Raw genomic sequence first — 71,178 nt, 5'->3', positions numbered from 1 at the left:
TTCTCCTTATTGTGATGGTTACAGGGGCCTCCTCCTCCCCCATATGAGACAAATGACCTCCTCCTGATGGTAAGGGCGCCTCATTTGTCTGTAGATGGTATGGGCGCCTCCTACTCCTCCTGACTCCTCCAGTTGTTAAGGGAGCCTTCTCCTTATTTTGATGGTAAAGGGGGCCACCTCCTCCCCCATTTGAGACAAATAACTCCTCCTCCTGATGGTAAGGGCGCCTCATTTGTCTCTAGATGGTACAGGCGCCGCCTACTCCTCCAGATGTTAAGGGGGCCTTCTCCTTATTGTAATGGTAACAGGGGCCTCCTCCTCCCCATATGAGACAAATGACCTCCTGATGGTAAGGGCGCCTCATTTGTCTCTAGATGGTACGGGCGCCTCCTACTTCTCCAGACGTTAAGGGAGCCTTCTCCTAATTGTGATGGTAAAGGGGGCCTCCTCCTCCCCATTTGAGACAAAAGACTCCTCCTCCTGATGGTAAGGGCGCCTCATTTGTCTCTAGATGGTACAGGTGCCGCCTACTCCTCCAGACCCCTCCAGATGTTAAGGGGGCCTTCTCCTTATTGTGATGGTAACAGGGGCCTCCTCCTCCCCCATATGAGACAAATGACCTCCTCCTGATGGTAAGGGCGCCTCATTTGTCTCTAGATGGTACGGGCGCCTCCTACTCCTCCAGACTCCTCCAGTTGTTAAGGGAGCCTTCTCCTTATTGTGATGGTAAAGGGGGCCTCCTCCTCCCCCAATTGAGACAAATGACTCCTCCTCCTGATGGTAAGGGCACCTAATTTGTCTCTAGATGGTACAGGCGCCGCCTACTCCTCCAGAGCCCTCCAGATGTTAAGGGAGCCTTCTCCTTATTGTGATGGTAACAGGGGCCTCCTCCTCCCCCATATGAGACAAATGACCTCCTCCTGATGGTAAGGGCGCCTCATTTGTCTCCAGATGGTACGGGCGCCTCCTACTCCTCCAGACCCCTCCAGATGTTAAGGGAGCCTTCTCCTTATTGTGATGGTAACAGGGGCCTCCTCCTCCCCCATATGAGACAAATTACCTCCTCCTGATGGTAAGGGCGCCTCATTTGTCTCTAGATGGTACGGGCGCCTCCTACTTCTCCAGACTTCTCCAGTTGTTAAGGGAGCCTTCTCCTTATTGTGATGGTAAAGGGGGCCTCCTCCTCCCCCATATGAGACAAATGACCTCCTCCTGATGGTAAGGGCGCCTCATTTGTCTCCAGATGGTACGGGCGCCTCCTACTCCTCCAGACCCCTCCAGTTGTTAAGGGGGCCTTCTGTTTGTTGTGATGGTAAAGGGGGCCACCTCCTCCCTTATTCGAGAGAAATAACTCCTCCTCCTGATGGTAAGGGCGCCTCATTTGTCTTCAGATGGTACAGGCGCCGCCTACTCCTCCAGACCCCTCCAGATGTTAAGGGGGCCTTCTCCTTATTGTGATGGTAAAGGGGGCCTCCCCCTCCCCCATTTGAGACAAATGACTCCTCCTCCTGATGGTAAGGGCGCCTCATTTGTCTCTAGATGGTACGGGCGCCTCCTACTCCTCCAGACTCCTCCAGTTGTTAAGGGAGCCTTCTCCTTATTGTGATGGCTAAGGGGGCCTCCTCCTCCCCCATTTGAGACAAATGACTCCTCCTCCTGATGGTAAGGGCACCTCATTTGTCTCTAGATGGTACAGGCGCCGCCTACTCCTCCAGAGCCCTCCAGATGTTAAGGGAGCCTTCTCCTTATTGTGATGGTAACAGGGGCCTCCTCCTCCCCCATATGAGACAAATGACCTCCTCCTGATGGTAAGGGCGCCTCATTTGTCTCCAGATGGTACGGGCGCCTCCTACTCCTCCAGACCCCTCCAGTTGTTAAGGGAGCCTTCTCCTTATTGTGATGGTAAAGGGGGCCTCCTCCTCCCCCATTTGAGACAAATGACTCCTCCTCCTGATGGTAAGGGCGCCTCATTTGTCTCTAGATGGTACAGGCGCCGCCTACTCCTCCAGACCCCTCCAGATGTTAAGGGAGCCTTCTCCTTATTGTGATGGTAACAGGGGCCTCCTCCTCCCCCATATGAGACAAATGACCTCCTCCTGATGGTAAGGGCGCCTCATTTGTCTCTAGATGGTACCGGCGCCTCCTACTCCTCGTGACTCCTCCAGTTGTTAAGGGAGCCTTCTCCTTATTGTGATGGTAAAGGGGGCCACCTCCTCCCCCATTTGAGACAAATAACGCCTCCTCCTGATGGTAAGGGCGCCTCGTTTATCTCTAGATGGTACAGGCGCCGCCTACTCCTCCAGACCCCTCCAGATGTTAAAGGGGCCTTCTCCTTATTGTGATGGTAACAGGGGCCTCCTCCTCCCCTATAATAGACAAATGACCTCCTCCTGATGGTAAGGGCGACTCATTTGTCTCTAGATGGTACGGGCGCCTCCTACTCCTCCAGACGTTAAGGGAGCCTTCTCCTTATTGTGATGGTAAAGGGGGCCTCCTCCTCCCCATTTGAGACAAATGACTCCTCCTCCTGATGGTAAGGGCGCCTCATTTGTCTCTAGATGGTACAGGCGCCGCCTACTCCTCCAGACCCCTCCAGATGTTAAGGGAGCCTTCTCCTTATTGTGATGGTAACAGGGGCCTCCTCCTCCCCCATATGAGACAAATGACCTCCTCCTGATGGTAAGGGCGCCTCATTTGTCTCCAGATGGTACGGGCGCCTCCTACTCCTCCAGACGTTAAGGGAGCCTTCTCCTTATTGTGATGGTAAAGGGGGCCTCCTCCTCCCCCATTTGAGACAAATGACTCCTCCTCCTGATGGTAAGGGCGCCTCATTTGTCTCTAGATGGTACAGGCGCCGCCTACTCCTCCAGACCCCTCCAGATGTTAAGGGGGCCTTCTCCTTATTGTGATGGTAACAGGGGCCTCCTCCTCCCCATATGAGACAAATGACCTCCTCCTGATGGTAAGGGCGACTCATTTGTCTCTAGATGGTACGGGCGCCTCCTACTCCTCCAGACGTTAAGGGAGCCTTCTCCTTATTGTGATGGTAAAGGGGGCCACCTCCTCCCCCATTTGAGACAAATAACGCCTCCTCCTGATGGTAAGGGCGCCTCGTTTATCTCTAGATGGTACAGGCGCCGCCTACTCCTCCAGACCCCTCCAGATGTTAAAGGGGCCTTCTCCTTATTGTGATGGTAACAGGGGCCTCCTCCTCCCCTATAATAGACAAATGACCTCCTCCTGATGGTAAGGGCGACTCATTTGTCTCTAGATGGTACGGGCGCCTCCTACTCCTCCAGACGTTAAGGGAGCCTTCTCCTTATTGTGATGGTAAAGGGGGCCTCCTCCTCCCCATTTGAGACAAATGACTCCTCCTCCTGATGGTAAGGGCGCCTCATTTGTCTCTAGATGGTACAGGCGCCGCCTACTCCTCCAGACCCCTCCAGATGTTAAGGGAGCCTTCTCCTTATTGTGATGGTAACAGGGGCCTCCTCCTCCCCCATATGAGACAAATGACCTCCTCCTGATGGTAAGGGCGCCTCATTTGTCTCCAGATGGTACGGGCGCCTCCTACTCCTCCAGACGTTAAGGGAGCCTTCTCCTTATTGTGATGGTAAAGGGGGCCTCCTCCTCCCCCATTTGAGACAAATGACTCCTCCTCCTGATGGTAAGGGCGCCTCATTTGTCTCTAGATGGTACAGGCGCCGCCTACTCCTCCAGACCCCTCCAGATGTTAAGGGGGCCTTCTCCTTATTGTGATGGTAACAGGGGCCTCCTCCTCCCCATATGAGACAAATGACCTCCTCCTGATGGTAAGGGCGACTCATTTGTCTCTAGATGGTACGGGCGCCTCCTACTCCTCCAGACGTTAAGGGAGCCTTCTCCTTATTGTGATGGTAAAGGGGGCCTCCTCCTCCCCATTTGAGACAAATGACTCCTCCTCCTGATGGTAAGGGCGCCTCATTTGTCTCTAGATGGTACAGGCGCCGCCTACTCCTCCAGACCCCTCCAGATGTTAAGGGAGCCTTCTCCTTATTGTGATGGTAACAGGGGCCTCCTCCTCCCCCATATGAGACAAATGACCTCCTCCTGATGGTAAGGGCGCCTCATTTGTCTCCAGATGGTACGGGCGCCTCCTACTCCTCCAGACGTTAAGGGAGCCTTCTCCTTATTGTGATGGTAAAGGGGGCCTCCTCCTCCCCCATTTGAGACAAATGACTCCTCCTCCTGATGGTAAGGGCGCCTCATTTGTCTCTAGATGGTACAGGCGCCGCCTACTCCTCCAGACCCCTCCAGATGTTAAGGGGGCCTTCTCCTTATTGTGATGGTAACAGGGGCCTCCTCCTCCCCCATATGAGACAAATGACCTCCTCCTGATGGTAAGGGCGCCTCATTTGTCTCCACATGGTACGGGCGCCTCCTACTCCTGCAGACCCCTCCAGTTGTTAAGGGGGCCTTCTCCTTGTTGTGATGGTTACAGGGGCCTCCTCCTCCCCCATATGAGACAAATGACCTCCTCCTGCTGGTAAGGGCACCTCATTTGTCTCTAGATGGTACGGGCGCCTCCTACTCCTCCAGACCCCTCCAGATGTTAAGAGAGCCTTCTCCTTATTGTGATGGTAACAGGGGCCTCCTCCTCCCCCATATGAGACAAATGACCTTCTCCTGATGGTAAGGGCGCCTCATTTGTCTCTAGATGGTACAGGCGCCGCCTACTCCTCCAGACCCCTCCAGATGTTAAGGGGGCCTTCTCCTTATTGTGATGGTAACAGGGGTCTCCTCCTCCCCATATGAGACAAATGACTCCTCCTCCTGATGGTAAGGGCGCCTCATTCGTCTCTAGATGGTACAGGCGCCGCCTACTCCTCCAGAGCCCTCCAGATGTTAAAGGAGCCTTCTCCTTATTGCGATGGTAACAGGGGCCTCCTCCTCCCCCATATGAGACAAATGACCTTCTCCTGATGGTAAGGGCGCCTCATTTGTCTCTAGATGGTACGGGCGCCTCCTACTCCTCCAGACCCCTCCAGATGTTAAGAGAGCCTTCTCCTTATTGTGATGGTAAAGGGGGCCTCCTCCTCCCCCATTTGAGACAAATGACTCCTCCTCCTGATGGTAAGGGCGCCTCATTCGTCTCTAGATGGTACAGGCGCCGCCTACTCCTCCAGAGCCCTCCAGATGTTAAGGGAGCCTTCTCCTTATTGCGATGGTAACAGGGGCCTCCTCCTCCCCCATATGAGACAAATGACCTTCTCCTGATGGTAAGGGCGCCTCATTTGTCTCTAGATGGTACGGGCGCCTCCTACTCCTCCAGACCCCTCCAGATGTTAAGAGAGCCTTCTCCTTATTGTGATGGTAACAGGGGCCTCCTCCTCCCCCATATGAGACAAATGACCTTCTCCTGATGGTAAGGGCGCCTCATTTGTCTCTAGATGGTACGGGCGCCTCCTACTCCTCCAGACGTTAAGGGAGCCTTCTCCTTATTGTGATGGTAAAGGGGGCCTCCTCCCTATTTGAAACAAATGACTCCTACTCCTGATGGTAAGGGCGCCTCATTTGTCTCTAGATGGTACAGGCGCCGCCTACTCCTCCAGACCCCTCCAGATGTTAAGGGGGCCTTCTCCTTATTGTGATGGTAACAGGGGCCTCCTCCTCCCCCATATGAGACAAATGACCTCCTCCTGATGGTTAGGGCGCCTCATTTGTCTCTGGAGGAGTAGGAGGCGCCCGTACCATCTAGAGACAAATGAGGCGCCCTTACCATCAGGAAGAGGAGTCATTTGTCTCAAATGGGGGAGGAGGCCCCCTTTACCATCACAATAAGGAGAAGGCTCCCTTAACAACTGGAGGAGTCTGGAGGAGTAGGAGGCGCCCGTACCATCTAGACTCCTCCAGTTGTTAAGGGAGCCTTCTGCTTATTGTGATGGTAAAGGGGGCCTCCTCCCCCATTTGAGACAAATGACTCCTCTTCCTGATGGTAAGGGCGCCTCATTTGTCTCTAGATGGTACAGGCGCCGCCTACTCCTCCAGACCCCTCCAGATGTTAAGGGAGCCTTCTCCTTATTGTGATGGTAACAGGGGCCTCCTCCTCCCCCATATGAGACAAATGACCTCCTCCTGATGGTAAGGGCGCCTCATTTGTCTCCAGATGGTACGGGCGCCTCCTACTCCTCCAGACCCCTCCAGTTGTTAAGGGAGCCTTCTCCTTATTGTGATGGTAAAGGGGGCCTCCTCCTCCCCCATTTGAGACAAATGACTCCTCCTCCTGATGGTAAGGGCGCCTCATTTGTCTCTAGATGGTACAGGCGCCGCCTACTCCTCCAGACCCCTCCAGATGTTAAGGGAGCCTTCTCCTTATTGTGATGGTAACAGGGGCCTCCTCCTCCTCCATATGAGACAAATGACCTCCTCCTGATGGTTAGGGCGCCTCATTTGTCTCTAGATGGTACGGGCGCCTCCTACTCCTCCAGACTCCTCCAGTTGTTAAGGGAGCCTTCTCCTTATTGTGATGGTAAAGGGGGCCACCTCCTCCCCCATTTGAGACAAATGACTCCTCCTCCTGATGGTAAGGGCGCCTCATTTGTCTCTAGATGGTACAGGCGCCGCCTACTCCTCCAGACCCCTCCAGATGTTAAAGGGGCCTTCTCCTTATTATGATGGTAACAGGGGCCTCCTCCTCCCCTATAATAGACAAATGACCTCCTCCTGATGGTAAGGGCGACTCATTTGTCTCTAGATGGTACGGGCGCCTCCTACTCCTCCAGACGTTAAGGGAGCCTTCTCCTTATTGTGATGGTAAAGGGGGCCTCCTCCTCCCCATTTGAGACAAATGTTTCCTCCTCCTGATGGTAAGGGCGCCTCATTTGTCTCTAGATGGTACAGGCGCCGCCTACTCCTCCAGACCCCTCCAGATGTTAAGGGAGCCTTCTCCTTATTGTGATGGTAACAGGGGCCTCCTCCTCCCCCATATGAGACAAATGACCTCCTCCTGATGGTAAGGGCGCCTCATTTGTCTCCAGATGGTACGGGCGCCTCCTACTCCTCCAGACGTTAAGGGAGCCTTCTCCTTATTGTGATGGTAAAGGGGGCCTCCTCCTCCCCCATTTGAGACAAATGACTCCTCCTCCTGATGGTAAGGGCGCCTCATTTGTCTCTAGATGGTACAGGCGCCGCCTACTCCTCCAGACCCCTCCAGATGTTAAGGGGGCCTTCTCCTTATTGTGATGGTAACAGGGGCCTCCTCCTCCCCCATATGAGACAAATGACCTCCTCCTGATGGTAAGGGCGCCTCATTTGTCTCCACATGGTACGGGCGCCTCCTACTCCTGCAGACCCCTCCAGTTGTTAAGGGGGCCTTCTCCTTGTTGTGATGGTTACAGGGGCCTCCTCCTCCCCCATATGAGACAAATGACCTCCTCCTGATGGTAAGGGCGACTCATTTGTCTCTAGATGGTACGGGCGCCTCCTACTCCTCCAGACTCCTCCAGTTGTTAAGGGAGCCTTCTCCTTATTGTGATGGTAAAGGGGGCCTCCTCCTCCCCCATTTGAGACAAATGACTCCTCCTCCTGATGGTAAGGGCGCCTCATTCGTCTCTAGATGGTACAGGCGCCGCCTACTCCTCCAGACCCCTCCAGATGTTAAGGGAGCCTTCTCCTTATTGTGATTGTTACAGGGGCCTCCTCCTCCCCCATATGAGACAAATGACCTCCTCCTGATGGTAAGGGCGCCTCATTTGTCTGTAGATGGTATGGGCGCCTCCTACTCCTCCAGACTCCTCCAGTTGTTAAGGGAGCCTTCTCCTTATTGTGATGGTAAAGGGGGCCTCCTCCTCCCCCATATAAGACAAATGACCTCCTCCTGATGGTAAGGGCGCCTCATTTGTCTCCAGATGGTACGGGCGCCTCCTACTCCTCCAGACCCCTCCAGTTGTTAAGGGGGCCTTCTGTTTGTTGTGATGGTAAAGGGGGCCACCTCCTCCCTTATTCGAGAGAAATAACTCCTCCTCCTGATGGTAAGGGCGCCTCATTTGTCTTCAGATGGTACAGGCGCCGCCTACTCCTCCAGACCCCTCCAGATGTTAAGGGGGACTTCTCCTCATTGTGATGGTAAAGGGGGCCTCCTCCTCCCCCATATGAGACAAATGACCTTCTCCTGATGGTAAGGGCGCCTCATTTGTCTCTAGATGGTACGGGCGCCTCCTACTCCTCCAGACCCCTCCAGATGTTAAGAGAGCCTTCTCCTTATTGTGATGGTAAAGGGGGCCTCCTCCTCCCCCATTTGAGACAAATGACTCCTCCTCCTGATGGTAAGGGCGCCTCATTCGTCTCTAGATGGTACAGGCGCCGCCTACTCCTCCAGAGCCCTCCAGATGTTAAGGGAGCCTTCTCCTTATTGCGATGGTAACAGGGGCCTCCTCCTCCCCCATATGAGACAAATGACCTTCTCCTGATGGTAAGGGCGCCTCATTTGTCTCTAGATGGTACGGGCGCCTCCTACTCCTCCAGACCCCTCCAGATGTTAAGAGAGCCTTCTCCTTATTGTGATGGTAACAGGGGCCTCCTCCTCCCCCATATGAGACAAATGACCTTCTCCTGATGGTAAGGGCGCCTCATTTGTCTCTAGATGGTACGGGCGCCTCCTACTCCTCCAGACGTTAAGGGAGCCTTCTCCTTATTGTGATGGTAAAGGGGGCCTCCTCCCTATTTGAGACAAATGACTCCTACTCCTGATGGTAAGGGCGCCTCATTTGTCTCTAGATGGTACAGGCGCCGCCTACTCCTCCAGACCCCTCCAGATGTTAAGGGGGCCTTCTCCTTATTGTGATGGTAACAGGGGCCTCCTCCTCCCCCATATGAGACAAATGACCTCCTCCTGATGGTTAGGGCGCCTCATTTGTCTCTGGAGGAGTAGGAGGCGCCCGTACCATCTAGAGACAAATGAGGCGCCCTTACCATCAGGAAGAGGAGTCATTTGTCTCAAATGGGGGAGGAGGCCCCCTTTACCATCACAATAAGGAGAAGGCTCCCTTAACAACTGGAGGAGTCTGGAGGAGTAGGAGGCGCCCGTACCATCTAGACTCCTCCAGTTGTTAAGGGAGCCTTCTGCTTATTGTGATGGTAAAGGGGGCCTCCTCCCCCATTTGAGACAAATGACTCCTCTTCCTGATGGTAAGGGCGCCTCATTTGTCTCTAGATGGTACAGGCGCCGCCTACTCCTCCAGACCCCTCCAGATGTTAAGGGAGCCTTCTCCTTATTGTGATGGTAACAGGGGCCTCCTCCTCCCCCATATGAGACAAATGACCTCCTCCTGATGGTAAGGGCGCCTCATTTGTCTCCAGATGGTACGGGCGCCTCCTACTCCTCCAGACCCCTCCAGTTGTTAAGGGAGCCTTCTCCTTATTGTGATGGTAAAGGGGGCCTCCTCCTCCCCCATTTGAGACAAATGACTCCTCCTCCTGATGGTAAGGGCGCCTCATTTGTCTCTAGATGGTACAGGCGCCGCCTACTCCTCCAGACCCCTCCAGATGTTAAGGGAGCCTTCTCCTTATTGTGATGGTAACAGGGGCCTCCTCCTCCTCCATATGAGACAAATGACCTCCTCCTGATGGTTAGGGCGCCTCATTTGTCTCTAGATGGTACGGGCGCCTCCTACTCCTCCAGACTCCTCCAGTTGTTAAGGGAGCCTTCTCCTTATTGTGATGGTAAAGGGGGCCACCTCCTCCCCCATTTGAGACAAATGACTCCTCCTCCTGATGGTAAGGGCGCCTCATTTGTCTCTAGATGGTACAGGCGCCGCCTACTCCTCCAGACCCCTCCAGATGTTAAAGGGGCCTTCTCCTTATTATGATGGTAACAGGGGCCTCCTCCTCCCCTATAATAGACAAATGACCTCCTCCTGATGGTAAGGGCGACTCATTTGTCTCTAGATGGTACGGGCGCCTCCTACTCCTCCAGACGTTAAGGGAGCCTTCTCCTTATTGTGATGGTAAAGGGGGCCTCCTCCTCCCCATTTGAGACAAATGTTTCCTCCTCCTGATGGTAAGGGCGCCTCATTTGTCTCTAGATGGTACAGGCGCCGCCTACTCCTCCAGACCCCTCCAGATGTTAAGGGAGCCTTCTCCTTATTGTGATGGTAACAGGGGCCTCCTCCTCCCCCATATGAGACAAATGACCTCCTCCTGATGGTAAGGGCGCCTCATTTGTCTCCAGATGGTACGGGCGCCTCCTACTCCTCCAGACGTTAAGGGAGCCTTCTCCTTATTGTGATGGTAAAGGGGGCCTCCTCCTCCCCCATTTGAGACAAATGACTCCTCCTCCTGATGGTAAGGGCGCCTCATTTGTCTCTAGATGGTACAGGCGCCGCCTACTCCTCCAGACCCCTCCAGATGTTAAGGGGGCCTTCTCCTTATTGTGATGGTAACAGGGGCCTCCTCCTCCCCCATATGAGACAAATGACCTCCTCCTGATGGTAAGGGCGCCTCATTTGTCTCCACATGGTACGGGCGCCTCCTACTCCTGCAGACCCCTCCAGTTGTTAAGGGGGCCTTCTCCTTGTTGTGATGGTTACAGGGGCCTCCTCCTCCCCCATATGAGACAAATGACCTCCTCCTGCTGGTAAGGGCACCTCATTTGTCTCTAGATGGTACGGGCGCCTCCTACTCCTCCAGACTCCTCCAGTTGTTAAGGGAGCCTTCTCCTTATTGTGATGGTAAAGGGGGCCTCCTCCTCCCCCATTTGAGACAAATGACTCCTCCTCCTGATGGTAAGGGCGCCTCATTCGTCTCTAGATGGTACAGGCGCCGCCTACTCCTCCAGACCCCTCCAGATGTTAAGGGAGCCTTCTCCTTATTGTGATTGTTACAGGGGCCTCCTCCTCCCCCATATGAGACAAATGACCTCCTCCTGATGGTAAGGGCGCCTCATTTGTCTGTAGATGGTATGGGCGCCTCCTACTCCTCCAGACTCCTCCAGTTGTTAAGGGAGCCTTCTCCTTATTGTGATGGTAAAGGGGGCCTCCTCCTCCCCCATATAAGACAAATGACCTCCTCCTGATGGTAAGGGCGCCTCATTTGTCTCCAGATGGTACGGGCGCCTCCTACTCCTCCAGACCCCTCCAGTTGTTAAGGGGGCCTTCTGTTTGTTGTGATGGTAAAGGGGGCCACCTCCTCCCTTATTCGAGAGAAATAACTCCTCCTCCTGATGGTAAGGGCGCCTCATTTGTCTTCAGATGGTACAGGCGCCGCCTACTCCTCCAGACCCCTCCAGATGTTAAGGGGGACTTCTCCTCATTGTGATGGTAAAGGGGGCCTCCTCCTCCCCCATTTGAGACAAATGACTCCTCCTCCTGATGGTAAGGGCGCCTCATTTGTCTCTAGATGGTACGGGCGCCTCCTACTCCTCCAGACTCCTCCAGTTGTTAAGGGAGCCTTCTCCTTATTGTGATGGTAAAGTGGGCCTCCTCCTCCCCCATATGAGACAAATGACCTCCTCCTGATGGTAAGGGCGCCTCATTTGTCTCTAGATGGTACAGGCGCCGCCTACTCCTCCAGACCCCTCCAGATGTTAAGGGAGCCTTCTCCTTATTGTGATGGTAACAGGGGCCTCCTCCTCCCCCATATGAGACAAATGACCTCCTCCTGATGGTAAGGGCGCCTCATTTGTCTCCAGATGGTACGGGCGCCTCCTACTCCTCCAGACCCCTCCAGTTGTTAAGGGAGCCTTCTCCTTATTGTGATGGTAAAGGGGGCCTCCTCCTCCCCCATTTGAGACAAATGACTCCTCCTCCTGATGGTAAGGGCGCCTCATTTGTCTCTAGATGGTACAGGCGCCGCCTACTCCTCCAGATGTTAAGGGGGCCTTCTCCTTATTGTAATGGTAACAGGGGCCTCCTCCTCACCATATGAGACAAATGACCTCCTGATGGTAAGGGCGCCTCATTTGTCTCTAGATGGTACGGGCGCCTCCTACTTCTCCAGACGTTAAGGGAGCCTTCTCCTAATTGTGATGGTAAAGGGGGCCTCGTCCTCCCCATTTGAGACAAATGACTCCTCCTCCTGATGGTAAGGGCGCCTCATTTGTCTCTAGATGGTACAGGCGCCGCCTACTCCTCCAGACCCCTCCAGATGTTAAGGGGGCCTTCTCCTTATTGTGATGGTAACAGGGGCCTCCTCCTCCCCCATATGAGACAAATGACCTCCTCCTGATGGTAAGGGCGCCTCATTTGTCTCTAGATGGTACGGGCGCCTCCTACTCCTCCAGACTCCTCCAGTTGTTAAGGGAGCCTTCTCCTTATTGTGATGGTAAAGGGGGCCTCCTCCTCCCCCATTTGAGACAAATGACTCCTCCTCCTGATGGTAAGGGCACCTCATTTGTCTCTAGATGGTACAGGCGCCGCCTACTCCTCCAGAGCCCTCCAGATGTTAAGGGAGCCTTCTCCTTATTGTGATGGTAACAGGGGCCTCCTCCTCCCCCATATGAGACAAATGACCTCCTCCTGATGGTAAGGGCGCCTCATTTGTCTCCAGATGGTACGGGCGCCTCCTACTCCTCCAGACCCCTCCAGATGTTAAGGGAGCCTTCTCCTTATTGTGATGGTAACAGGGGCCTCCTCCTCCCCCATATGAGACAAATTACCTCCTCATGATGGTAAGGGCGCCTCATTTGTCTCTAGATGGTAAGGGCGCCTCCTACTCCTCCAGACTCCTCCAGTTGTTAAGGGAGCCTTCTCCTTATTGTGATGGTAAAGGGGGCCTTCTCCTCCCCCATTTGAGACAAATGACTCCTCCTCCTGATGGAAAGGCGCCTCATTCGTCTCTAGATGGTACAGGCGCCGCCTACTCCTCCAGACCCCTCCAGATGTTAAGGGAGCCTTCTCCTTATTGTGATGGTTACAGGGGCCTCCTCCTCCCCCATATGAGACAAATGACCTCCTCCTGATGGTAAGGGCGCCTCATTTGTCTGTAGATGGTATGGGCGCCTCCTACTCCTCCTGACTCCTCCAGTTGTTAAGGGAGCCTTCTCCTTATTTTGATGGTAAAGGGGGCCACCTCCTCCCCCATTTGAGACAAATAACTCCTCCTCCTGATGGTAAGGGCGCCTCATTTGTCTCTAGATGGTACAGGCGCCGCCTACTCCTCCAGATGTTAAGGGGGCCTTCTCCTTATTGTAATGGTAACAGGGGCCTCCTCCTCCCCATATGAGACAAATGACCTCCTGATGGTAAGGGCGCCTCATTTGTCTCTAGATGGTACGGGCGCCTCCTACTTCTCCAGACGTTAAGGGAGCCTTCTCCTAATTGTGATGGTAAAGGGGGCCTCCTCCTCCCCATTTGAGACAAATGACTCCTCCTCCTGATGGTAAGGGCGCCTCATTTGTCTCTAGATGGTACAGGCGCCGCCTACTCCTCCAGACCCCTCCAGATGTTAAGGGGGCCTTCTCCTTATTGTGATGGTAACAGGGGCCTCCTCCTCCCCCATATGAGACAAATGACCTCCTCCTGATGGTAAGGGCGCCTCATTTGTCTCTAGATGGTACGGGCGCCTCCTACTCCTCCAGACTCCTCCAGTTGTTAAGGGAGCCTTCTCCTTATTGTGATGGTAAAGGGGGCCTCCTCCTCCCCCATTTGAGACAAATGACTCCTCCTCCTGATGGTAAGGGCACCTCATTTGTCTCTAGATGGTACAGGCGCCGCCTACTCCTCCAGAGCCCTCCAGATGTTAAGGGAGCCTTCTCCTTATTGTGATGGTAACAGGGGCCTCCTCCTCCCCCATATGAGACAAATGACCTCCTCCTGATGGTAAGGGCGCCTCATTTGTCTCCAGATGGTATGGGCGCCTCCTACTCCTCCAGACGTTAAGGGAGCCTTCTCCTTATTGTGATGGTAAAGGGGGCCTCCTCCTCCCCCATTTGAGACAAATGACTCCTCCTCCTGATGGTAAGGGCGCCTCATTTGTCTCTAGATGGTACAGGCGCCGCCTACTCCTCCAGACCCCTCCAGATGTTAAGGGGGCCTTCTCCTTATTGTGATGGTAACAGGGGCCTCCTCCTCCCCCATATGAGACAAATGACCTCCTCCTGCTGGTAAGGGCACCTCATTTGTCTCTAGATGGTACGGGCGCCTCCTACTCCTCCAGACTCCTCCAGTTGTTAAGGGAGCCTTCTCCTTATTGTGATGGTAAAGGGGGCCTCCTCCTCCCCCATTTGAGACAAATGACTCCTCCTCCTGATGGTAAGGGCGCCTCATTCGTCTCTAGATGGTACAGGCGCCGCCTACTCCTCCAGAGCCCTCCAGATGTTAAGGGAGCCTTCTCCTTATTGCGATGGTAACAGGGGCCTCCTCCTCCCCCATATGAGACAAATGACCTTCTCCTGATGGTAAGGGCGCCTCATTTGTCTCTAGATGGTACGGGCGCCTCCTACTCCTCCAGACCCCTCCAGATGTTAAGAGAGCCTTCTCCTTATTGTGATGGTAACAGGGGCCTCCTCCTCCCCCATATGAGACAAATGACCTTCTCCTGATGGTAAGGGCGCCTCATTTGTCTCTAGATGGTATGGGCGCCTCCTACTCCTCCAGACGTTAAGGGAGCCTTCTCCTTATTGTGATGGTAAAGGGGGCCTCCTCCCTATTTGAGACAAATGACTCCTCCTCCTGATGGTAAGGGCGCCTCATTTGTCTCTAGATGGTACAGGCGCCGCCTACTCCTCCAGACCCCTCCAGATGTTAAGGGGGCCTTCTCCTTATTGTGATGGTAACAGGGGCCTCCTCCTCCCCCATATGAGACAAATGACCTCCTCCTGATGGTTAGGGCGCCTCATTTGTCTCTAGATGGTACGGGCGCCTCCTACTCCTCCAGACGCCTCCAGTTGTTAAGGGAGCCTTCTCCTTATTGTGATGGTAAAGGGGGCCTCCTCCCCCATTTGAGACAAATGACTCCTCCTCCTGATGGTAAGGGCGCCTCATTTGTCTCTAGATGGTACAGGCGCCGCCTACTCCTCCAGACCCCTCCAGATGTTAAGGGAGCCTTCTCCTTATTGTGATGGTAACAGGGGCCTCCTCCTCCCCCATATGAGACAAATGACCTCCTCCTGATGGTAAGGGCGCCTCATTTGTCTCCAGATGGTACGGGCGCCTACTACTCCTCCAGACCCCTCCAGTTGTTAAGGGGGCCTTCTCCTTGTTGTGATGGTTACAGGGGCCTCCTCCTCCCCCATATGAGACAAATTACCTCCTCCTGATGGTAAGGGCGCCTCATTTGTCTCTAGATGGTACGGGCGCCTCCTACTCCTCCAGACTCCTCCAGTTGTTAAGGGAGCCTTCTCCTTATTGTGATGGTAAAGGGGGCCTCCTCCTCCCCCATTTGAGACAAATGACTCCTCCTCCTGATGGAAGGGCGCCTCATTCGTCTCTAGATGGTACAGGCGCCGCCTACTCCTCCAGACCCCTCCAGATGTTAAGGGAGCCTTCTCCTTATTGTGATTGTTACAGGGGCCTCCTCCTCCCCCATATGAGACAAATGACCTCCTCCTGATGGTAAGGGCGCCTCATTTGTCTGTAGATGGTATGGGCGCCTCCTACTCCTCCAGACTCCTCCAGTTGTTAAGGGAGCCTTCTCCTTATTGTGATGGTAAAGGGGGCCACCTCCTCCCCCATTTGAGACAAATAACTCCTCCTCCTGATGGTAAGGGCGCCTCATTTGTCTCTAGATGGTACAGGCGCCGCCTACTCCTCCAGACCCCTCCAGATGTTAAGGGGGCCTTCTCCTTATTGTGATGGTAACAGGGGCCTCCTCCTCCCCATATGAGACAAATGACCTCCTGATGGTAAGGGCGCCTCATTTGTCTCTAGATGGTACGGGCGCCGCCTACTCCTCCAGACCCCTCCAGATGTTAAGGGGGCCTTCTCCTTATTGTGATGGTAACAAGGGCCTCCTCCTCCCCCATATGAGACAAATTACCTCCTCCTGATGGTTAGGGCGCCTCATTTGTCTCTAGATGGTACGGGCGCCTCCTACTCCTCCAGACTCCTCCAGTTGTTAAGGGAGCCTTCTCCTTATTGTGATGGTAAAGGGGGCCTCCTCCTCCCCCATTTGAGACAAATGACTCCTCCTCCTGATGGTAAGGGCGCCTCATTCGTCTCTAGATGGTACAGGCGCCGCCTACTCCTCCAGACCCCTCCAGATGTTAAGGGAGCCTTCTCCTTATTGTGATTGTTACAGGGGCCTCCTCCTCCCCCATATGAGACAAATGACCTCCTCCTGATGGTAAGGGCGCCTCATTTGTCTGTAGATGGTATGGGCGCCTCCTACTCCTCCAGACTCCTCCAGTTGTTAAGGGAGCCTTCTCCTTATTGTGATGGTAAAGGGGGCCTCCTCCTCCCCCATATAAGACAAATGACCTCCTCCTGATGGTAAGGGCGCCTCATTTGTCTCCAGATGGTACGGGCGCCTCCTACTCCTCCAGACCCCTCCAGTTGTTAAGGGGGCCTTCTGTTTGTTGTGATGGTAAAGGGGGCCACCTCCTCCCTTATTCGAGAGAAATAACTCCTCCTCCTGATGGTAAGGGCGCCTCATTTGTCTTCAGATGGTACAGGCGCCGCCTACTCCTCCAGACCCCTCCAGATGTTAAGGGGGACTTCTCCTCATTGTGATGGTAAAGGGGGCCTCCTCCTCCCCCATTTGAGACAAATGACTCCTCCTCCTGATGGTAAGGGCGCCTCATTTGTCTCTAGATGGTACGGGCGCCTCCTACTCCTCCAGACTCCTCCAGTTGTTAAGGGAGCCTTCTCCTTATTGTGATGGTAAAGTGGGCCTCCTCCTCCCCCATATGAGACAAATGACCTCCTCCTGATGGTAAGGGCGCCTCATTTGTCTCTAGATGGTACAGGCGCCGCCTACTCCTCCAGACCCCTCCAGATGTTAAGGGAGCCTTCTCCTTATTGTGATGGTAACAGGGGCCTCCTCCTCCCCCATATGAGACAAATGACCTCCTCCTGATGGTAAGGGCGCCTCATTTGTCTCCAGATGGTACGGGCGCCTCCTACTCCTCCAGACCCCTCCAGTTGTTAAGGGAGCCTTCTCCTTATTGTGATGGTAAAGGGGGCCTCCTCCTCCCCCATTTGAGACAAATGACTCCTCCTCCTGATGGTAAGGGCGCCTCATTTGTCTCTAGATGGTACAGGCGCCGCCTACTCCTCCAGACCCCTCCAGATGTTAAGGGAGCCTTCTCCTTATTGTGATGGTAACAGGGGCCTCCTCCTCCCCCATATGAGACAAATGACCTCCTCCTGATGGTAAGGGCGACTCATTTGTCTCTAGATTGTACGGGCGCCTCCTACTCCTCCAGACGTTAAGGGAGCCTTCTCCTTATTGTGATGGTAAAGGGGGCCTTCTCCTCCCCCATTTGAGACAAATGACTCCTCCTCCTGATGGAAGGGCGCCTCATTCGTCTCTAGATGGTACAGGCGCCGCCTACTCCTCCAGACCCCTCCAGATGTTAAGGGAGCCTTCTCCTTATTGTGATGGTAACAGGGGCCTCCTCATCCCCCATATGAGACAAATGAGCTCCTCCTGATGGTATGGGCGCCTCATTTGTCTCCAGATGGTATGGGCGCCTCCTACTCCTCCTGACTCCTCCAGTTGTTAAGGGAGCCTTCTCCTTATTTTGATGGTAAAGGGGGCCACCTCCTCCCCCATTTGAGACAAATGACTCCTCCTCCTGATGGTAAGGGCGCCTCATTTGTCTCTAGATGGTACAGGCGCCGCCTACTCCTCCAGATGTTAAGGGGGCCTTCTCCTTATTGTAATGGTAACAGGGGCCTCCTCCTCACCATATGAGACAAATGACCTCCTGATGGTAAGGGCGCCTCATTTGTCTCTAGATGGTACGGGCGCCTCCTACTTCTCCAGACGTTAAGGGAGCCTTCTCCTAATTGTGATGGTAAAGGGGGCCTCGTCCTCCCCATTTGAGACAAATGACTCCTCCTCCTGATGGTAAGGGCGCCTCATTTGTCTCTAGATGGTACAGGCGCCGCCTACTCCTCCAGACCCCTCCAGATGTTAAGGGGGCCTTCTCCTTATTGTGATGGTAACAGGGGCCTCCTCCTCCCCCATATGAGACAAATGACCTCCTCCTGATGGTAAGGGCGCCTCATTTGTCTCTAGATGGTACGGGCGCCTCCTACTCCTCCAGACTCCTCCAGTTGTTAAGGGAGCCTTCTCCTTATTGTGATGGTAAAGGGGGCCTCCTCCTCCCCCATTTGAGACAAATGACTCCTCCTCCTGATGGTAAGGGCACCTCATTTGTCTCTAGATGGTACAGGCGCCGCCTACTCCTCCAGAGCCCTCCAGATGTTAAGGGAGCCTTCTCCTTATTGTGATGGTAACAGGGGCCTCCTCCTCCCCCATATGAGACAAATGACCTCCTCCTGATGGTAAGGGCGCCTCATTTGTCTCCAGATGGTACGGGCGCCTCCTACTCCTCCAGACCCCTCCAGATGTTAAGGGAGCCTTCTCCTTATTGTGATGGTAACAGGGGCCTCCTCCTCCCCCATATGAGACAAATTACCTCCTCCTGATGGTAAGGGCGCCTCATTTGTCTCTAGATGGTAAGGGCGCCTCCTACTCCTCCAGACTCCTCCAGTTGTTAAGGGAGCCTTCTCCTTATTGTGATGGTAAAGGGGGCCTTCTCCTCCCCCATTTGAGACAAATGACTCCTCCTCCTGATGGAAAGGCGCCTCATTCGTCTCTAGATGGTACAGGCGCCGCCTACTCCTCCAGACCCCTCCAGATGTTAAGGGAGCCTTCTCCTTATTGTGATGGTTACAGGGGCCTCCTCCTCCCCCATATGAGACAAATGACCTCCTCCTGATGGTAAGGGCGCCTCATTTGTCTGTAGATGGTATGGGCGCCTCCTACTCCTCCTGACTCCTCCAGTTGTTAAGGGAGCCTTCTCCTTATTTTGATGGTAAAGGGGGCCACCTCCTCCCCCATTTGAGACAAATAACTCCTCCTCCTGATGGTAAGGGCGCCTCATTTGTCTCTAGATGGTACAGGCGCCGCCTACTCCTCCAGATGTTAAGGGGGCCTTCTCCTTATTGTAATGGTAACAGGGGCCTCCTCCTCCCCATATGAGACAAATGACCTCCTGATGGTAAGGGCGCCTCATTTGTCTCTAGATGGTACGGGCGCCTCCTACTTCTCCAGACGTTAAGGGAGCCTTCTCCTAATTGTGATGGTAAAGGGGGCCTCCTCCTCCCCATTTGAGACAAATGACTCCTCCTCCTGATGGTAAGGGCGCCTCATTTGTCTCTAGATGGTACAGGCGCCGCCTACTCCTCCAGACCCCTCCAGATGTTAAGGGGGCCTTCTCCTTATTGTGATGGTAACAGGGGCCTCCTCCTCCCCCATATGAGACAAATGACCTCCTCCTGATGGTAAGGGCGCCTCATTTGTCTCTAGATGGTACGGGCGCCTCCTACTCCTCCAGACTCCTCCAGTTGTTAAGGGAGCCTTCTCCTTATTGTGATGGTAAAGGGGGCCTCCTCCTCCCCCATTTGAGACAAATGACTCCTCCTCCTGATGGTAAGGGCACCTCATTTGTCTCTAGATGGTACAGGCGCCGCCTACTCCTCCAGAGCCCTCCAGATGTTAAGAGAGCCTTCTCCTTATTGTGATGGTAACAGGGGCCTCCTCCTCCCCCATATGAGACAAATGACCTTCTCCTGATGGTAAGGGCGCCTCATTTGTCTCTAGATGGTATGGGCGCCTCCTACTCCTCCAGACGTTAAGGGAGCCTTCTCCTTATTGTGATGGTAAAGGGGGCCTCCTCCCTATTTGAGACAAATGACTCCTCCTCCTGATGGTAAGGGCGCCTCATTTGTCTCTAGATGGTACAGGCGCCGCCTACTCCTCCAGACCCCTCCAGATGTTAAGGGGGCCTTCTCCTTATTGTGATGGTAACAGGGGCCTCCTCCTCCCCCATATGAGACAAATGACCTCCTCCTGATGGTTAGGGCGCCTCATTTGTCTCTAGATGGTACGGGCGCCTCCTACTCCTCCAGACTCCTCCAGTTGTTAAGGGAGCCTTCTCCTTATTGTGATGGTAAAGGGGGCCTCCTCCCCCATTTGAGACAAATGACTCCTCCTCCTGATGGTAAGGGCGCCTCATTTGTCTCTAGATGGTACAGGCGCCGCCTACTCCTCCAGACCCCTCCAGATGTTAAGGGAGCCTTCTCCTTATTGTGATGGTAACAGGGGCCTCCTCCTCCCCCATATGAGACAAATGACCTCCTCCTGATGGTAAGGGCGCCTCATTTGTCTCCAGATGGTACGGGCGCCTACTACTCCTCCAGACCCCTCCAGTTGTTAAGGGGGCCTTCTCCTTGTTGTGATGGTTACAGGGGCCTCCTCCTCCCCCATATGAGACAAATTACCTCCTCCTGATGGTAAGGGCGCCTCATTTGTCTCTAGATGGTACGGGCGCCTCCTACTCCTCCAGACTCCTCCAGTTGTTAAGGGAGCCTTCTCCTTATTGTGATGGTAAAGGGGGCCTCCTCCTCCCCCATTTGAGACAAATGACTCCTCCTCCTGATGGAAGGGCGCCTCATTCGTCTCTAGATGGTACAGGCGCCGCCTACTCCTCCAGACCCCTCCAGATGTTAAGGGAGCCTTCTCCTTATTGTGATTGTTACAGGGGCCTCCTCCTCCCCCATATGAGACAAATGACCTCCTCCTGATGGTAAGGGCGCCTCATTTGTCTGTAGATGGTATGGGCGCCTCCTACTCCTCCAGACTCCTCCAGTTGTTAAGGGAGCCTTCTCCTTATTGTGATGGTAAAGGGGGCCACCTCCTCCCCCATTTGAGACAAATAACTCCTCCTCCTGATGGTAAGGGCGCCTCATTTGTCTCTAGATGGTACAGGCGCCGCCTACTCCTCCAGACCCCTCCAGATGTTAAGGGGGCCTTCTCCTTATTGTGATGTAACAGGGGCCTCCTCCTCCCCATATGAGACAAATGACCTCCTGATGGTAAGGGCGCCTCATTTGTCTCTAGATGGTACGGGCGCCGCCTACTCCTCCAGACCCCTCCAGATGTTAAGGGGGCCTTCTCCTTATTGTGATGGTAACAGGGGCCTCCTCCTCCCCCATATGAGACAAATGACCTCCTCCTGATGGTTAGGGCGCCTCATTTGTCTCTAGATGGTACGGGCGCCTCCTACTCCTCCAGACTCCTCCAGTTGTTAAGGGAGCCTTCTCCTTATTGTGATGGTAAAGGGGGCCTCATCCTCCCCCATTTGAGACAAATGACTCCTCCTCCTGATGGTAAGGGCGCCTCATTTGTCTCTAGATGGTACAGGCGCCGCCTACTCCTCCAGACCCCTCCAGATGTTAAGGGAGCCTTCTCCTTATTGTGATGGTAACAGGGGCCTCCTCCTCCCCCATATGAGACAAATGACCTCCTCCTGATGGTAAGGGCGCCTCATTTGTCTCCAGATGGTACGGGCGCCTCCTACTCCTCCAGACCCCTCCAGTTGTTAAGGGAGCCTTCTCCTTATTGTGATGGTAAAGGGGGCCTCCTCCTCCCCCATTTGAGACAAATGACTCCTCCTCCTGATGGTAAGGGCGCCTCATTTGTCTCTAGATGGTACAGGCGCCGCCTACTCCTCCAGACCCCTCCAGATGTTAAGTGAGCCTTCTCCTTATTGTGATGGTAACAGGGGCCTCCTCCTCCCCCATATGAGACAAATGACCTCCTCCTGATGGTAAGGGCGCCTCATTTGTCTCTAGATGGTAGCGGCGCCTCCTACTCCTCCTGACTCCTCCAGTTGTTAAGGGAGCCTTCTCCTTATTGTGATGGTAAAGGGGGCCACCTCCTCCCCCATTTGAGACAAATAACTCCTCCTCCTGATGGTAAGGGCGCCTCGTTTGTCTCTAGATGGTACAGGCGCCGCCTACTCCTCCAGACCCCTCCAGATGTTAAAGGGGCCTTCTCCTTATTGTGATGGTAACAGGGGCCTCCTCCTCCCCTATAATAGACAAATGACCTCCTCCTGATGGTAAGGGCGACTCATTTGTCTCTAGATGGTACGGGCGCCTCCTACTCCTCCAGACGTTAAGGGAGCCTTCTCCTTATTGTGATGGTAAAGGGGGCCTCCTCCTCCCCATTTGAGACAAATGACTCCTCCTCCTGATGGTAAGGGCGCCTCGTTTGTCTCTAGATGGTACAGGCGCCGCCTACTCCTCCAGACCCCTCCAGATGTTAAAGGGGCCTTCTCCATATTGTGATGGTAACAGGGGCCTCCTCCTCCCCCATAATAGACAAATGACCTCCTCCTGATGGTAAGGGTGACTCATTTGTCTCTAGATGGTACGGGCGCCTCCTACTCCTCCAGACGTTAAGGGAGCCTTCTCCTTATTGTGATGGTAAAGGGGGCCTCCTCCTCCTTATTTGAGACAAATGACTCCTCCTCCTGATGGTAAGGGCGCCTCATTTGTCTCTAGATGGTACAGGCGCCGCCTACTCCTCCAGACCCCTCCAGATGTTAAGGGAGCCTTCTCCTTATTGTGATGGTAACAGGGGCCTCATCCTCCCCCATATGAGACAAATGACCTCCTCCTGATGGTAAGGGCGCCTCATTTGTCTCTAGATGGTACGGGCGCCTCCTACTTCTCCAGACTCCTCCAGTTGTTAAGGGAGCCTTCTCCTTATTGTGTAGGTAAAGGGGGCCTCCTCCTCCCTTATTCGAGAGAAATAACTCCTCCTCCTGATGGTAAGGGCGCCTCATTTGTCTTCAGATGGTACAGGCGCCGCCTACTCCTCCAGACCCCTCCAGATGTTAAGGGGGCCTTCTCCTTATTGTGATGGTAAAGGGGGCCTCCTCCTCCCCCATTTGAGACAAATGACTCCTCCTCCTGATGGTAAGGGCGCCTCATTTGTCTCTAGATGGTACAGGTGCCGCCTACTCCTCCAGACCCCTCCAGATGTTAAGGGGGCCTTCTCCTTATTGTGATGGTAACAGGGGCCTCCTCCTCCCCCATATGAGACAAATGACCTCCTCCTGATGGTAAGGGCGCCTCATTTGTCTCTAGATGGTACGGGCGCCTCCTACTCCTCCAGACTCCTCCAGTTGTTAAGGGAGCCTTCTCCTTATTGTGATGGTAAAGGGGGCCTTCTCCTCCCCCATTTGAGACAAATGACCTCCTCCTGATGGTAAGGGCGCCTCATTTGTCTCCATATGGTACGGGCGCCTCCTACTCCTCCAGACCCCTCCAGTTGTTAAGGGAGCCTTCTCCTTATTGTGATGGTAAAGGGGGCCTCCTCCTCCCCCATTTGAGACAAATTACTCCTCCTCCTGATGGTAAGGGCGCCTCATTTGTCTCTAGATGGTACAGGCGCCGCCTACTCCTCCAGACCCCTCCAGATGTTAAGGGAGCCTTCTCCTTATTGTGATGGTAACAGGGGCCTCCTCCTCCCCCATATGAGACAAATGACCTCCTCCTGATGGTAAGGGCGCCTCATTTGTCTCTAGATGGTACCGGCGCCTCCTACTCCTCCTGACTCCTCCAGTTGTTAAGGGAGCCTTCTCCTTATTGTGATGGTAAAGGGGGCCACCTCCTCCCCCATTTGAGACAAATAACTCCTCCTCCTGATGGTAAGGGCGCCTCGTTTGTCTCTAGATGGTACAGGCGCCGCCTACTCCTCCAGACCCCTCCAGATGTTAAAGGGGCCTTCTCCTTATTGTGATGGTAACAGGGGCCTCCTCCTCCCCTATAATAGACAAATGACCTCCTCCTGATGGTAAGGGCGACTCATTTGTCTCTAGATGGTACGGGCGCCTCCTACTCCTCCAGACGTTAACGGAGCCTTCTCCTTATTGTGATGGTAAAGGGGGCCTCCTCCTCCCCATTTGAGACAAATGACTCCTCCTCCTGATGGTAAGGGCGCCTCATTTGTCTCCAGATGGTACGGGCGCCTCCTACTCCTCCAGACGTTAAGGGAGCCTTCTCCTTATTGTGATGGTAAAGGGGGCCTCCTCCTCCCCCATTTGAGACAAATGACTCCTCCTCCTGATGGTAAGGGCGCCTCATTTGTCTCTAGATGGTACAGGCGCCGCCTACTCCTCCAGACCCCTCCAGATGTTAAAGGGGCCTTCTCCTTATTGTGATGGTAACAGGGGCCTCCTCCTCCCCTATAATAGACAAATGACCTCCTCCTGATGGTAAGGGCGACTCATTTGTCTCTAGATGGTACGGGCGCCTCCTACTCCTCCAGACGTTAACGGAGCCTTCTCCTTATTGTGATAGTAAAGGGGGCCTCCTCCTCCCCATTTGAGACAAATGACTCCTCCTCCTGATGGTAAGGGCGCCTCATTTGTCTCCAGATGGTACGGGCGCCTCCTACTCCTCCAGACGTTAAGGGAGCCTTCTCCTTATTGTGATGGTAAAGGGGGCCTCCTCCTCCCCCATTTGAGACAAATGACTCCTCCTCCTGATGGTAAGGGCGCCTCATTTGTCTCTAGATGGTACAGGCGCCGCCTACTCCTCCAGACCCCTCCAGATGTTTAGGGGGCCTTCTCCTTATTGTGATGGTAACAGGGGCCTCCTCCTCCCCCATATGAGACAAATGACCTCCTCCTGATGGTAAGGGCGCCTCATTTGTCTCCACATGGTACGGGCGCCTCCTACTCCTGCAGACCCCTCCAGTTGTTAAGGGGGCCTTCTCCTTGTTGTGATGGTTACAGGGGCCTCCTCCTCCCCCATATGAGACAAATGACCTCCTCCTGCTGGTAAGGGCACCTCATTTGTCTCTAGATGGTACGGGCGCCTCCTACTCCTCCAGACTCCTCCAGTTGTTAAGGGAGCCTTCTCCTTATTGTGATGGTAAAGGGGGCCTCCTCCTCCCCCATTTGAGACAAATGACTCCTCCTCCTGATGGTAAGGGCGCCTCATTCGTCTCTAGATGGTACAGGCGCCGCCTACTCCTCCAGAGCCCTCCAGATGTTAAGGGAGCCTTCTCCTTATTGCGATGGTAACAGGGGCCTCCTCCTCCCCCATATGAGACAAATGACCTTCTCCTGATGGTAAGGGCGCCTCATTTGTCTCTAGATGGTACGGGCGCCTCCTACTCCTCCAGACGTTAAGAGAGCCTTCTCCTTATTGTGATGGTAAAGGGGGCCTCCTCCTCCCTATTTGAGACAAATGACTCCTCCTCCTGATGGTAAGGGCGCCTCATTTGTATCTAGATGGTACAGGCGCCGCCTACTCCTCCAGACCCCTCCAGATGTTAAGGGAGCCTTCTCCTTATTGTGATGGTAACAGGGGCCTCCTCCTCCCCCATATGAGACAAATGACCTCCTCCTGATGGTTAGGGCGCCTCATTTGTCTCTAGATGGTACGGGCGCCTCCTACTCCTCCAGACTCCTCCAGTTGTTAAGGGAGCCTTCTCCTTATTGTGATGGTAAAGGGGGCCTCCTCCCCCATTTGAGACAAATGACTCCTCCTCCTGATGGTAAGGGTGCCTCATTTGTCTCTAGATGGTACAGGCGCCGCCTACTCCTCCAGACCCCTCCAGATGTTAAGGGAGCCTTCTCCTTATTGTGATGGTAACAGGGGCCTCCTCTTCCCCCATATGAGACAAATTACCTCCTCCTGATGGTAAGGGCGCCTCATTTGTCTCTAGATGGTACGGGCGCCTCCTACTCCTCCAGACTCCTCCAGTTGTTAAGGGAGCCTTCTCCTTATTGTGATGGTAAAGGGGGCCTCCTCCTCCCCCATTTGAGACAAATGACTCCTCCTCCTGATGGAAGGGCGCCTCATTCGTCTCTAGATGGTACAGGCGCCGCCTACTCCTCCAGACCCCTCCAGATGTTAAGGGAGCCTTCTCCTTATTGTGATTGTTACAGGGGCCTCCTCCTCCCCCATATGAGACAAATGACCTCCTCCTGATGGTAAGGGCGCCTCATTTGTCTGTAGATGGTATGGGCGCCTCCTACTCCTCCAGACTCCTCCAGTTGTTAAGGGAGCCTTCTCCTTATTGTGATGGTAAAGGGGGCCACCTCCTCCCCCATTTGAGACAAATAACTCCTCCTCCTGATGGTAAGGGCGCCTCATTTGTCTCTAGATGGTACAGGCGCCGCCTACTCCTCCAGACCCCTCCAGATGTTAAGGGGGCCTTCTCCTTATTGTGATGGTAACAGGGGTCTCCTCCTCCCCATATGAGACAAATGACCTCCTGATGGTAAGGGCGCCTCATTTGTCTCTAGATGGTACGGGCGCCGCCTACTCCTCCAGACCCCTCCAGATGTTAAGGGGGTCTTCTCCTTATTGTGATGGTAACAGGGGCCTCCTCCTCCCCCATATGAGACAAATGACCTCCTCCTGATGGTAAGGGCGCCTCATTTGTCTCCAGATGGTACGGGCGCCTCCTACTCCTCCAGACCCCTCCAGTTGTTAAGGGGGCCTTCTCCTTGTTGTGATGGTTACAGGGGCCTCCTCCTCCCCCATATGAGACAAATTACCTCCTCCTGATGGTAAGGGCGCCTCATTTGTCTCTAGATGGTACGGGCGCCTCCTACTCCTCCAGACTCCTCCAGTTGTTAAGGGAGCCTTCTCCTTATTGTGATGGTAAAGGGGGCCTCCTCCTCCCCCATTTGAGACAAATGACTCCTCCTCCTGATGGAAGGGCGCCTCGTTCGTCTCTAGATGGTACAGGCGCCGCCTACTCCTCCAGACCCCTCCAGATGTTAAGGGAGCCTTCTCCTTATTGTGATTGTTACAGGGGCCTCCTCCTCCCCCATATGAGACAAATGACCTCCTCCTGATGGTAAGGGCGCCTCATTTGTCTGTAGATGGTATGGGCGCCTCCTACTCCTCCAGACTCCTCCAGTTGTTAAGGGAGCCTTCTCCTTATTGTGATGGTAAAGGGGGCCTCCTCCTCCCCCATATAAGACAAATGACCTCCTCCTGATGGTAAGGGCGCCTCATTTGTCTCCAGATGGTACGGGCGCCTCCTACTCCTCCAGACCCCTCCAGTTGTTAAGGGGGCCTTCTGTTTGTTGTGATGGTAAAGGGGGCCACCTCCTCCCTTATTCGAGAGAAATAACTCCTCCTCCTGATGGTAAGGGCGCCTCATTTGTCTTCAGATGGTACAGGCGCCGCCTACTCCTCCAGACCCCTCCAGATGTTAAGGGGGACTTCTCCTCATTGTGATGGTAAAGGGGGCCACCTCCTCCCCCATTTGAGACAAATGACTCCACCTCCTGATGGTAAGGGCGCCTCATTTGTCTCTAGATGATACAGGTGCCGCCTACTCCTCCAGACCCCTCCAGATGTTAAGGGGGCCTTCTCCTTATTGTGATGGTAACAGGGGCCTCCTCCTCCCCCATAATAGACAAATGACCTCCTCCTGATGGTAAGGGCGACTCATTTGTCTCTAGATGGTACGGGCGCCTCCTACTCCTCCAGACGTTAAGGGAGCCTTCTCCTTATTGTGATAAAGGGGGCCTCCTCCTCCCTATTTGAGACAAATGACTCCTCCTCCTGATGGTAAGGGTGCCTCATTTGTCTCTAGATGGTACAGGCGCCGCCTACTCCTCCAGACCCCTCCAGATGTTAAGGGAGCCTTCTCCTTATTGTGATGGTAACAGGGGCCTCCTCCTCCCCCATATGAGACAAATGACCTCCTCCTGATGGTAAGGGCACCTCATTTGTCTCCAGATGGTACGGGCGCCTCCTACTCCTCCAGACCCCTCCAGTTGTTAAGGGAGCCTTCTCCTTATTGTGATGGTAAAGGGGGCCTCCTCCTCCCCCATTTGAGACAAATGACTCCTCCTCCTGATGGTAAGGGCGCCTCATTTGTCTCTAGATGGTACAGGCGCCGCCTACTCCTCCAGACCCCTCCAGATGTTAAGGGAGCCTTCTCCTTATTGTGATGGTAACAGGGGCCTCCTCCTCCCCCATATGAGACAAATGACCTCCTCCTGATGGTAAGGGCGCCTCATTTGTCTCTAGATTGTACGGGCGCCTCCTACTCCTCCTGACTCCTCCAGTTGTTAAGGGAGCCTTCTCCTTATTGTGATGGTAAAGGGGGCCACCTCGTCCCCCATTTGAGACAAATAACTCCTCCTCCTGATGGTAAGGGCGCCTCGTTTGTCTCTAGATGGTACAGGCGCCGCCTACTCCTCCAGACCCCTCCAGATGTTAAAGGGGCCTTCTCCTTATTGTGATGGTAACAGGGGCCTCCTCCTCCCCCATAATAGACAAATGACCTCCTCCTGATGGTAAGGGCGACTCATTTGTCTCTAGATGGTACGGGCGCCTCCTACTCCTCCAGACGTTAAGGGAGCCTTCTCCTTATTGTGATGGTAAAGGGGGCCTCCTCCTCCCCCATTTGAGACAAATTACTCCTCCTCCTGATGGTAAGGGCGCCTCATTTGTCTCTAGATGGTACAGGCGCCGCCTACTCCTCCAGACCCCTCCAGATGTTAAGGGAGCCTTCTCCTTATTGTGATGGTAACAGGGGCCTCCTCCTCCCCCATATGAGACAAATGACCTCCTCCTGATGGTAAGGGCGCCTCATTTGTCTCCAGATGGTACGGGCGCCTCCTACTCCTCCAGACCCCTCCAGTTGTTAAGGGGGCCTTCTCCTTGTTGTGATGGTTACAGGGACCTCCTCCTCCCCCATATGAGACAAATTACCTCCTCCTGATGGTAAGGGCGCCTCATTTGTCTCTAGATGGTACGGGCGCCTCCTACTTCTCCAGTTGTTAAAGGAGCCTTCTCCTTATTGTGATGGTAAAGGGGGCCTCCTCCTCCCCCATTTGAGACAAATGACTCCTCCTCCTGATGGTAAGGGCGCCTCATTTGTCTCTAGATGGTACAGGCGCCGCCTACTCCTCCAGACCCCTCCAGATTTTAAGGGGGCCTTCTCCTTATTGTGATGGTAACAGGGGCCTCCTCCTTCCCCATATGAGACAAATTACCTCCTCCTGATGGTAAGGGCGCCTCATTTGTCTCCAGATGGTACGGGCGCCTCCTACTCCTGCAGACCCCTCCAGTTGTTAAGGGGGCCTTCTCCTTGTTGTGATGGTTACAGGGGCCTCCTCCTCCCCCATATGAGACAAATGACCTCCTCCTGCTGGTAAGGGCACCTCATTTGTCTCTAGATGGTACGGGCGCCTCCTACTCCTCCAGACTCCTCCTGTTGTTAAGGGAGCCTTCTCCTTATTGTGATGGTAAAGGGGGCCTCCTCCTCCCCCATTTGAGACAAATGACTCCTCCTCCTGATGGTAAGGGCGCCTCATTTGTCTCTAGATGGTACAGGCGCCGCCTACTCCTCCAGACCCCTCCAGATGTTAAGGGAGCCTTCTCCTTATTGTGATGGTAACAGGGGCCTCCTCCTCCCCATATGAGACAAATGACCTCCTCCTGATGGTAAGGGCGCCTCATTTGTCTCCAGATGATACGGGCGCCTCCTACTCCTCCAGACCCCTCCAGTTGTTAAGGGGGCCTTCTCCTTGTTGTGATGGTTACAGGGGCCTCCTCCTCCCCCATATGAGACAAATTACCTCCTCCTGATGGTAAGGGCGCCTCATTTGTCTCTAGATGGTACGGGCGCCTCCTACTTCTCCAGACGTTAAGGGAGCCTTCTCCTAATTGTGATGGTAAAGGGGGCCTCCTCCTCCCCATTTGAGACAAATGACTCCTCCTCCTGATGGTAAGGGCGCCTCATTTGTCTCTAGATGGTACAGGCGCCGCCTACTCCTCCAGACCCCTCCAGATGTTAAGGGGGCCTTCTCCTTATTGTGATGGTAACAGAGGCCTCCTCCTCCCCCATATGAGACAAATGACCTCCTCCTGATGGTAAGGGCGCCTCATTTGTCTCTAGATGGTACGGGCGCCTCCTACTCCTCCAGACTCCTCCAGTTGTTAAGGGAGCCTTCTCCTTATTGTGATGGTAAAGGGGGCCTCCTCCTCCCCCATTTGAGACAAATGACTCCTCCTCCTGATGGTAAGGGCACCTCATTTGTCTCTAGATGGTACAGGCGCCGCCTACTCCTCCAGAGCCCTCCAGATGTTAAGGGAGCCTTCTCCTTATTGTGATGGTAACAGGGGCCTCCTCCTCCCCCATATGAGACAAATGACCTCCTCCTGATGGTAAGGGCGCCTCATTTGTCTCCAGATGGTACGGGCGCCTCCTACTCCTCCAGACCCCTCCAGATGTTAAGGGAGCCTTCTCCTTATTGTGATGGTAACAGGGGCCTCCTCCTCCCCCATATGAGACAAATTACCTCCTCCTGATGGTAAGGGCGCCTCATTTGTCTCTAGATGGTACGGGCGCCTCCTACTTCTCCAGACTTCTCCAGTTGTTAAGGGAGCCTTCTCCTTATTGTGATGGTAAAGGGGGCCTCCTCCTCCCCCATATGAGACAAATGACCTCCTCCTGATGGTAAGGGCGCCTCATTTGTCTCCAGATGGTACGGGCGCCTCCTACTCCTCCAGACCCCTCCAGTTGTTAAGGGGGCCTTCTGTTTGTTGTGATGGTAAAGGGGGCCACCTCCTCCCTTATTCGAGAGAAATAACTCCTCCTCCTGATGGTAAGGGCGCCTCATTTGTCTTCAGATGGTACAGGCGCCGCCTACTCCTCCAGACCCCTCCAGATGTTAAGGGGGCCTTCTCCTTATTGTGATGGTAAAGGGGGCCTCCCCCTCCCCCATTTGAGACAAATGACTCCTCCTCCTGATGGTAAGGGCGCCTCATTTGTCTCTAGATGGTACAGGTGCCGCCTACTCCTCCAGACCCCTCCAGATGTTAAGGGGGCCTTCTCCTTATTGTGATGTTAACAGGGGCCTCCTCCTCCCCCATATGAGACAAATGACCTCCTCCTGATGGTAAGGGCGCCTCATTTGTCTCTAGATGGTACGGGCGCCTCCTACTCCTCCAGACTCCTCCAGTTGTTAAGGGAGCCTTCTCCTTATTGTGATGGTAAAGGGGGCCTCCTCCTCCCCCATATGAGACAAATGACCTCCTCCTGATGGTAAGGGCGCCTCATTTGTCTCCAGATGGTACGGGCGCCTCCTACTCCTCCAGACCCCTCCAGTTGTTAAGGGGGCCTTCTCCTTGTTGTGATGGTTACAGGGGCCTCCTCCTCACCCATTTGAGACAAATGACCTCCTCCTGATGGTAAGGGCGCCTCATTTGTCTCTAGATGGTACGGGCGCCTCCTACTCCTCCAGACTCCTCCAGTTGTTAAGGGAGCCTTCTCCTCATTGTGATGGTAAAGGGGGCCTCCTCCTCCCCCATTTGAGACAAATGACCTCCTCCTGATGGTAAGGGCGCCTCATTCGTCTCTAGATGGTACAGGCGCCGCCTACTCCTCCAGAGCCCTCCAGATGTTAAGGGAGCCTTCTCCTTATTGTGATGGTAACAGGGGCCTCCTCCTCCCCCATATGAGACAAATGACCTCCTCCTGATGGTAAGGGCGCCTCATTTGTCTCCAGATGGTACGGGCGCCTCCTACTCCTCCAGACCCCTCCAGTTGTTAAGGGAGCCTTCTCCTTATTGTGATGGTAAAGGGGGCCACCTCCTCCCCCATTTGAGACAAATGACTCCACCTCCTGATGGTAAGGGCGCCTCATTTGTCTCTAGATGGTACAGGTGCCGCCTACTCCTCCAGACCCCTCCAGATGTTAAGGGGGCCTTCTCCTTATTGTGATGGTAACAGGGTCCTCCTCCTCCCCCATATGAGACAAATTACCTCCTCCTGATGGTAAGGGCGCCTCATTTGTCTCCAGATGGTACGGGCGCCTCCTACTCCTCCAGACCCCTCCAGTTGTTAGGGGGTCTTCTCCTTTGTTGTGATGGTTACAGGGGCCTCCTCCTCCCCCATATGAGACAAATGACCTCCTCCTGATGGTAAGGGCACCTCATTTGTCTCTAGATGGTACGGGCGCCTCCTACTCCTCCAGACGTTAAGGGAGCCTTCTCCTTATTGTGATGGTAAAGGGGGCCTCCTCCTCCCCATTTGAGACAAATGACTCCTCCTCCTGATGGTAAGGGCGCCTCATTTGTCTCTAGATGGTACAGGCGCGGCCTACTCCTCCAGAGCCCTCCAGATGTTAAGGGAGCCTTCTCCTTATTGTGATGGTAACAGGGGCCTCCTCCTCCCCCATATGAGACAAATGACCTCCTCCTGATGGTAAGGGCACCTCATTTGTCTCTAGATGGTACAGGCGCCGCCTACTCCTCCAGAGCCCTCCAGATGTTAAGGGAGCCTTCTCCTTATTGTGATGGTAACAGGGGCCTCCTCCTCCCCTATAATAGACAAATGACCTCCTCCTGATGGTAAGGGCGACTCATTTGTCTCTAGATGGTACGGGCGCCTCCTACTCCTCCAGACGTTAAGGGAGCCTTCTCCTTATTGTGATGGTAAAGGGGGCCTCCTCCTCCCCATTTGAGACAAATGACTCCTCCTCCTGATGGTAAGGGCGCCTCATTTGTCTCTAGATGGTACAGGCGCCGCCTACTCCTCCAGACCCCTCCAGATGTTAAGGGAGCCTTCTCCTTATTGTGATGGTAACAGGGGCCTCCTCCTCCCCCATATGAGACAAATGACCTCCTCCTGATGGTAAGGGTGCCTCATTTGTCTCCAGATGGTACGGGCGCCTCCTACTCCTCCAGACGTTAAGGGAGCCTTCTCCTTATTGTGATGGTAAAGGGGGCCTCCTCCTCCCCCATTTGAGACAAATGACTCCTCCTCCTGATGGTAAGGGCGCCTCATTTGTCTCTAGATGGTACAGGCGCCGCCTACTCCTCCAGACCCCTCCAGATGTTAAGGGGGCCTTCTCCTTATTGTGATGGTAACAGGGGCCTCCTCCTCCCCCATGTGAGACAAATGACCTCCTCCTGATGGTAAGGGCGCCTCATTTGTCTCCAGATGGTACGGGCGCCTCCTACTCCTGCAGACCCCTCCAGTTGTTAAGGGGGCCTTCTCCTTGTTGTGATGGTTACAGGGGCCTCCTCCTCCCCCATATGAGACAAATGACCTCCTCCTGCTGGTAAGGGCACCTCATTTGTCTCTAGATGGTACGGGCGCCTCCTACTCCTCCAGACTCCTCCAGTTGTTAAGGGAGCCTTCTCCTTATTGTGATGGTAAAGGGGGCCTCCTCCTCCCCCATATGAGACAAATGACCTCCTCCTGATGGTAAGGGCGCCTCATTTGTCTCCAGATGGTACGGGCGTCTCCTACTCCTCCAGACCCCTCCAGTTGTTAAGGGGGCCTTCTGTTTGTTGTGATGGTAAAGGGGGCCACCTCCTCCCTTATTCGAGAGAAATAACTCCTCCTCCTGATGGTAAGGGCGCCTCATTTGTCTTCAGATGGTACAGGCGCCGCCTACTCCTCCAGACCCCTCCAGATGTTAAGGGGGACTTCTCCTCATTGTGATGGTAAAGGGGGCCTCCTCCTCCCCCATTTGAGACAAATGACTCCTCCTCCTGATGGTAAGGGCGCCTCATTTGTCTCTAGATGGTACGGGCGCCTCCTACTCCTCCAGACTCCTCCAGTTGTTAAGGGAGCCTTCTCCTTATTGTGATCGTAAAGGGGGCCACCTCCTCCCCCATTTGAGACAAATGACTCCACCTCCTGATGGTAAGGGCGCCTCATTTGTCTCTAGATGATACAGGTGCCGCCTACTCCTCCAGACCCCTCCAGATGTTAAGGGGGCCTTCTCTTTATTGTGATGGTAACAGGGGCCTCCTCCTCCCCCATATGAGACAAATGACCTCCTCCTGATGGTAAGGGCGCCTCATTTGTCTCTAGATGGTACGGGCGCCGCCTACTCCTCCAGACCCCTCCAGTTGTTAGGGGGCCTTCTCCTTTGTTGTGATGGTTACAGGGGCCTCCTCCTCCCCCATATGAGACAAATGACCTCCTCCTGATGGTAAGGGCACCTCATTTGTCTCTAGATGGTACGGGCGCCTCCTACTCCTCCAGACGTTAAGGGAGCCTTCACCTTATTGTGATGGTAAAGGGGGCCTCCTCCTCCCCATTTGAGACAAATGACTCCTCCTCCGGATGGTAAGGGCGCCTCATTTGTCTCTAGATGGTACAGGCGCCGCCTACTCCTCCAGAGCCCTCCAGATGTTAAGGGAGCCTTCTCCTTATTGTGATGGTAACAGGGGCCTCCTCCTCCCCCATATGAGACAAATGACCTCCTCCTGATGGTAAGGGCACCTCATTTGTCTCTAGATGGTACAGGCGCCGCCTACTCCTCCAGAGCCCTCCAGATGTTAAGGGAGCCTTCTCCTTATTGTGATGGTAACAGGGGCCTCCTCCTCCCCCATATGAGACAAATGACCTCCTCCTGATGGTAAGGGCGCCTCATTTGTCTCCAGATGGTACGGGCGCCTCCTACTCCTCCAGACCCCTCCAGTTGTTAAGGGGGCCTTCTCCTTATTGTGATGGTAAAGGGGGCTTCCTCCTCCCCCATTTGAGACAAATGACTCCTCCTCCTGATGGTAAGGGCGCCTCATTTGTCTCTAGATGGTACAGGCGCCGCCTACTCCTCCAGACCCATCCAGATGTTAAGGGAGCCTTCTCCTTATTGTGATGGTAACAGGGGCCTCCTCCTCCCCCATATGAGACAAATTACCTCCTCCTGATGGTAAGGGCGCCTCATTTGTCTCTAGATGGTACGGGCGCCTCCTACTCCTCCAGACTCCTCCAGTTGTTAAGGGAGCCTTCTCCTTATTGTGATGGTAAAGGGGGCCTCCTCCTCCCCCATTTTAGACAAATGACTCCTCCTCCTGATGGTAAGGGCGCCTCATTCGTCTCTAGATGGTACAGGCGCCGCCTACTCCTCCAGAGCCCTCCAGATGTTAAGGGAGCCTTCTCCTTATTTTGATGGTAACAGGGGCCTCCTCCTCCCCCATATGAGACAAATGACCTCCTCCTGATGGTAAGGGCGCCTCATTTGTCTCCAGATGGTACGGGCGCCTCCTACTACTCCAGACCCCTCCAGTTGGTAAGGGGGCCTTCTGTTTGTTGTGATGGTAAAGGGGGCCACCTCCTCCCTTATTCGAGAGAAATAACTCCTCCTCCTGATGGTAAGGGCGCCTCATTTGTCTTCAGATGGTACAGGCGCCGCCTACTCCTCCAGACCCCTCCAGATGTTAAGGGGGCCTTCTCCTTATTGTGATGGTAACAGGGGCCTCCTCCTCACCCATTTGAGACAAATGACCTCCTCCTGATGGTAAGGGCGCCTCATTTGTCTCTAGATGGTACGGGCGCCTCCTACTCCTCCAGACTCCTCCAGTTGTTAAGGGAGCCTTCTCCTTATTGTGATGGTAAAGGGGGCCTCCTCCTCCCCCATTTGAGACAAATGACTCCTCCTCCTGATGGTAAGGGCGCCTCATTTGTCTCTAGATGGTACGGGCGCCTCCTACTTCTCCAGACTTCTCCAGTTGTTAAGGGAGCCTTCTCCTTATTGTGATGGTAAAGGGGGCCTCCTCCTCCCCCATATGAGACAAATGACCTCCTCCTGATGGTAAGGGCGCCTCATTTGTCTCTAGATGGTACGGGCGCCTCCTACTCCTCCAGACTCCTCCAGTTGTTAAGGGAGCCTTCTCCTTATTGTGATGGTAAAGGGGGCCTTCTCCTCCCCCATTTGAGACAAATGACTCCTCCTCCTGATGGAAGGGCGCCTCATTCGTCTCTAGATGGTACAGGCGCCGCCTACTCCTCCAGACCCCTCCAGATGTTAAGGGAGCCTTCTCCTTATTGTGATGGTTACAGGGGCCTCCTCCTCCCCCATATGAGACAAATGACCTCCTCCTGATGGTAAGGGCGCCTCATTTGTCTGTAGATGGTATGGGCGCCTCCTACTCCTCCTGACTCCTCCAGTTGTTAAGGAAGCCTTCTCCTTATTTTGATGGTAAAGGGGGCCACCTCCTCCCCCATTTGAGACAAATAACTCCTCCTCCTGATGGTAAGGGCGCCTCATTTGTCTCTAGATGGTACAGGCGCCGCCTACTCCTCCAGATGTTAAGGGGGCCTTCTCCTTATTGTAATGGTAACAGGGGCCTCCTCCTCCCCATATGAGACAAATGACCTCCTGATGGTAAGGGCGCCTCATTTGTCTCTAGATGGTACGGGCGCCTCCTACTTCTCCAGACGTTAAGGGAGCCTTCTCCTAATTGTGATGGTAAAGGGGGCCTCCTCCTCCCCATTTGAGACAAATGACTCCTCCTCCTGATGGTAAGGGCGCCTCATTTGTCTCTAGATGGTACAGGCGCCGCCTACTCCTCCAGACCCCTCCAGATGTTAAGGGGGCCTTCTCCTTATTGTGATGGTAACAGGGGCCTCCTCCTCCCCCATATGAGACAAATGACCTCCTCCTGATGGTAAGGGCGCCTCATTTGTCTCTAGATGGTACGGGCGCCTCCTACTCCTCCAGACTCCTCCAGTTGTTAAGGGAGCCTTCTCCTTATTGTGATGGTAAAGGGGGCCTCCTCCTCCCCATTTGAGACAAATGACTCCTCCTCCTGATGGTAAGGGCGCCTCATTTGTCTCTAGATGGTACAGGCGCCGCCTACTCCTCCAGACCCCTCCAGATGTTAAGGGGGCCTTCTCCTTATTGTGATGGTAACAGGGGCCTCCTCCTCCCCCATATGAGACAAATGACCTCCTCCTGATGGTAAGGGCGCCTCATTTGTCTCTAGATGGTACGGGCGCCTCCTACTCCTCCAGACTCCTCCAGTTGTTAAGGGAGCCTTCTCCTTATTGTGATGGTAAAGGGGGCCTCCTCCTCCCCCATTTGAGACAAATGACTCCTCCTCCTGATGGTAAGGGCACCTCATTTGTCTCTAGATGGTACAGGCGCCGCCTACTCCTCCAGAGCCCTCCAGATGTTAAGGGAGCCTTCTCCTTATTGTGATGGTAACAGGGGCCTCCTCCTCCCCCATATGAGACAAATGACCTCCTCCTGATGGTAAGGGCGCCTCATTTGTCTCCAGATGGTACGGGCGCCTCCTACTCCTCCAGACCCCTCCAGATGTTAAGGGAGCCTTCTCCTTATTGTGATGGTAACAGGGGCCTCCTCCTCCCCCATATGAGACAAATTACGTCCTCCTGATGGTAAGGGCGCCTCATTTGTCTCTAGATGGTACGGGCGCCTCCTACTTCTCCAGACTTCTCCAGTTGTTAAGGGAGCCTTCTCCTTATTGTGATGGTAAAGGGGGCCTCCTCCTCCCCCATATGAGACAAATGACCTCCTCCTGATGGTAAGGGCGCCTCATTTGTCTCCAGATGGTACGGGCGCCTCCTACTCCTCCAGACCCCTCCAGTTGTTAAGGGGGCCTTCTGTTTGTTGTGATGGTAAAGGGGGCCACCTCCTCCCTTATTCGAGAGAAATAACTCCTCCTCCTGATGGTAAGGGCGCCTCATTTGTCTTCAGATGGTACAGGCGCCGCCTACTCCTCCAGACCCCTCCAGATGTTAAGGGGGCCTTCTCCTTATTGTGATGGTAAAGGGGGCCTCCCCCTCCCCCATTTGAGACAAATGACTCCTCCTCCTGATGGTAAGGGCGCCTCATTTGTCTCTAGATGGTACAGGTGCCGCCTACTCCTCCAGACCCCTCCAGATGTTAAGGGGGCCTTCTCCTTATTGTGATGTTAACAGGGGCCTCCTCCTCCCCCATATGAGACAAATGACCTCCTCCTGATGGTAAGGGCGCCTCATTTGTCTCTAGATGGTACGGGCGCCTCCTACTCCTCCAGACTCCTCCAGTTGTTAAGGGAGCCTTCTCCTTATTGTGATGGTAAAGGGGGCCTCCTCCTCCCCCATATGAGACAAATGACCTCCTCCTGATGGTAAGGGCGCCTCATTTGTCTCCAGATGGTACGGGCGCCTCCTACTCCTCCAGACCCCTCCAGTTGTTAAGGGGGCCTTCTCCTTGTTGTGATGGTTACAGGGGCCTCCTCCTCACCCATTTGAGACAAATGACCTCCTCCTGATGGTAAGGGCGCCTCATTTGTCTCTAGATGGTACGGGCGCCTCCTACTCCTCCAGACTCCTCCAGTTGTTAAGGGAGCCTTCTCCTCATTGTGATGGTAAAGGGGGCCTCCTCCTCCCCCATTTGAGACAAATGACTTCTCCTCCTGATGGTAAGGGCGCCTCATTCGTCTCTAGATGGTACAGGCGCCGCCTACTCCTCCAGAGCCCTCCAGATGTTAAGGGAGCCTTCTCCTTATTGTGATGGTAACAGGGGCCTCCTCCTCCCCCATATGAGACAAATGACCTCCTCCTGATGGTAAGGGCGCCTCATTTGTCTCCAGATGGTACGGGCGCCTCCTACTCCTCCAGACCCCTCCAGTTGTTAAGGGAGCCTTCTCCTTATTGTGATGGTAAAGGGGGCCACCTCCTCCCCCATTTGAGACAAATGACTCCACCTCCTGATGGTAAGGGCGCCTCATTTGTCTCTAGATGGTACAGGTGCCGCCTACTCCTCCAGACCCCTCCAGATGTTAAGGGGGCCTTCTCCTTATTGTGATGGTAACAGGGTCCTCCTCCTCCCCCATATGAGACAAATTACCTCCTCCTGATGGTAAGGGCGCCTCATTTGTCTCCAGATGGTACGGGCGCCTCCTACTCCTCCAGACCCCTCCAGTTGTTAGGGGGCCTTCTCCTTTGTTGTGATGGTTACAGGGGCCTCCTCCTCCCCCATATGAGACAAATGACCTCCTCCTGATGGTAAGGGCACCTCATTTGTCTCTAGATGGTACGGGCGCCTCCTACTCCTCCAGACGTTAAGGGAGCCTTCTCCTTATTGTGATGGTAAAGGGGGCCTCCTCCTCCCCATTTGAGACAAATGACTCCTCCTCCTGATGGTAAGGGCGCCTCATTTGTCTCTAGATGGTACAGGCGCGGCCTACTCCTCCAGAGCCCTCCAGATGTTAAGGGAGCCTTCTCCTTATTGTGATGGTAACAGGGGCCTCCTCCTCCCCCATATGAGACAAATGACCTCCTCCTGATGGTAAGGGCACCTCATTTGTCTCTAGATGGTACAGGCGCCGCCTACTCCTCCAGAGCCCTCCAGATGTTAAGGGAGCCTTCTCCTTATTGTGATGGTAACAGGGGCCTCCTCCTCCCCCATATGAGACAAATGACCTCCTCCTGATGGTAAGGGCGCCTCATTTGTCTCCAGATGGTACGGGCGCCTCCTACTCCTCCAGACACCTCCAGTTGTTAAGGGAGCCTTCTCCTTATTGTGATGGTAAAGGGGGCCTCCTCCTCCCCCATTTGAGACAAATGACTCCTCCTCCTGATTGTAAGGGCGCCTCATTTGTCTCTAGATGGTACAGGCGCCGCCTACTCCTCCAGACCCCTCCAGATGTTAAGGGAGCCTTCTCCTTATTGTGATGGTAACAGGGGCCTCCTCCTCCCCCATATGAGACAAATGACCTCCTCCTGATGGTAAGGGCGCCTCATTTGTCTCCAGATGGTACGGGCGCCTCCTACTCCTCCAGACCCCTCCAGTTGTTAAGGGAGCCTTCTCCTTATTGTGATGGTAAAGGGGGCCTCCTCCTCCCCCATTTGAGACAAATGACTCCTCCTCCTGATGGTAAGGGCGCCTCATTTGTCTCTAGATGGTACAGGCGCCGCCTACTCCTCCAGACCCCTCCAGATGTTAAGGGAGCCTTCTCCTTATTGTGATGGTAACAGGGGCCTCCTCCTCCCCCATATGAGACAAATGACCTCCTCCTGATGGTAAGGGCGCCTCATTTGTCTCTAGATGGTACGGGCGCCTCCTACTCCTCCTGACTCCTCCAGTTGTTAAGGGAGCCTTCTCCTTATTGTGATGGTAAAGGGGGCCACCTCCTCCCCCATTTGAGACAAATAACTCCTCCTCCTGATGGTAAGGGCGCCTCGTTTGTCTCTAGATGGTACAGGCGCCGCCTACTCCTCCAGACCCCTCCAGATGTTAAAGGGGCCTTCTCCTTATTGTGATGGTAACAGGGGCCTCCTCCTCCCCTATAATAGACAAATGACCTCCTCCTGATGGTAAGGGCGACTCATTTGTCTCTAGATGGTACGGGCGCCTCCTACTCCTCCAGACGTTAAGGGAGCCTTCTCCTTATTGTGATGGTAAAGGGGGCCTCCTCCTCCCCATTTGAGACAAATGACTCCTCCTCCTGATGGTAAGGGCGCCTCATTTGTCTCTAGATGGTACAGGCGCCGCCTACTCCTCCAGACCCCTCCAGATGTTAAGGGAGCCTTCTCCTTATTGTGATGGTAACAGGGGCCTCCTCCTCCCCCATATGAGACAAATGACCTCCTCCTGATGGTAAGGGCGCCTCATTTGTCTCCAGATGGTACGGGCGCCTCCTACTCCTCCAGACGTTAAGGGAGCCTTCTCCTTATTGTGATGGTAAAGGGGGCCTCCTCCTCCCCCATTTGAGACAAATGACTCCTCCTCCTGATGGTAAGGGCGCCTCATTTGTCTCTAGATGGTACAGGCGCCGCCTACTCCTCCAGACCCCTCCAGATGTTAAGGGGGCCTTCTCCTTATTGTGATGGTAACAGGGGCCTCCTCCTCCCCCATATGAGACAAATGACCTCCTCCTGATGGTAAGGGCGCCTCATTTGTCTCCAGATGGTACGGGCGCCTCCTACTCCTGCAGACCCCTCCAGTTGTTAAGGGGGCCTTCTCCTTGTTGTGATGGTTACAGGGGCCTCCTCCTCCCCCATATGAGACAAATGACCTCCTCCTGCTGGTAAGGGCACCTCATTTGTCTCTAGATGGTACGGGCGCCTCCTACTCCTCCAGACTCCTCCAGTTGTTAAGGGAGCCTTCTCCTCATTGTGATGGTAAAGGGGGCCTCCTCCTCCCCCATTTGAGACAAATGACTCCTCCTCCTGATGGTAAGGGCGCCTCATTCGTCTCTAGATGGTACAGGCGCCGCCTACTCCTCCAGACCCCTCCAGATGTTAAGGGAGCCTTCTCCTTATTGCGATGGTAACAGGGGCCTCCTCCTCCCCTATAATAGACAAATGACCTCCTCCTGATGGTAAGGGCGACTCATTTGTCTCTAGATGGTACGGGCGCCTCCTACTCCTCCAGACGTTAAGGGAGCCTTCTCCTTATTGTGATGGTAAAGGGGGCCTCCTCCTCCCCATTTGAGACAAATGACTCCTCCTCCTGATGGTAAGGGCGCCTCATTTGTCTCTAGATGGTACAGGCGCCGCCTACTCCTCCAGACCCCTCCAGATGTTAAGGGAGCCTTCTCCTTATTGTGATGGTAACAGGGGCCTCCTCCTCCCCCATATGAGACAAATGACCTCCTCCTGATGGTAAGGGCGCCTCATTTGTCTCCAGATGGTACGGGCGCCTCCTACTCCTCCAGACGTTAAGGGAGCCTTCTCCTTATTGTGATGGTAAAGGGGGCCTCCTCCTCCCCCATTTGAGACAAATGACTCCTCCTCCTGATGGTAAGGGCGCCTCATTTGTCTCTAGATGGTACGGGCGCCTCCTACTCCTCCAGACTCCTCCAGTTGTTAAGGGAGCCTTCTCCTTATTGTGATGGTAAAGGGGGCCTTCTCCTCCCCCATTTGAGACAAATGACTCCTCCTCCTGATGGAAGGGCGCCTCATTCGTCTCTAGATGGTACAGGCGCCGCCTACTCCTCCAGACCCCTCCAGATGTTAAGGGAGCCTTCTCCTTATTGTGATGGTTACAGGGGCCTCCTCCTCCCCCATATGAGACAAATGACCTCCTCCTGATGGTAAGGGCGCCTCATTTGTCTGTAGATGGTATAGGCGCCTCCTACTCCTCCTGACTCCTCCAGTTGTTAAGGAAGCCTTCTCCTTATTTTGATGGTAAAGGGGGCCACCTCCTCCCCCATTTGAGACAAATAACTCCTCCTCCTGATGGTAAGGGCGCCTCATTTGTCTCTAGATGGTACAGGCGCCGCCTACTCCTCCAGATGTTAAGGGGGCCTTCTCCTTATTGTAATGGTAACAGGGGCCTCCTCCTCCCCATATGAGACAAATGACCTCCTGATGGTAAGGGCGCCTCATTTGTCTCTAGATGGTACGGGCGCCTCCTACTTCTCCAGACGTTAAGGGAGCCTTCTCCTAATTGTGATGGTAAAGGGGGCCTCCTCCTCCCCATTTGAGACAAATGACTCCTCCTCCTGATGGTAAGGGCGCCTCATTTGTCTCTAGATGGTACAGGCGCCGCCTACTCCTCCAGACCCCTCCAGTTGTTAAGGGAGCCTTCTCCTTATTGTGATGGTAAAGGGGGCCTCCTCCTCCCCCATATGAGACAAATGACCTCCTCCTGATGGTAAGGGCGCCTCATTTGTCTCCAGATGGTACGGGCGTCTCCTACTCCTCCAGACCCCTCCAGTTGTTAAGGGGGCCTTCTGTTTGTTGTGATGGTAAAGGGGGCCACCTCCTCCCTTATTCGAGAGAAATAACTCCTCCTCCTGATGGTAAGGGCGCCTCATTTGTCTTCAGATGGTACAGGCGCCGCCTACTCCTCCAGACCCCTCCAGATGTTAAGGGGGACTTCTCCTCATTGTGATGGTAAAGGGGGCCTCCTCCTCCCCCATTTGAGACAAATGACTCCTCCTCCTGATGGTAAGGGCGCCTCATTTGTCTCTAGATGGTACGGGCGCCTCCTACTCCTCCAGACTCCTCCAGTTGTTAAGGGAGCCTTCTCCTTATTGTGATGGTAAAGGGGGCCACCTCCTCCCCCATTTGAGACAAATGACTCCACCTCCTGATGGTAAGGGCGCCTCATTTGTCTCTAAATGATACAGGTGCCGCCTACTCCTCCAGACCCCTCCAGATGTTAAGGGGGCCTTCTCCTTATTGTGATGGTAACAGGGGCCTCCTCCTCCCCCATATGAGACAAATGACCTCCTCCTGATGGTAAGGGCGCCTCATTTGTCTCTAGATGGTACGGGCGCCGCCTACTCCTCCAGACCCCTCCAGTTGTTAGGGGGCCTTCTCCTTTGTTGTGATGGTTACAGGGGCCTCCTCCTCCCCCATATGAGACAAATGACCTCCTCCTGATGGTAAGGGCACCTCATTTGTCTCTAGATGGTACGGGCGCCTCCTACTCCTCCAGACGTTAAGGGAGCCTTCTCCTTATTGTGATGGTAAAGGGGGCCTCCTCCTCCCCATTTGAGACAAATGACTCCTCCTCCGGATGGTAAGGGCGCCTCATTTGTCTCTAGATGGTACAGGCGCCGCCTACTCCTCCAGAGCCCTCCAGATGTTAAGGGAGCCTTCTCCTTATTGTGATGGTAACAGGGGCCTCCTCCTCCCCCATATGAGACAAATGACCTCCTCCTGATGGTAAGGGCGCCTCATTTGTCTCTAGATGGTACAGGCGCCGCCTACTCCTCCAGAGCCCTCCAGATGTTAAGGGAGCCTTCTCCTTATTGTGATGGTAACAGGGGCCTCCTCCTCCCCCATATGAGACAAATGACCTCCTCCTGATGGTAAGGGCACCTCATTTGTCTCTAGATGGTACAGGCGCCGCCTACTCCTCCAGAGCCCTCCAGATGTTAAGGGAGCCTTCTCCTTATTGTGATGGTAACAGGGGCCTCCTCCTCCCCCATATGAGACAAATGACCTCCTCCTGATGGTAAGGGCGCCTCATTTGTCTCCAGATGGTACGGGCGCCTCCTACTCCTCCAGACCCCTCCAGTTGTTAAGGGGGCCTTCTCCTTATTGTGATGGTAAAGGGGGCTTCCTCCTCCCCCATTTGAGACAAATGACTCCTCCTCCTGATGGTAAGGGCGCCTCATTTGTCTCTAGATGGTACAGGCGCCGCCTACTCCTCCAGACCCATCCAGATGTTAAGGGAGCCTTCTCCTTATTGTGATGGTAACAGGGGCCTCCTCCTCCCCCATATGAGACAAATTACCTCCTCCTGATGGTAAGGGCGCCTCATTTGTCTCTAGATGGTACGGGCGCCTCCTACTCCTCCAGACTCCTCCAGTTGTTAAGGGAGCCTTCTCCTTATTGTGATGGTAAAGGGGGCCTCCTCCTCCCCCATTTTAGACAAATGACTCCTCCTCCTGATGGTAAGGGCGCCTCATTCGTCTCTAGATGGTACAGGCGCCGTCTACTCCTCCAGAGCCCTCCAGATGTTAAGGGAGCCTTCTCCTTATTTTGATGGTAACAGGGGCCTCCTCCTCCCCCATATGAGACAAATGACCTCCTCCTGATGGTAAGGGCGCCTCATTTGTCTCCAGATGGTACGGGCGCCTCCTACTACTCCAGACCCCTCCAGTTGGTAAGGGGGCCTTCTGTTTGTTGTGATGGTAAAGGGGGCCACCTCCTCCCTTATTCGAGAGAAATAACTCCTCCTCCTGATGGTAAGGGCGCCTCATTTGTCTTCAGATGGTACAGGCGCCGCCTACTCCTCCAGAGCCCTCCAGATGTTAAGGGGGCCTTCTCCTTATTGTGATGGTAACAGGGGCCTCCTCCTCACCCATTTGAGACAAATGACCTCCTCCTGATGGTAAGGGCGCCTTATTTGTCTCTAGATGGTACGGGCGCCTCCTACTCCTCCAGACTCCTCCAGTTGTTAAGGGAGCCTTCTCCTTATTGTGATGGTAAAGGGGGCCTCCTCCTCCCCCATTTGAGACAAATGACCTCCTCCTGATGGTAAGGGCGCCTCATTTGTCTCTAGATGGTACAGGCGCCGCCTACTCCTCCAGACCCCTCCAGATGTTAAGGGAGCCTTCTCCTTATTGTGATGGTAACAGGGGCCTCCTCCTCCCCCATATGAGACAAATGACCTCCTCCTGATGGTAAGGGCGCCTCATTTGTCTCCAGATGGTACGGGCGCCTCCTACTCCTCCAGACTCCTCCAGTTGTTAAGGGAGCCTTCTCCTTATTGTGATGGTAAAGGGGGCCACCTCCTCCCCCATTTGATACAAATAACTCCTCCTCCTGATGGTAAGGGCGCCTCGTTTGTCTCTAGATGGTACAGGCGCCGCCTACTCCTCCAGACCCCTCCAGATGTTAAAGGGGCCTTCTCCTTATTGTGATGGTAACAGGGGCCTCCTCCTCCCCATAATAGACAAATGACCTCCTCCTGATGGTAAGGGCGACTCATTTGTCTCTAGATGGTACGGGCGCCTCCTACTCCTCCAGACGTTAAGGGAGCCTTCTCCTTATTGTGATGGTAAAGGGGGCCTCCTCCTCCCCATTTGAGACAAATGACTCCTCCTCCTGATGGTAAGGGCGCCTCATTTGTCTCTAGATGGTACAGGCGCCGCCTACTCTTCCAGACCCCTCCAGATGTTAAGGGAGCCTTCTCCTTATTGTGATGGTAACAGGGGCCTCCTCCTCCCCCATATGAGACAAATGACCTCCTCCTGATGGTAAGGGCGCCTCATTTGTCTCTAAATGGTACGGGCGCCTCCTACTTCTCCAGACTCCTCCAGTTGTTAAGGGAGCCTTCTCCTTATTGTGATGGTAAAGGGGGCCTCCTCCTCCCCCATATGAGACAAATGACCTCCTCCAGATGGTACGGGCGCCTCCTACTCCTCCAGACCCCTCCAGTTGTTAAGGGGGCCTTCTGTTTGTTGTGATGGTAAAGGGGGCCACCTCCTCCCTTATTCGAGAGAAATAACTCCTCCTCCTGATGGTAAGGGCGCCTCATTTGTCTTCAGATGGTACAGGCGCCGCCTACTCCTCCAGACCCCTCCAGATGTTAAGGGGGCCTTGTCCTTATTGTGATGGTAAAGGGGGCCTCCTCCTCCCCCATTTGAGACAAATGACTCCTCCTCCTGATGGTAAGGGCGCCTCATTTGTCTCTAGATGGTACAGGCGCCGCCTACTCCTCCAGACCCCTCCAGATGTTAAGGGAGCCTTCTCCTTATTGTGATGGTAACAGGGGCCTCCTCCTCCCCCATATGAGACAAATGACCTCCTCCTGATGGTAAGGGCGCCTCATTTGTCTCTAGATGGTACGGGCGCCTCCTACTCCTCCTGACTCCTCCAGTTGTTAAGGGAGCCTTCTCCTTATTGTGATGGTAAAGGGGGCCACCTCCTCCCCCATTTGATACAAATAACTCCTCCTCCTGATGGTAAGGGCGCCTCGTTTGTCTCTAGATGGTACAGGCGCCGCCTACTCCTCCAGACCCCTCCAGATGTTAAAGGGGCCTTCTCCTTATTGTGATGGTAACAGGGGCCTCCTCCTCCCCCATAATAGACAAATGACCTCCTCCTGATGGTAAGGGCGACTCATTTGTCTCTAGATGGTACAGGCGCCTCCTACTCCTCCAGACGTTAAGGGAGCCTTCTCCTTATTGTGATGGTAAAGGGGGCCTCCTCCTCCCCATTTGAGACAAATGACTCCTCCTCCTGATGGTAAGGGCGCCTCATTTGTCTCTAGATGGTACAGGCGCCGCCTACTCTTCCAGACTCCTCCAGATGTTAAGGGAGCCTTCTCCTTATTGTGATGGTAACAGGGGCCTCCTCCTCCCCCATATGAGACAAATGACCTCCTCCTGATGGTAAGGGCGCCTCATTTGTCTCTAAATGGTATGGGCGCCTCCTACTTCTCCAGACTCCTCCAGTTGTTAAGGGAGCCTTCTCCTTATTGTGATGGTAAAGGGGGACTCCTCCTCCCCCATATGAGACAAATGACCTCCTCCAGATGGTACGGGCGCCTCCTACTCCTCCAGACCCCTCCAGTTGTTAAGGGGGCCTTCTGTTTGTTGTGATGGTAAAGGGGGCCACCTCCTCCCTTATTCGAGAGAAATAACTCCTCCTCCTGATGGTAAGGGCGCCTCATTTGTCTTCAGATGGTACAGGCGCCGCCTACTCCTCCAGACCCCTCCAGATGTTAAGGGGGCCTTCTCCTTATTGTGATGGTAAAGGGGGCCTCCTCCTCCCCCATTTGAGACAAATGACTCCTCCTCCTGATGGTAAGGGCGCCTGATTTGTCTCTAGATGGTACGGGCGCCACCTACTCCTCCAGACTCCTCCAGTTGTTAAGGGAGCCTTCTCCTTATTGTGATGGTAAAGGGGGCCACCTCCTCCCCCATTTGAGACAAATGACTCCACCTCCTGATGGTAAGGGTGCCTCATTTGTCTCTAGATGGTACAGGTGCCGCCTACTCCTCCAGACCCCTCCAGATGTTAAGGGGGCCTTCTCCTTTGTTGTGATGGTTACAGGGGCCTCCTCCTCCCCCATATGAGACAAATGACCTCCTCCTGATGGTAAGGGCGCCTCATTTGTCTCCAGATGGTACGGGCGCCTCCTACTCCTCCAGACCCCTCCAGTTGTTAAGGGAGCCTTCTCCTTATTGTGATGGTAAAGGGGGCCTCCTCCTCCCCCATTTGAGACAAATGACTCCTCCTCCTGATTGTAAGGGCGCCTCATTTGTCTCTAGATGGTACAGGCGCCGCCTACTCCTCCAGACCCCTCCAGATGTTAAGGGAGCCTTCTCCTTATTGTGATGGTAACAGGGGCCTCCTCCTCCCCCATATGAGACAAATGACCTCCTCCTGATGGTAAGGGCGCCTCATTTGTCTCCAGATGGTACGGGCGCCTCCTACTCCTCCAGACCCCTCCAGTTGTTAAGGGAGCCTTCTCCTTATTGTGATGGTAAAGGGGGCCTCCTCCTCCCCCATTTGAGACAAATGACTCCTCCTCCTGATGGTAAGGGCGCCTCATTTGTCTCTAGATGGTACAGGCGCCGCCTACTCCTCCAGACCCCTCCAGATGTTAAGGGAGCCTTCTCCTTATTGTGATGGTAACAGGGGCCTCCTCCTCCCCCATATGAGACAAATGACCTCCTCCTGATGGTAAGGGCGCCTCATTTGTCTCTAGATGGTACGGGCGCCTCCTACTCCTCCTGACTCCTCCAGTTGTTAAGGGAGCCTTCTCCTTATTGTGATGGTAAAGGGGGCCACCTCCTCCCCCATTTGAGACAAATAACTCCTCCTCCTGATGGTAAGGGCGCCTCGTTTGTCTCTAGATGGTACAGGCGCCGCCTACTCCTCCAGACCCCTCCAGATGTTAAAGGGGCCTTCTCCTTATTGTGATGGTAACAGGGGCCTCCTCCTCCCCTATAATAGACAAATGACCTCCTCCTGATGGTAAGGGCGACTCATTTGTCTCTAGATGGTACGGGCGCCTCCTACTCCTCCAGACGTTAAGGGAGCCTTCTCCTTATTGTGATGGTAACAGGGGCCTCCTCCTCCCCCATATGAGACAAATGACCTCCTCCTGATGGTAAGGGCGCCTCATTTGTCTCTAAATGGTATGGGCGCCTCCTACTTCTCCAGACTCCTCCAGTTGTTAAGGGAGCCTTCTCCTTATTGTGATGGTAAAGGGGGACTCCTCCTCCCCCATATGAGACAAATGACCTCCTCCAGATGGTACGGGCGCCTCCTACTCCTCCAGACCCCTCCAGTTGTTAAGGGGGCCTTCTGTTTGTTGTGATGGTAAAGGGGGCCACCTCCTCCCTTATTCGAGAGAAATAACTCCTCCTCCTGATGGTAAGGGCGCCTCATTTGTCTTCAGATGGTACAGGCGCCGCCTACTCCTCCAGACCCCTCCAGATGTTAAGGGGGCCTTCTCCTTATTGTGATGGTAAAGGGGGCCTCCTCCTCCCCCATTTGAGACAAATGACTCCTCCTCCTGATGGTAAGGGCGCCTGATTTGTCTCTAGATGGTACGGGCGCCACCTACTCCTCCAGACCCCTCCAGATGTTAAGGGGGCCTTCTCCTTATTGTGATGGTAAAGGGGGCCTCCTCCTCCCCCATTTGAGACAAATGACTCCTCCTCCTGATGGTAAGGGCGCCTGATTTGTCTCTAGATGGTACGGGCGCCACCTACTCCTCCAGACTCCTCCAGTTGTTAAGGGAGCCTTCTCCTTATTGTGATGGTAAAGGGGGCCACCTCCTCCCCCATTTGAGACAAATGACTCCACCTCCTGATGGTAAGGGTGCCTCATTTGTCTCTAGATGGTACAGGTGCCGCCTACTCCTCCAGACCCCTCCAGATGTTAAGGGGGCCTTCTCCTTTGTTGTGATGGTTACAGGGGCCTCCTCCTCCCCCATATGAGACAAATGACCTCCTCCTGATGGTAAGGGCGCCTCATTTGTCTCCAGATGGTACGGGCGCCTCCTACTCCTCCAGACCCCTCCAGTTGTTAAGGGAGCCTTCTCCTTATTGTGATGGTAAAGGGGGCCTCCTCCTCCCCCATTTGAGACAAATGACTCCTCCTCCTGATTGTAAGGGCGCCTCATTTGTCTCTAGATGGTACAGGCGCCGCCTACTCCTCCAGACCCCTCCAGATGTTAAGGGAGCCTTCTCCTTATTGTGATGGTAACAGGGGCCTCCTCCTCCCCCATATGAGACAAATGACCTCCTCCTGATGGTAAGGGCGCCTCATTTGTCTCCAGATGGTACGGGCGCCTCCTACTCCTCCAGACCCCTCCAGTTGTTAAGGGAGCCTTCTCCTTATTGTGATGGTAAAGGGGGCCTCCTCCTCCCCCATTTGAGACAAATGACTCCTCCTCCTGATGGTAAGGGCGCCTCATTTGTCTCTAGATGGTACAGGCGCCGCCTACTCCTCCAGACCCCTCCAGATGTTAAGGGAGCCTTCTCCTTATTGTGATGGTAACAGGGGCCTCCTCCTCCCCCATATGAGACAAATGACCTCCTCCTGATGGTAAGGGCGCCTCATTTGTCTCTAGATGGTACGGGCGCCTCCTACTCCTCCTGACTCCTCCAGTTGTTAAGGGAGCCTTCTCCTTATTGTGATGGTAAAGGGGGCCACCTCCTCCCCCATTTGAGACAAATAACTCCTCCTCCTGATGGTAAGGGCGCCTCGTTTGTCTCTAGATGGTACAGGCGCCGCCTACTCCTCCAGACCCCTCCAGATGTTAAAGGGGCCTTCTCCTTATTGTGATGGTAACAGGGGCCTCCTCCTCCCCTATAATAGACAAATGACCTCCTCCTGATGGTAAGGGCGACTCATTTGTCTCTAGATGGTACGGGCGCCTCCTACTCCTCCAGACGTTAAGGGAGCCTTCTCCTTATTGTGATGGTAAAGGGGGCCTCCTCCTCCCCATTTGAGACAAATGACTCCTCCTCCTGATGGTAAGGGCGCCTCATTTGTCTCTAGATGGTACAGGCGCCGCCTACTCCTCCAGACCCCTCCAGATGTTAAGGGAGCCTTCTCCTTATTGTGATGGTAACAGGGGCCTCCTCCTCCCCCATATGAGACAAATGACCTCCTCCTGATGGTAAGGGCGCCTCATTTGTCTCCAGATGGTACGGGCGCCTCCTACTCCTCCAGACGTTAAGGGAGCCTTCTCCTTATTGTGATGGTAAAGGGGGCCTCCTCCTCCCCCATTTGAGACAAATGACTCCTCCTCCTGATGGTAAGGGCGCCTCATTTGTCTCTAGATGGTACAGGCGCCGCCTACTCCTCCAGACCCCTCCAGATGTTAAGGGGGCCTTCTCCTTATTGTGATGGTAACAGGGGCCTCCTCCTCCCCCATATGAGACAAATGACCTCCTCCTGATGGTAAGGGCGCCTCATTTGTCTCCAGATGGTACGGGCGCCTCCTACTCCTGCAGACCCCTCCAGTTGTTAAGGGGGCCTTCTCCTTGTTGTGATGGTTACAGGGGCCTCCTCCTCCCCCATATGAGACAAATGACCTCCTCCTGCTGGTAAGGGCACCTCATTTGTCTCTAGATGGTACGGGCGCCTCCTACTCCTCCAGACTCCTCCAGTTGTTAAGGGAGCCTTCTCCTCATTGTTATGGTAAAGGGGGCCTCCTCCTCCCCCATTTGAGACAAATGACTCCTCCTCCTGATGGTAAGGGCGCCTCATTCGTCTCTAGATGGTACAGGCGCCGCCTACTCCTCCAGACCCCTCCAGATGTTAAGGGAGCCTTCTCCTTATTGCGATGGTAACAGGGGCCTCCTCCTCCCCTATAATAGACAAATGACCTCCTCCTGATGGTAAGGGCGACTCATTTGTCTCTAGATGGTACGGGCGCCTCCTACTCCTCCAGACGTTAAGGGAGCCTTCTCCTTATTGTGATGGTAAAGGGGGCCTCCTCCTCCCCATTTGAGACAAATGACTCCTCCTCCTGATGGTAAGGGCGCCTCATTTGTCTCTAGATGGTACAGGCGCCGCCTACTCCTCCAGACCCCTCCAGATGTTAAGGGAGCCTTCTCCTTATTGTGATGGTAACAGGGGCCTCCTCCTCCCCCATATGAGACAAATGACCTCCTCCTGATGGTAAGGGCGCCTCATTTGTCTCCAGATGGTACGGGCGCCTCCTACTCCTCCAGACGTTAAGGGAGCCTTCTCCTTATTGTGATGGTAAAGGGGGCCTCCTCCTCCCCCATTTGAGACAAATGACTCCTCCTCCTGATGGTAAGGGCGCCTCATTTGTCTCTAGATGGTACGGGCGCCTCCTACTCCTCCAGACTCCTCCAGTTGTTAAGGGAGCCTTCTCCTTATTGTGATGGTAAAGGGGGCCTTCTCCTCCCCCATTTGAGACAAATGACTCCTCCTCCTGATGGAAGGGCGCCTCATTCGTCTCTAGATGGTACAGGCGCCGCCTACTCCTCCAGACCCCTCCAGATGTTAAGGGAGCCTTCTCCTTATTGTGATGGTTACAGGGGCCTCCTCCTCCCCCATATGAGACAAATGACCTCCTCCTGATGGTAAGGGCGCCTCATTTGTCTGTAGATGGTATGGGCGCCTCCTACTCCTCCTGACTCCTCCAGTTGTTAAGGAAGCCTTCTCCTTATTTTGATGGTAAAGGGGGCCACCTCCTCCCCCATTTGAGACAAATAACTCCTCCTCCTGATGGTAAGGGCGCCTCATTTGTCTCTAGATGGTACAGGCGCCGCCTACTCCTCCAGATGTTAAGGGGGCCTTCTCCTTATTGTAATGGTAACAGGGGCCTCCTCCTCCCCATATGAGACAAATGACCTCCTGATGGTAAGGGCGCCTCATTTGTCTCTAGATGGTACGGGCGCCTCCTACTTCTCCAGACGTTAAGGGAGCCTTCTCCTAATTGTGATGGTAAAGGGGGCCTCCTCCTCCCCATTTGAGACAAATGACTCCTCCTCCTGATGGTAAGGGCGCCTCATTTGTCTCTAGATGGTACAGGCGCCGCCTACTCCTCCAGACCCCTCCAGATGTTAAGGGGGCCTTCTCCTTATTGTGATGGTAACAGGGGCCTCCTCCTCCCCCATATGAGACAAATGACCTCCTCCTGATGGTAAGGGCGCCTCATTTGTCTCTAGATGGTACGGGCGCCTCCTACTCCTCCAGACTCCTCCAGTTGTTAAGGGAGCCTTCTCCTTATTGTGATGGTAAAGGGGGCCTCCTCCTCCCCATTTGAGACAAATGACTCCTCCTCCTGATGGTAAGGGCGCCTCATTTGTCTCTAGATGGTACAGGCGCCGCCTACTCCTCCAGACCCCTCCAGATGTTAAGGGGGCCTTCTCCTTATTGTGATGGTAACAGGGGCCTCCTCCTCCCCCATATGAGACAAATGACCTCCTCCTGATGGTAAGGGCGCCTCATTTGTCTCTAGATGGTACGGGCGCCTCCTACTCCTCCAGACTCCTCCAGTTGTTAAGGGAGCCTTCTCCTTATTGTGATGGTAAAGGGGGCCTCCTCCTCCCCCATTTGAGACAAATGACTCCTCCTCCTGATGGTAAGGGCACCTCATTTGTCTCTAGATGGTACAGGCGCCGCCTACTCCTCCAGAGCCCTCCAGATGTTAAGGGAGCCTTCTCCTTATTGTGATGGTAACAGGGGCCTCCTCCTCCCCCATATGAGACAAATGACCTCCTCCTGATGGTAAGGGCGCCTCATTTGTCTCCAGATGGTACGGGCGCCTCCTACTCCTCCAGACCCCTCCAGATGTTAAGGGAGCCTTCTCCTTATTGTGATGGTAACAGGGGCCTCCTCCTCCCCCATATGAGACAAATTACGTCCTCCTGATGGTAAGGGCGCCTCATTTGTCTCTAGATGGTACGGGCGCCTCCTACTTCTCCAGACTTCTCCAGTTGTTAAGGGAGCCTTCTCCTTATTGTGATGGTAAAGGGGGCCTCCTCCTCCCCCATATGAGACAAATGACCTCCTCCTGATGGTAAGGGCGCCTCATTTGTCTCCAGATGGTACGGGCGCCTCCTACTCCTCCAGACCCCTCCAGTTGTTAAGGGGGCCTTCTGTTTGTTGTGATGGTAAAGGGGGCCACCTCCTCCCTTATTCGAGAGAAATAACTCCTCCTCCTGATGGTAAGGGCGCCTCATTTGTCTTCAGATGGTACAGGCGCCGCCTACTCCTCCAGACCCCTCCAGATGTTAAGGGGGCCTTCTCCTTATTGTGATGGTAAAGGGGGCCTCCCCCTCCCCCATTTGAGACAAATGACTCCTCCTCCTGATGGTAAGGGCGCCTCATTTGTCTCTAGATGGTACAGGTGCCGCCTACTCCTCCAGACCCCTCCAGATGTTAAGGGGGCCTTCTCCTTATTGTGATGTTAACAGGGGCCTCCTCCTCCCCCATATGAGACAAATGACCTCCTCCTGATGGTAAGGGCGCCTCATTTGTCTCTAGATGGTACGGGCGCCTCCTACTCCTCCAGACTCCTCCAGTTGTTAAGGGAGCCTTCTCCTTATTGTGATGGTAAAGGGGGCCTCCTCCTCCCCCATATGAGACAAATGACCTCCTCCTGATGGTAAGGGCGCCTCATTTGTCTCCAGATGGTACGGGCGCCTCCTACTCCTCCAGACCCCTCCAGTTGTTAAGGGGGCCTTCTCCTTGTTGTGATGGTTACAGGGGCCTCCTCCTCACCCATTTGAGACAAATGACCTCCTCCTGATGGTAAGGGCGCCTCATTTGTCTCCAGATGGTACGGGCGCCTCCTACTCCTCCAGACCCCTCCAGTTGTTAAGGGAGCCTTCTCCTTATTGTGATGGTAAAGGGGGCCACCTCCTCCCCCATTTGAGACAAATGACTCCACCTCCTGATGGTAAGGGCGCCTCATTTGTCTCTAGATGGTACAGGTGCCGCCTACTCCTCCAGACCCCTCCAGATGTTAAGGGGGCCTTCTCCTTATTGTGATGGTAACAGGGTCCTCCTCCTCCTCCCCCATATGAGACAAATTACCTCCTCCTGATGGTAAGGGCGCCTCATTTGTCTCCAGATGGTACGGGCGCCTCCTACTCCTCCAGACCCCTCCAGTTGTTAGGGGGCCTTCTCCTTTGTTGTGATGGTTACAGGGGCCTCCTCCTCCCCCATATGAGACAAATGACCTCCTCCTGATGGTAAGGGCACCTCATTTGTCTCTAGATGGTACGGGCGCCTCCTACTCCTCCAGACGTTAAGGGAGCCTTCTCCTTATTGTGATGGTAAAGGGGGCCTCCTCCTCCCCATTTGAGACAAATGACTCCTCCTCCTGATGGTAAGGGCGCCTCATTTGTCTCTAGATGGTACAGGCGCGGCCTACTCCTCCAGAGCCCTCCAGATGTTAAGGGAGCCTTCTCCTTATTGTGATGGTAACAGGGGCCTCCTCCTCCCCCATATGAGACAAATGACCTCCTCCTGATGGTAAGGGCACCTCATTTGTCTCTAGATGGTACAGGCGCCGCCTACTCCTCCAGAGCCCTCCAGATGTTAAGGGAGCCTTCTCCTTATTGTGATGGTAACAGGGGCCTCCTCCTCCCCCATATGAGACAAATGACCTCCTCCTGATGGTAAGGGCGCCTCATTTGTCTCCAGATGGTACGGGCGCCTCCTACTCCTCCAGACACCTCCAGTTGTTAAGGGAGCCTTCTCCTTATTGTGATGGTAAAGGGGGCCTCCTCCTCCCCCATTTGAGACAAATGACTCCTCCTCCTGATTGTAAGGGCGCCTCATTTGTCTCTAGATGGTACAGGCGCCGCCTACTCCTCCAGACCCCTCCAGATGTTAAGGGAGCCTTCTCCTTATTGTGATGGTAACAGGGGCCTCCTCCTCCCCCATATGAGACAAATGACCTCCTCCTGATGGTAAGGGCGCCTCATTTGTCTCCAGATGGTACGGGCGCCTCCTACTCCTCCAGACCCCTCCAGTTGTTAAGGGAGCCTTCTCCTTATTGTGATGGTAAAGGGGGCCTCCTCCTCCCCCATTTGAGACAAATGACTCCTCCTCCTGATGGTAAGGGCGCCTCATTTGTCTCTAGATGGTACAGGCGCCGCCTACTCCTCCAGACCCCTCCAGATGTTAAGGGAGCCTTCTCCTTATTGTGATGGTAACAGGGGCCTCCTCCTCCCCCATATGAGACAAATGACCTCCTCCTGATGGTAAGGGCGCCTCATTTGTCTCTAGATGGTACGGGCGCCTCCTACTCCTCCTGACTCCTCCAGTTGTTAAGGGAGCCTTCTCCTTATTGTGATGGTAAAGGGGGCCACCTCCTCCCCCATTTGATACAAATAACTCCTCCTCCTGATGGTAAGGGCGCCTCGTTTGTCTCTAGATGGTACAGGCGCCGCCTACTCCTCCAGAGCCCTCCAGATGTTAAGGGAGCCTTCTCCTTATTGCGATGGTAACAGGGGCCTCCTCCTCCCCTATAATAGACAAATGACCTCCTCCTGATGGTAAGGGCGACTCATTTGTCTCTAGATGGTACGGGCGCCTCCTACTCCTCCAGACGTTAAGGGAGCCTTCTCCTTATTGTGATGGTAAAGGGGGCCTCCTCCTCCCCATTTGAGACAAATGACTCCTCCTCCTGATGGTAAGGGCGCCTCATTTGTCTCTAGATGGTACAGGCGCCGCCTACTCCTCCAGACCCCTCCAGATGTTAAGGGAGCCTTCTCCTTATTGTGATGATAACAGGGGCCTCCTCCTCCCCCATATGAGACAAATGACCTCCTCCTGATGGTAAGGGCGCCTCATTTGTCTCCAGATGGTACGGGCGCCTCCTACTCCTCCAGACGTTAAGGGAGCCTTCTCCTTATTGTGATGGTAAAGGGGGCCTCCTCCTCCCCCATTTGAGACAAATGACTCCTCCTCCTGATGGTAAGGGCGCCTCATTTGTCTCTAGATGGTACAGGCGCCGCCTACTCCTCCAGACCCCTCCAGATGTTAAGGGGGCCTTCTCCTTATTGTGATGGTAACAGGGGCCTCCTCCTCCCCCATGTGAGACAAATGACCTCCTCCTGATGGTAAGGGCGCCTCATTTGTCTCCAGATGGTACGGGCGCCTCCTACTCCTGCAGACCCCTCCAGTTGTTAAGGGGGCCTTCTCCTTGTTGTGATGGTTACAGGGGCCTCCTCCTCCCCCATATGAGACAAATGACCTCCTCCTGCTGGTAAGGGCACCTCATTTGTCTCTAGATGGTACGGGCGCCTCCTACTCCTCCAGACTCCTCCAGTTGTTAAGGGAGCCTTCTCCTCATTGTGATGGTAAAGGGGGCCTCCTCCTCCCCCATTTGAGACAAATGACTCCTCCTCCTGATGGTAAGGGCGCCTCATTCGTCTCTAGATGGTACAGGCGCCGCCTACTCCTCCAGAGCCCTCCAGATGTTAAGGGAGCCTTCTCCTTATTGCGATGGTAACAGGGGCCTCCTCCTCCCCCATATGAGACAAATGACCTTCTCCTGATGGTAAGGGCGCCTCATTTGTCTCTAGATGGTACGGGCGCCTCCTACTCCTCCAGACTCCTCCAGTTGTTAAGGGAGCCTTCTCCTTATTGTGATGGTAAAGGGGGCCTCCTCCTCCCCCATATGAGACAAATGACCTCCTCCTGATGGTAAGGGCGCCTCATTTGTCTCCAGATGGTACGGGCGTCTCCTACTCCTCCAGACCCCTCCAGTTGTTAAGGGGGCCTTCTGTTTGTTGTGATGGTAAAGGGGGCCACCTCCTCCCTTATTCGAGAGAAATAACTCCTCCTCCTGATGGTAAGGGCGCCTCATTTGTCTTCAGATGGTACAGGCGCCGCCTACTCCTCCAGACCCCTCCAGATGTTAAGGGGGACTTCTCCTCATTGTGATGGTAAAGGGGGCCTCCTCCTCCCCCATTTGAGACAAATGACTCCTCCTCCTGATGGTAAGGGCGCCTCATTTGTCTCTAGATGGTACGGGCGCCTCCTACTCCTCCAGACTCCTCCAGTTGTTAAGGGAGCCTTCTCCTTATTGTGATGGTAAAGGGGGCCACCTCCTCCCCCATTTGAGACAAATGACTCCACCTCCTGATGGTAAGGGCGCCTCATTTGTCTCTAGATGATACAGGTGCCGCCTACTCCTCCAGACCCCTCCAGATGTTAAGGGGGCCTTCTCCTTATTGTGATGGTAACAGGGGCCTCCTCCTCCCCCATATGAGACAAATGACCTCCTCCTGATGGTAAGGGCGCCTCATTTGTCTCTAGATGGTACGGGCGCCACCTACTCCTCCAGACTCCTCCAGTTGTTAAGGGAGCCTTCTCCTTATTGTGATGGTAAAGGGGGCCACCTCCTCCCCCATTTGAGACAAATGACTCCACCTCCTGATGGTAAGGGTGCCTCATTTGTCTCTAGATGGTACAGGTGCCGCCTACTCCTCCAGACCCCTCCAGATGTTAAGGGGGCCTTCTCCTTTGTTGTGATGGTTACAGGGGCCTCCTCCTCCCCCATATGAGACAAATGACCTCCTCCTGATGGTAAGGGCGCCTCATTTGTCTCCAGATGGTACGGGCGCCTCCTACTCCTCCAGACCCCTCCAGTTGTTAAGGGAGCCTTCTCCTTATTGTGATGGTAAAGGGGGCCTCCTCCTCCCCCATTTGAGACAAATGACTCCTCCTCCTGATTGTAAGGGCGCCTCATTTGTCTCTAGATGGTACAGGCGCCGCCTACTCCTCCAGACCCCTCCAGATGTTAAGGGAGCCTTCTCCTTATTGTGATGGTAACAGGGGCCTCCTCCTCCCCCATATGAGACAAATGACCTCCTCCTGATGGTAAGGGCGCCTCATTTGTCTCCAGATGGTACGGGCGCCTCCTACTCCTCCAGACCCCTCCAGTTGTTAAGGGAGCCTTCTCCTTATTGTGATGGTAAAGGGGGCCTCCTCCTCCCCCATTTGAGACAAATGACTCCTCCTCCTGATGGTAAGGGCGCCTCATTTGTCTCTAGATGGTACAGGCGCCGCCTACTCCTCCAGACCCCTCCAGATGTTAAGGGAGCCTTCTCCTTATTGTGATGGTAACAGGGGCCTCCTCCTCCCCCATATGAGACAAATGACCTCCTCCTGATGGTAAGGGCGCCTCATTTGTCTCTAGATGGTACGGGCGCCTCCTACTCCTCCTGACTCCTCCAGTTGTTAAGGGAGCCTTCTCCTTATTGTGATGGTAAAGGGGGCCACCTCCTCCCCCATTTGAGACAAATAACTCCTCCTCCTGATGGTAAGGGCGCCTCGTTTGTCTCTAGATGGTACAGGCGCCGCCTACTCCTCCAGACCCCTCCAGATGTTAAAGGGGCCTTCTCCTTATTGTGATGGTAACAGGGGCCTCCTCCTCCCCTATAATAGACAAATGACCTCCTCCTGATGGTAAGGGCGACTCATTTGTCTCTAGATGGTACGGGCGCCTCCTACTCCTCCAGACGTTAAGGGAGCCTTCTCCTTATTGTGATGGTAAAGGGGGCCTCCTCCTCCGCATTTGAGACAAATGACTCCTCCTCCTGATGGTAAGGGCGCCTCATTTGTCTCTAGATGGTACAGGCGCCGCCTACTCCTCCAGACCCCTCCAGATGTTAAGGGAGCCTTCTCCTTATTGTGATGGTAACAGGGGCCTCCTCCTCCCCCATATGAGACAAATGACCTCCTCCTGATGGTAAGGGCGCCTCATTTGTCTCCAGATGGTACGGGCGCCTCCTACTCCTCCAGACGTTAAGGGAGCCTTCTCCTTATTGTGATGGTAAAGGGGGCCTCCTCCTCCCCCATTTGAGACAAATGACTCCTCCTCCTGATGGTAAGGGCGCCTCATTTGTCTCTAGATGGTACAGGCGCCGCCTACTCCTCCAGACCCCTCCAGATGTTAAGGGGGCCTTCTCCTTATTGTGATGGTTACAGGGGCCTCCTCCTCCCCCATATGAGACAAATGACCTCCTCCTGCTGGTAAGGGCACCTCATTTGTCTCTAGATGGTACGGGCGCCTCCTACTCCTCCAGACTCCTCCAGTTGTTAAGGGAGCCTTCTCCTCATTGTGATGGTAAAGGGGGCCTCCTCCTCCCCCATTTGAGACAAATGACTCCTCCTCCTGATGGTAAGGGCGCCTCATTCGTCTCTAGATGGTACAGGCGCCGCCTACTCCTCCAGAGCCCTCCAGATGTTAAGGGAGCCTTCTCCTTATTGCGATGGTAACAGGAGCCTCCTCCTCCCCCATATGAGACAAATGACCTTCTCCTGATGGTAAGGGCGCCTCATTTGTCTCTAGATGGTACGGGCGCCTCCTACTCCTCCAGACGTTAAGGGAGCCTTCTCCTTATTGTGATGGTAAAGGGGGCCTCCTCCTCCCTATTTGAGACAAATGACTCCTCCTCCTGATGGTAAGGGCGCCTCATTTGTCTCTAGATGGTACAGGCGCCGCCTACTCCTCCAGACCCCTCCAGATGTTAAGGGGGCCTTCTCCTTATTGTGATGGTAACAGGGGCCTCCTCCTCCCCCATATGAGACAAATGACCTCCTCCTGATGGTTAGGGCGCCTCATTTGTCTCTAGATGGTACGGGCGCCTCCTACTCCTCCAGACTCCTCCAGTTGTTAAGGGAGCCTTCTCCTTATTGTGATGGTAAAGGGGGCCTCCTCCTCCCCCATTTGAGACAAATGACTCCTCCTTCTGATGGTAAGGGCGCCTCATTTGTCTCTAGATGGTACAGGCGCCGCCTACTCCTCCAGACCCCTCCAGATGTTAAGAGAGCCTTCTCCTTATTGTGATGGTAACAGGGGCCTCCTCCTCCCCCACATGAGACAAATGACCTCCTCCTGATGGTAAGGGCGCCTCATTTGTCTCTAGATGGTTCGGGCGCCTCCTACTCCTCCAGACTCCTCCACTTGTTAAGGGAGCCTTCTCCTTATTGTGATGGTAAAGGGGGCCTCCTCCTCCCCCATTTGAGACAAATGACTCCTCCTCCTGATGGTAAGGGCGCCTCATTTGTCTCTAGATGGTACAGGCGCCGCCTACTCCTCCAGACCCCTCCAGATGTTAAGGGAGCCTTCTCCTTATTGTGATGGTAACAGGGGCCTCCTCCTCCCCCATATGAGACAAATGACCTCCTCCTGATGGTAAGGGCGCCTCATTTGTCTCCAGATGGTACGGGCGCCTACTACTCCTCCAGACCCCTCCAGTTGTTAAGGGGGCCTTCTCCTTGTTGTGATGGTTACAGGGGCCTCCTCCTCCCCCATATGAGACAAATTACCTCCTCCTGATGGTAAGGGCGCCTCATTTGTCTCTAGATGGTACGGGCGCCTCCTACTCCTCCAGACTCCTCCAGTTGTTAAGGGAGCCTTCTCCTTATTGTGATGGTAAAGGGGGACTCCTCCTCCCCCATTTGAGACAAATGACTCCTCCTCCTGATGGAAGGGCGCCTCATTCGTCTCTAGATGGTACAGGCGCCGCCTACTCCTCCAGACCCCTCCAGATGTTAAGGGAGCCTTCTCCTTATTGTGATTGTTACAGGGGCCTCCTCCTCCCCCATATGAGACAAATGACCTCCTCCTGATGGTAAGGGCGCCTCATTTGTCTGTAGATGGTATGGGCGCCTCCTACTCCTCCTGACTCCTCCAGTTGTTAAGGGAGCCTTCTCCTTATTGTGATGGTAAAGGGGGCCACCTCCTCCCCCATTTGAGACAAATAACTCCTCCTCCTGATGGTAAGGGCGCCTCATTTGTCTCTAGATGGTACAGGCGCCGCCTACTCCTCCAGACCCCTCCAGATGTTAAGGGGGCCTTCTCCTTATTGTGATGGTAACAGGGGCCTCTTCCTCCCCATATGAGACAAATGACCTCCTGATGGTAAGGGCGCCTCATTTGTCTCTAGATGGTACGGGCGCCTCCTACTCCTCCAGACTCCTCCAGTTGTTAAGGGAGCCTTCTCCTTATTGTGATGGTAACAGGGGCCTCCTCCTCCCCCATATGAGACAAATGACCTCCTCCTGATGGTAAGGGCACCTCATTTGTCTCTAGATGGTACGGGCGCCTCCTACTCCTCCAGACGTTAAGGGAGCCTTCTCCTTATTGTGATGGTAAAGGGGGCCTCCTCCTCCCCATTTGAGACAAATGACTCCTCCTCCTGATGGTAAGGGCGCCTCATTTGTCTCTAGATGGTACAGGCGCCGCCTACTCCTCCAGAGCCCTCCAGATGTTAAGGGAGCCTTCTCCTTATTGTGATGGTAACAGGGGCCTCCTCCTCCCCCATATGAGACAAATGACCTCCTCCTGATGGTAAGGGCGCCTCATTTGTCTCTAGATGGTACAGGCGCCGCCTACTCCTCCAGAGCCCTCCAGATGTTAAGGGAGCCTTCTCCTTATTGTGATGGTAACAGGGGCCTCCTCCTCCCCCATATGAGACAAATGACCTCCTCCTGATGGTAAGGGCACCTCATTTGTCTCTAGATGGTACAGGCGCCGCCTACTCCTCCAGAGCCCTCCAGATGTTAAGGGAGCCTTCTCCTTATTGTGATGGTAACAGGGGCCTCCTCCTCCCCCATATGAGACAAATGACCTCCTCCTGATGGTAAGGGCGCCTCATTTGTCTCCAGATGGTACGGGCGCCTCCTACTCCTCCAGACCCCTCCAGTTGTTAAGGGGGCCTTCTCCTTATTGTGATGGTAAAGGGGGCTTCCTCCTCCCCCATTTGAGACAAATGACTCCTCCTCCTGATGGTAAGGGCGCCTCATTTGTCTCTAGATGGTACAGGCGCCGCCTACTCCTCCAGACCCATCCAGATGTTAAGGGAGCCTTCTCCTTATTGTGATGGTAACAGGGGCCTCCTCCTCCCCCATATGAGACAAATGACCTCCTCCTGATGGTAAGGGCACCTCATTTGTCTCTAGATGGTACGGGCGCCTCCTACTCCTCCAGACGTTAAGGGAGCCTTCTCCTTATTGTGATGGTAAAGGGGGCCTCCTCCTCCCCATTTGAGACAAATGACTCCTCCTCCTGATGGTAAGGGCGCCTCATTTGTCTCTAGATGGTACAGGCGCCGCCTACTCCTCCAGAGCCCTCCAGATGTTAAGGGAGCCTTCTCCTTATTGTGATGGTAACAGGGGCCTCCTCCTCCCCCATATGAGACAAATGACCTCCTCCTGATGGTAAGGGCGCCTCATTTGTCTCTAGATGGTACAGGCGCCGCCTACTCCTCCAGAGCCCTCCAGATGTTAAGGGAGCCTTCTCCTTATTGTGATGGTAACAGGGGCCTCCTCCTCCCCCATATGAGACAAATGACCTCCTCCTGATGGTAAGGGCACCTCATTTGTCTCTAGATGGTACAGGCGCCGCCTACTCCTCCAGAGCCCTCCAGATGTTAAGGGAGCCTTCTCCTTATTGTGATGGTAACAGGGGCCTCCTCCTCCCCCATATGAGACAAATGACCTCCTCCTGATGGTAAGGGCGCCTCATTTGTCTCCAGATGGTACGGGCGCCTCCTACTCCTCCAGACCCCTCCAGTTGTTAAGGGGGCCTTCTCCTTATTGTGATGGTAAAGGGGGCTTCCTCCTCCCCCATTTGAGACAAATGACTCCTCCTCCTGATGGTAAGGGCGCCTCATTCGTCTCTAGATGGTACAGGTGCCGCCTACTCCTCCAGAGCCCTCCAGATGTTAAGGGAGCCTTCTCCTTATTTTGATGGTAACAGGGGCCTCCTCCTCCCCCATATGAGACAAATGACCTCCTCCTGATGGTAAGGGCGCCTCATTTGTCTCCAGATGGTACGGGCGCCTCCTACTACTCCAGACCCCTCCAGTTGGTAAGGGGGCCTTCTGTTTGTTGTGATGGTAAAGGGGGCCACCTCCTCCCTTATTCGAGAGAAATAACTCCTCCTCCTGATGGTAAGGGCGCCTCATTTGTCTTCAGATGGTACAGGCGCCGCCTACTCCTCCAGACCCCTCCAGATGTTAAGGGGGCCTTCTCCTTATTGTGATGGTAACAGGGGCCTCCTCCTCACCCATTTGAGACAAATGACCTCCTGCTGATGGTAAGGGCGCCTCATTTGTCTCTAGATGGTACGGGCGCCTCCTACTCCTCCAGACTCCTCCAGTTGTTAAGGGAGCCTTCTCCTTATTGTGATGGTAAAGGGGGCCTCCTCCTCCCCCATTTGAGACAAATGACTCCTCCTCCTGATGGTAAGGGCGCCTCATTTGTCTCTAGATGGTACAGGCGCCGCCTACTCCTCCAGACCCCTCCAGATGTTAAGGGAGCCTTCTCCTTATTGTGATGGTAACAGGGGCCTCCTCCTCCCCCATATGAGACAAATGACCTCCTCCTGATGGTAAGGGCGCCTCATTTGTCTCCAGATGGTACGGGCGCCTCCTACTCCTCCAGACCCCTCCAGTTGTTAAGGGAGCCTTCTCCTTATTGTGATGGTAAAGGGGGCCTCCTCCTCCCCCATTTGAGACAAATGACTCCTCCTCCTGATGGTAAGGGCGCCTCATTTGTCTCTAGATGGTACAGGCGCCGCCTACTCCTCCAGACCCCTCCAGATGTTAAGGGAGCCTTCTCCTTATTGTGATGGTAACAGGGGCCTCCTCCTCCCCCATATGAGACAAATGACCTCCTCCTGATGGTAAGGGCGCCTCATTTGTCTCTAGATGGTACGGGCGCCTCCTACTCCTCCTGACTCCTCCAGTTGTTAAGGGAGCCTTCTCCTTATTGTGATGGTAAAGGGGGCCACCTCCTCCCCCATTTGATACAAATAACTCCTCCTCCTGATGGTAAGGGCGCCTCGTTTGTCTCTAGATGGTACAGGCGCCGCCTACTCCTCCAGACCCCTCCAGATGTTAAAGGGGCCTTCTCCTTATTGTGATGGTAACAGGGGCCTCCTCCTCCCCCATAATAGACAAATGACCTCCTCCTGATGGTAAGGGCGACTCATTTGTCTCTAGATGGTACGGGCGCCTCCTACTCCTCCAGACGTTAAGGGAGCCTTCTCCTTATTGTGATGGTAAAGGGGGCCTCCTCCTCCCCATTTGAGACAAATGACTCCTCCTCCTGATGGTAAGGGCGCCTCATTTGTCTCTAGATGGTACAGGCGCCGCCTACTCTTCCAGACCACTCCAGATGTTAAGGGAGCCTTCTTCTCCTTATTGTGATGGTAACAGGGGCCTCCTCCTCCCCCATATGAGACAAATGACCTCCTCCTGATGGTAAGGGCGCCTCATTTGTCTCTAAATGGTACGGGCGCCTCCTACTTCTCCAGACTCCTCCAGTTGTTAAGGGAGCCTTCTCCTTATTGTGATGGTAAAGGGGGCCTCCTCCTCCCCCATATGAGACAAATGACCTCCTCCAGATGGTACGGGCGCCTCCTACTCCTCCAGACCCCTCCAGTTGTTAAGGGGGCCTTCTGTTTGTTGTGATGGTAAAGGGGGCCACCTCCTCCCTTATTCGAGAGAAATAACTCCTCCTCCTGATGGTAAGGGCGCCTCATTTGTCTTCAGATGGTACAGGCGCCGAATACTCCTCCAGACCCCTCCAGATGTTAAGGGGGCCTTCTCCTTATTGTGATGGTAAAGGGGGCCTCCTCCTCCCCCATTTGAGACAAATGACTCCTCCTCCTGATGGTAAGGGCGCCTCATTTGTCTCTAGATGGTACAGGCGCCGCCTACTCCTCCAGACCCCTCCAGATGTTAAGGGAGCCTTCTCCTTATTGTGATGGTAACAGGGGCCTCCTCCTCCCCCATATGAGACAAATGACCTCCTCCTGATGGTAAGGGCGCCTCATTTGTCTCTAAATGGTACGGGCGCCTCCTACTTCTCCAGACTCCTCCAGTTGTTAAGGGAGCCTTCTCCTTATTGTGATGGTAAAGGGGGACTCCTCCTCCCCCATATGAGACAAATGACCTCCTCCAGATGGTACGGGCGCCTCCTACTCCTCCAGACCCCTCCAGTTGTTAAGGGGGCCTTCTGTTTGTTGTGATGGTAAAGGGGGCCACCTCCTCCCTTATTCGAGAGAAATAACTCCTCCTCCTGATGGTAAGGGCGCCTCATTTGTCTTCAGATGGTACAGGCGCCGCCTACTCCTCCAGACCCCTCCAGATGTTAAGGGGGCCTTCTCCTTATTGTGATGGTAAAGGGGGCCTCCTCCTCCCCCATTTGAGACAAATGACTCCTCCTCCTGATGGTAAGGGCGCCTGATTTGTCTCTAGATGGTACGGGCGCCACCTACTCCTCCAGACTCCTCCAGTTGTTAAGGGAGCCTTCTCCTTATTGTGATGGTAAAGGGGGCCACCTCCTCCCCCATTTGAGACAAATGACTCCACCTCCTGATGGTAAGGGTGCCTCATTTGTCTCTAGATGGTACAGGTGCCGCCTACTCCTCCAGACCCCTCCAGATGTTAAGGGGGCCTTCTCCTTTGTTGTGATGGTTACAGGGGCCTCCTCCTCCCCCATATGAGACAAATGACCTCCTCCTGATGGTAAGGGCGCCTCATTTGTCTCCAGATGGTACGGGCGCCTCCTACTCCTCCAGACCCCTCCAGTTGTTAAGGGAGCCTTCTCCTTATTGTGATGGTAAAGGGGGCCTCCTCCTCCCCCATTTGAGACAAATGACTCCTCCTCCTGATTGTAAGGGCGCCTCATTTGTCTCTAGATGGTACAGGCGCCGCCTACTCCTCCAGACCCCTCCAGATGTTAAGGGAGCCTTCTCCTTATTGTGATGGTAACAGGGGCCTCCTCCTCCCCCATATGAGACAAATGACCTCCTCCTGATGGTAAGGGCGCCTCATTTGTCTCCAGATGGTACGGGCGCCTCCTACTCCTCCAGACCCCTCCAGTTGTTAAGGGAGCCTTCTCCTTATTGTGATGGTAAAGGGGGCCTCCTCCTCCCCCATTTGAGACAAATGACTCCTCCTCCTGATGGTAAGGGCGCCTCATTTGTCTCTAGATGGTACAGGCGCCGCCTACTCCTCCAGACCCCTCCAGATGTTAAGGGAGCCTTCTCCTTATTGTGATGGTAACAGGGGCCTCCTCCTCCCCCATATGAGACAAATGACCTCCTCCTGATGGTAAGGGCGCCTCATTTGTCTCTAGATGGTACGGGCGCCTCCTACTCCTCCTGACTCCTCCAGTTGTTAAGGGAGCCTTCTCCTTATTGTGATGGTAAAGGGGGCCACCTCCTCCCCCATTTGAGACAAATAACTCCTCCTCCTGATGGTAAGGGCGCCTCGTTTGTCTCTAGATGGTACAGGCGCCGCCTACTCCTCCAGACCCCTCCAGATGTTAAAGGGGCCTTCTCCTTATTGTGATGGTAACAGGGGCCTCCTCCTCCCCTATAATAGACAAATGACCTCCTCCTGATGGTAAGGGCGACTCATTTGTCTCTAGATGGTACGGGCGCCTCCTACTCCTCCAGACGTTAAGGGAGCCTTCTCCTTATTGTGATGGTAAAGGGGGCCTCCTCCTCCGCATTTGAGACAAATGACTCCTCCTCCTGATGGTAAGGGCGCCTCATTTGTCTCTAGATGGTACAGGCGCCGCCTACTCCTCCAGACCCCTCCAGATGTTAAGGGAGCCTTCTCCTTATTGTGATGGTAACAGGGGCCTCCTCCTCCCCCATATGAGACAAATGACCTCCTCCTGATGGTAAGGGCGCCTCATTTGTCTCCAGATGGTACGGGCGCCTCCTACTCCTCCAGACGTTAAGGGAGCCTTCTCCTTATTGTGATGGTAAAGGGGGCCTCCTCCTCCCCCATTTGAGACAAATGACTCCTCCTCCTGATGGTAAGGGCGCCTCATTTGTCTCTAGATGGTACAGGCGCCGCCTACTCCTCCAGACCCCTCCAGATGTTAAGGGGGCCTTCTCCTTATTGTGATGGTTACAGGGGCCTCCTCCTCCCCCATATGAGACAAATGACCTCCTCCTGCTGGTAAGGGCACCTCATTTGTCTCTAGATGGTACGGGCGCCTCCTACTCCTCCAGACTCCTCCAGTTGTTAAGGGAGCCTTCTCCTCATTGTGATGGTAAAGGGGGCCTCCTCCTCCCCCATTTGAGACAAATGACTCCTCCTCCTGATGGTAAGGGCGCCTCATTCGTCTCTAGATGGTACAGGCGCCGCCTACTCCTCCAGAGCCCTCCAGATGTTAAGGGAGCCTTCTCCTTATTGCGATGGTAACAGGAGCCTCCTCCTCCCCCATATGAGACAAATGACCTTCTCCTGATGGTAAGGGCGCCTCATTTGTCTCTAGATGGTACGGGCGCCTCCTACTCCTCCAGACGTTAAGGGAGCCTTCTCCTTATTGTGATGGTAAAGGGGGCCTCCTCCTCCCTATTTGAGACAAATGACTCCTCCTCCTGATGGTAAGGGCGCCTCATTTGTCTCTAGATGGTACAGGCGCCGCCTACTCCTCCAGACCCCTCCAGATGTTAAGGGGGCCTTCTCCTTATTGTGATGGTAACAGGGGCCTCCTCCTCCCCCATATGAGACAAATGACCTCCTCCTGATGGTTAGGGCGCCTCATTTGTCTCTAGATGGTACGGGCGCCTCCTACTCCTCCAGACTCCTCCAGTTGTTAAGGGAGCCTTCTCCTTATTGTGATGGTAAAGGGGGCCTCCTCCTCCCCCATTTGAGACAAATGACTCCTCCTTCTGATGGTAAGGGCGCCTCATTTGTCTCTAGATGGTACAGGCGCCGCCTACTCCTCCAGACCCCTCCAGATGTTAAGAGAGCCTTCTCCTTATTGTGATGGTAACAGGGGCCTCCTCCTCCCCCACATGAGACAAATGACCTCCTCCTGATGGTAAGGGCGCCTCATTTGTCTCTAGATGGTTCGGGCGCCTCCTACTCCTCCAGACTCCTCCACTTGTTAAGGGAGCCTTCTCCTTATTGTGATGGTAAAGGGGGCCTCCTCCTCCCCCATTTGAGACAAATGACTCCTCCTCCTGATGGTAAGGGCGCCTCATTTGTCTCTAGATGGTACAGGCGCCGCCTACTCCTCCAGACCCCTCCAGATGTTAAGGGAGCCTTCTCCTTATTGTGATGGTAACAGGGGCCTCCTCCTCCCCCATATGAGACAAATGACCTCCTCCTGATGGTAAGGGCGCCTCATTTGTCTCCAGATGGTACGGGCGCCTACTACTCCTCCAGACCCCTCCAGTTGTTAAGGGGGCCTTCTCCTTGTTGTGATGGTTACAGGGGCCTCCTCCTCCCCCATATGAGACAAATTACCTCCTCCTGATGGTAAGGGCGCCTCATTTGTCTCTAGATGGTACGGGCGCCTCCTACTCCTCCAGACTCCTCCAGTTGTTAAGGGAGCCTTCTCCTTATTGTGATGGTAAAGGGGGACTCCTCCTCCCCCATTTGAGACAAATGACTCCTCCTCCTGATGGAAGGGCGCCTCATTCGTCTCTAGATGGTACAGGCGCCGCCTACTCCTCCAGACCCCTCCAGATGTTAAGGGAGCCTTCTCCTTATTGTGATTGTTACAGGGGCCTCCTCCTCCCCCATATGAGACAAATGACCTCCTCCTGATGGTAAGGGCGCCTCATTTGTCTGTAGATGGTATGGGCGCCTCCTACTCCTCCTGACTCCTCCAGTTGTTAAGGGAGCCTTCTCCTTATTGTGATGGTAAAGGGGGCCACCTCCTCCCCCATTTGAGACAAATAACTCCTCCTCCTGATGGTAAGGGCGCCTCATTTGTCTCTAGATGGTACAGGCGCCGCCTACTCCTCCAGACCCCTCCAGATGTTAAGGGGGCCTTCTCCTTATTGTGATGGTAACAGGGGCCTCTTCCTCCCCATATGAGACAAATGACCTCCTGATGGTAAGGGCGCCTCATTTGTCTCTAGATGGTACGGGCGCCTCCTACTCCTCCAGACTCCTCCAGTTGTTAAGGGAGCCTTCTCCTTATTGTGATGGTAACAGGGGCCTCCTCCTCCCCCATATGAGACAAATGACCTCCTCCTGATGGTAAGGGCACCTCATTTGTCTCTAGATGGTACGGGCGCCTCCTACTCCTCCAGACGTTAAGGGAGCCTTCTCCTTATTGTGATGGTAAAGGGGGCCTCCTCCTCCCCATTTGAGACAAATGACTCCTCCTCCTGATGGTAAGGGCGCCTCATTTGTCTCTAGATGGTACAGGCGCCGCCTACTCCTCCAGAGCCCTCCAGATGTTAAGGGAGCCTTCTCCTTATTGTGATGGTAACAGGGGCCTCCTCCTCCCCCATATGAGACAAATGACCTCCTCCTGATGGTAAGGGCGCCTCATTTGTCTCTAGATGGTACAGGCGCCGCCTACTCCTCCAGAGCCCTCCAGATGTTAAGGGAGCCTTCTCCTTATTGTGATGGTAACAGGGGCCTCCTCCTCCCCCATATGAGACAAATGACCTCCTCCTGATGGTAAGGGCACCTCATTTGTCTCTAGATGGTACAGGCGCCGCCTACTCCTCCAGAGCCCTCCAGATGTTAAGGGAGCCTTCTCCTTATTGTGATGGTAACAGGGGCCTCCTCCTCCCCCATATGAGACAAATGACCTCCTCCTGATGGTAAGGGCGCCTCATTTGTCTCCAGATGGTACGGGCGCCTCCTACTCCTCCAGACCCCTCCAGTTGTTAAGGGGGCCTTCTCCTTATTGTGATGGTAAAGGGGGCTTCCTCCTCCCCCATTTGAGACAAATGACTCCTCCTCCTGATGGTAAGGGCGCCTCATTTGTCTCTAGATGGTACAGGCGCCGCCTACTCCTCCAGACCCATCCAGATGTTAAGGGAGCCTTCTCCTTATTGTGATGGTAACAGGGGCCTCCTCCTCCCCCATATGAGACAAATGACCTCCTCCTGATGGTAAGGGCACCTCATTTGTCTCTAGATGGTACGGGCGCCTCCTACTCCTCCAGACGTTAAGGGAGCCTTCTCCTTATTGTGATGGTAAAGGGGGCCTCCTCCTCCCCATTTGAGACAAATGACTCCTCCTCCTGATGGTAAGGGCGCCTCATTTGTCTCTAGATGGTACAGGCGCCGCCTACTCCTCCAGAGCCCTCCAGATGTTAAGGGAGCCTTCTCCTTATTGTGATGGTAACAGGGGCCTCCTCCTCCCCCATATGAGACAAATGACCTCCTCCTGATGGTAAGGGCGCCTCATTTGTCTCTAGATGGTACAGGCGCCGCCTACTCCTCCAGAGCCCTCCAGATGTTAAGGGAGCCTTCTCCTTATTGTGATGGTAACAGGGGCCTCCTCCTCCCCCATATGAGACAAATGACCTCCTCCTGATGGTAAGGGCACCTCATTTGTCTCTAGATGGTACAGGCGCCGCCTACTCCTCCAGAGCCCTCCAGATGTTAAGGGAGCCTTCTCCTTATTGTGATGGTAACAGGGGCCTCCTCCTCCCCCATATGAGACAAATGACCTCCTCCTGATGGTAAGGGCGCCTCATTTGTCTCCAGATGGTACGGGCGCCTCCTACTCCTCCAGACCCCTCCAGTTGTTAAGGGGGCCTTCTCCTTATTGTGATGGTAAAGGGGGCTTCCTCCTCCCCCATTTGAGACAAATGACTCCTCCTCCTGATGGTAAGGGCGCCTCATTCGTCTCTAGATGGTACAGGTGCCGCCTACTCCTCCAGAGCCCTCCAGATGTTAAGGGAGCCTTCTCCTTATTTTGATGGTAACAGGGGCCTCCTCCTCCCCCATATGAGACAAATGACCTCCTCCTGATGGTAAGGGCGCCTCATTTGTCTCCAGATGGTACGGGCGCCTCCTACTACTCCAGACCCCTCCAGTTGGTAAGGGGGCCTTCTGTTTGTTGTGATGGTAAAGGGGGCCACCTCCTCCCTTATTCGAGAGAAATAACTCCTCCTCCTGATGGTAAGGGCGCCTCATTTGTCTTCAGATGGTACAGGCGCCGCCTACTCCTCCAGACCCCTCCAGATGTTAAGGGGGCCTTCTCCTTATTGTGATGGTAACAGGGGCCTCCTCCTCACCCATTTGAGACAAATGACCTCCTGCTGATGGTAAGGGCGCCTCAT

This window comes from Rhinoderma darwinii, chromosome 2, assembly GCF_050947455.1.
Source record: "Rhinoderma darwinii isolate aRhiDar2 chromosome 2, aRhiDar2.hap1, whole genome shotgun sequence".
Lineage (NCBI taxonomy): Eukaryota > Metazoa > Chordata > Amphibia > Anura > Rhinodermatidae > Rhinoderma > Rhinoderma darwinii.
This window is presented reverse-complemented; position numbering follows the sequence as displayed.